This window comes from Lygodium microphyllum, chromosome 30 (assembly GCF_053477565.2).
Source record: "Lygodium microphyllum isolate KBCC chromosome 30, Lygodium_microphyllum_v1.1.10, whole genome shotgun sequence".
Lineage (NCBI taxonomy): Eukaryota > Viridiplantae > Streptophyta > Polypodiopsida > Schizaeales > Lygodiaceae > Lygodium > Lygodium microphyllum.
In genome coordinates, this window is record NC_141164.1 from 50,740,170 (window position 1) to 50,812,258 (window position 72,089).

The following is a 72,089-nucleotide window of genomic DNA, read 5'->3' on the forward strand; positions in this document are numbered from 1 at the left end:
ACAACTTTTTTTCAAAGTGATGGGTTCACAAGTTTTTTTTTTTGTAATCCGTTGCCATATGACTTTTTATTGTGGAACATTGCCCAAAGAACCCCGAGGGGCGTACCATCCCTAAGGATATCAAGGGCCATAGAGCCATGCAATAGTTGGGAGGAATCAATCCTTTGACTAGTTGAAACGCATATGCCCACCTTAGCCAACTAAGCTATGGATCCTTGACATGAGTTCACAAGTTACCTTTGGTTCTTTATGTTCTTGACCCAATATATCCAAGTGACATTGTAGCACCATTCCAAGTTGATTCATAAATTGCTCTTGTTGGCTTGTTAGGAGCTAAAACGTGCTCCAACTATCATTATCATTAGCAAAGGTACAATTTAATTGAATTGATGAGAATACATTGCTCCAACTTAGAATTAAATTGTAGTCTCTTAGATCTACTTCAAAATTCCACAAGAAATGGAAAATTTTGGAGATATGTTTTCTAAATCAACATCCAATGCATCCAATGGCCAATCTCTTGCATGATCCTACTTATATATAGATAGCTTAGGTGTATATTCCTCATTTAACTCTACGATAGTTTGTGGGGCTCTTGTCAGTTTTATGATAGTTCCAATATGTTAAGGAAAACACTTGTCATAGGCGAACTAAGCATTAGGCCACAAGGATCCTCTCCTCAAATGTTAATGGCTTGGGGGGGAGTGGGAGCAGGGGCTAGCAATTGTTAGATAGGATCTTCATTGGGCATTAGTTGGAGAGTTGACCAATGCTCAATCGTAGGTGGTCACTATAGATCAGGTTTGCAAAAAAACATTAGAATGTATGTCAACTAAGATTAATGGGGGTGTATGAGGAGAAGGGTTTCATGTGTAGGGGATGACTATGGCATTCAACTCCAAGCAGCCATGGCACTACTTAATAAATCATTTTGAGACACTCGAGGCTTCAACATGTTCATTGGAGAATTGGGGGAGGGAGTGGGGGGGGGGGGGGGGGGGGGGGGCGCACAAGGGCAACCTTTCAAACATATAAGGGGTAGCAATAGAATTTGAAGTGTATCAAGTTGGATTGATTAGATGGGCCTCTTTTGGGATGATTGATATCCTAAACATGACTGACTAATGGCCATATTTTCCATTGTACTAAAAACAATATCTCCATCTTCTTCAAGATTATGGGCTTGCAATAAGACTAGGGGAAACATTGATCCCCATAGTCAAGAAGAGTTGGAACAAATCATATCTTTAGTCAACAATGTGATTAAGCATCATGCATATATGCATGTTGGTTTCCTTAGTATCCAAGGCCTCAAGCATGTCTCATCACCTCACGTTTTATGCTATTTAATTCATCTCTAATTATGAACAGTATCTTCCTATACATAGCCTCATTGAGGGTTCTTGCTAGCTTCCCAATTCTCAGTGAGTCAAGGGATACTTAAGAGAGGAAAAGCATGGAACAAGTGAGTTCTTTTCTTGATATGTCTAATCTATGTATAATATTTTTCTTTAAGATTTCAATTTGGCATGATTCTTTCAAACAGGTTAACGAATAGATCCAGCGCCTTGGAGCTTCTTTAGTTGAGCTTTGGAGCTTGAAGGATACCTCTGTGTAAGGACACCTTGGGCCTCTCTATAGGAAATTAATGTGTATCATTGTTGAGTACATTAGATTTGAGTCTTTGTGTTGGGTCGTGCGGGATCGATAGATGCAGGTATACGATAAGAGGAGGAGGGGCCGCATGACGAGCCGGGATGTAAGAGGGGGGAGGGCAGGCGGTGATATATATATATATATATATATATATATCTCTCTCTCTCTCTCTCTGTGCCTCACACACTGTATCTATGTTAGTGGGCGAGCTGGCCGGGTCGTGCGGGATCGATAGATGCAGGTATACGATAAGAAGAGGAGGGGCCGCACGACGAGCCGGGATATAAGAGGTGGGAGGGCAGGCAGTGATCTCTCTCTCTCTCTCTCTCTCTCTCTCTGTGTCTGCCTCACACAGTGTATCTGCCCAACAGTAATACCGATAACAAATGGCCAGCATGAACGCCTCGGTGGACGACGCCGTCCGGCCTCTGCTGTGCAAGGTGGCGCACCTGCACTACAGCAAGCTGAGCGAGGACGAGCGGGCGGTTCTCCGGCAGGACTTCTTCGGCCCCGACGACAGCGCGGACTGCCGGATCTCCCTGCCGGAGTTCCTGGCCGCCAACAGAATCCGCCCGCGTCATCTCCCGCATCTTCGCCTACGTTGACGAGGACAAGAGCGGCCGCCTGGCCGAGTTCGACGAGTTCCTCGTCTCTGCGTACATGGTGGAGGCGGCTTCCGCTTCTGCGACGTCTGCCTGCAGCCCATCGTACTTGTCGGATATACCTGCCGGACCTGCTTCTCCCTGCGCTCCTGCCCCGACTCCGACACTTACGACCTCTGCAGCCGCTGCTACGCCTCCAACCACTTCTCCCACCCCTCCGACCATGACATCGTCGACATCTGCATCCAGCTGTACCACTCGCTCGTCTCCTCCACCTCCCCGCAGACCTTGCAGCTGGTGAGTTGAGTTAAGCTTCTTCTCTATCTATCATGTTTCTTCTAAGCAGTCATGAAAGATGACACAAAATCAACGAGAGACTAGTTTGTTGTCTTCCCTTAGTGCCTCTTCGGTTACAAAACTAGTTGGTACTAATATTAAACCAAATATAAACGAGTCTATGGATTCTTTACCCATGTTAGAGACCACCAACAATAATATATCTAGAATAAAAAACAGAAGAGGCTTTAGAAAGATTCTATTATTAGCGAGGTTAGTAGAATGGAGGGAAGAAATAGATATCTCCTCTTACACTTGGAGACGGAAAATCACTCATCTATTCTCTAAAGTCCTTGAATTCCTTTATAATAAAATAGAAATACTTAATATGAATCCCTAACAATGCTACTCCTAGTGGGATCAATGTAAACCAATCTATAACAACTAGGAATCAATGTAAATGTCAATCAAATGTTTTGAAATACACCATGCTCGACTACCTTTGTAACTCTCAGGGTTCTAGAGGTGGTCTATTAGGCCCTTGGTGTTATAACGTTATCAAATTTGAGGGGCTTAAATAAATCTTGCTAGTTTGTAAAACTTTGATGTTACATTAAGAATCTCAAAACAGGTCCAAAGGGTTATTGACCATTCCCATTGCAACTTTGGAATATGTTTTAAATAATCAACAACTTGGCTAGGGGATGTACCTTAGAGTAATATTCAACCTTGCAATTTTTACTTTTAGTTGTAGCCTTGTTGTAGCATAATGTGAACATTCATAAGAAAAGGTCTAGATAAATGTGTTTTGAGGCTTAATCTTGCTAGCATCTTATCGTTCTTGTTATTCTTACTTATGATGTGAGGAAGAAATGAAAATGGTTAGGTATGTCAATGAAATCCATGCCAAAGTGGATCTTAGCAAGTTGGCTATGGATATCAATGTACTTATTCTAATTTAACTTAGTGAGTACTGCAATTTACATCTAAGGAGATTTGCAATCATATTAGAAAACTCAAATAGAAGGAAATAGCATGTGTCTCCATTGATCTCACTTCATCATTCTTGAGTATCGAACAAAGGTGGTTAAGCACCATGATGAAGCTTGACCCTTGTGGAATTACTACTTAAGAAAGGATGGTGAAAGTTATTGTATTAGTCTAAATTGGTCAGTCACCTTGCTTCCATCTCCTGGTGTAGTCTTCTTTGTAGAGAATGATTATTTACTTGCAAAATCTTGTTAAGAACTCCATTTGGTGCAAAGAGGCTTGGTTTTAAGAGCTAGAACTTGGGTTTGACAAATTTATATTTAAGTCTTGGATTGTGAGAGGAAAAACGTAGCAATTCTCTTCTTGCAAAAAATTCATGAAAGTAGCTCATTTTTGCCATTGAATTTTCAAGCTCTCAACATTTAGGTTTTTTTAGAAAGTTAATAATATTAAAATCTTATCTTAACTACAATAGATATTACTTCTAGGTACAATTTTGCAAATGTGGGGACTTCCACAACAAGGATGCAAAAAGCACACTTGTGAATGGTAGAGACCACATAATAGAGAGTGAAGAATCTCCAAGGAAATTCATGTGTGAGTGGTGTTCCACTTGGTTATGCAACAATTGTGGCAAGTTTTTACCTTGAATTTTAGTTGCTGCAATACGAAGGCAATGGTTGAAAAAAAGATTTGCATTGTGTTGGATGTGGTGTTAGTGGAAACAAAACAAATCTACAAGCATTTTTCAAGGTTCTTCAATTCAATCCACCAACTTTGTGATTTTTTTCTAATATGAAACTTCTAAAAGCTTTGTCACATGTGTATTGATGTATACATGAATGTTTGCACTTACATAGATATCCATGAATGCGTATTTATGTGCATGTATGCATGAATGTTTGTACTTACATAGGTATGCATGCATGTGCATGCATTAATATACGTGTATGTATATACATATGTATATATTCATGCATGCATGCATATGTTTGTATCCATGAGTGATGTTATCTTTGTATTGATGTATGCATGTGTCTATGAAGCTACACATGCTTGTATGCATGTCACTTTCTATTATGTATATTATACCATGGCACATAATCACTTATTTCATATTAAAGTATTGTTTGTTAATTCTCAAATAGTGTCTTCCTTGTGCAAAGTAGTTTAAAGGGTACTAGATTAGTTGGGATATAGATATTACATTGTTATTTTTACTTATGTATTTACACAAGAGCATTATAAAAGATAGTAGATTATTTGGGACATAGATATTAGATTGTTGTGTTTATTTATTGATGAGTTTTTCTATTCCTAAATCCATTGAATGATGAAGTAGTTCTTGGTGTTCTTGATGTGCACATGCTTTGAAAAATGACAAAATCTGTAACCAATGTAGTACATGTGCATTCAAAATATAGGAAGAAATATTGTGGGAAAATAGTGCACCAACACCTAGCTCAAGTGTAACTTCAAATCCACGTTCTTCAAGCATGGCCCAAGCCTTTAATCTTGTCAGAGAGAGAACTAGAGAGAGAGAAAGAGGAGAGAGAAGACTGCAGAAGAGAGAGAAAGACTACAGGAAGAGGGAGAAAGAGAGTGATGAGGAGAGAGAAATACTAGATTTGGAGAGAGAAATGCAGAAAAGAGAGAGAAGCCATGGAAGTTGTGAGCAAGATGGGAGAAAAGGACAGTAATTGTTTTAATGTGTCAAAAAGATGTGAAAAATTACATGTCCTCTCCTTTTATACCAATGTCATTGTGACATGGCATAATATCAATATTATTTTACACTAAGTCCTTATTGCCAGCTTCTTACAATCCATCCCTTTCCAAAAGTTTTTGTCCTAAAAAACAAACCTGAAAGACTAGAAAAGGATGGATAGAACAGAGTACTACTCTATTTTTTACAGCTTAACAAATGGAAAAATGAATGAAGTATGACCAACCATATGGACTAAAATTGAAGAACAAGAGTAGGCCTCAACTATATACATGATCTGAAATACTTCAAAAGTATATGGAGCCATAAAATCTTCAACAAATAATCTCAAAATGAAGTAGACAACTTGCTGTGTAAACAGACCCTGTTGGACCAAATTTGCCATAACTTCTAGTAGAAGTGTCGAAATGAGGCGTGCCATATATCAAAATGGAGCTCTTGAAGAGTACTTTAAGCCCATGTAGATAGCTTAATTCTGAAAATTAGGTACGACAAAAACTATTCTAAAATAGCGTGATGTCTAGATCCTGCCTGCATCATCACTAGCTCCATAATCAATAGGCTTCAGCCACCAATGTATCCCTTAAGAAGGGAAACTCATCCAATATAGAATCAGGCTTCCAAGAAGCTTCCTCAAGTGGTAAACCTCTCCATTTGATCAAATATTCTATGATAGAATGAGATCAAAGTTTCTTCTCACACTGACCTATAACAGCCTCTGGGATGTACTGAACAAGACCTTCTTCATCAATAGAAGATAGCTCATCAACTATATCCACTGGATCACCATAAAAAGGCTTGAGCTGACTAACATGGAAGACATTGTGAATCTTTGTGGAAGAGGGAAGCTCTAATCTGTATGCCAAGTCTCCAATACGCTTACGGATCTGGTAAGGGCCATAAAACCTATGAGCAATCTTATTACTAGATCCATCTTTTAATGTAGAATACCTAGACTTGGGCACCTTCAGTAAGACCAACTCTCCTTCTTGGAACTCTAAAGGCCACCTCTTCTCATCAGCATACATCTTCATTTGGTCTTGAGCTTTCCTAAGATTCATTTTGCATTGCTGAAGAAGGGTTTGCATTCTTTCTAACTCTTTCTTCCCATGAGGATTGATCCTTTCATTAAAGATGATTGTGGGTAAGGGCACCTTGTAACCATACAGAGCCTCGAAGGGTGAAACTCCAATACTAGCGTGGGTAGAATTGTTATAAGCAAACTCAGCCAAGTGTAACCAAGAGTCCCATGAAGTTTGGACATCATAGCACAAATGGCGAAGATAAGTCTCCAAACATTTATTGACTCTTTCAGTTTGTCCATCAGTTTGTGGATGATAGGCCGTAGATGGAGCCAATTTAGTGCCCATAGATGTAAATACCACTTGCCAGAAGTTACTCATAAACTTTGAGTCTCTATCATGAAAAATCACCTGTGGTAATCCATGTAGTCTAAAAATTTGCTCCATAAACTGACTAGCCACTTGAGAGGCAATAAACTGAATCTTGCTTGGAATAAAATGGGCTGCCTTGATGAGTCTATCTACCACCACATATATACTATTCCATCCCTTCTTGGTAGTAAGTAAGCTAGTAATGAAATCCATAGTAATATGAGTCCATTTACCTGTAGGAATAGGTAATGACTGTAAAAAACCTCCTGGCTTATGGGTGCTATCCTTATTTTGTTGACAAGGCATACACTTCATGACAAAGTCCTTGACATCTTTCCACAGTCCTTTCCAATGGAAACTTTTACTGATCCTGTCATAGGTCTTGAAAAATCCTAAATGTCCAGCTAAAGGCGAAGAATGTAGTTCCTCCATAATTTTTGTGTAAAAGAAGAGGTAGAAGGAATAACAATCTTGCCTTTCAACCAAATAAGGTTATTTTTAAACTGATAATGTGAGTTTTCTTCCATAAGACCTTGCTATAATTTCTAAAAAATATGGCTGAATTCTTCATCCAAAAGATAAGCCTCCTGTAATTCTTCAATCCAATCATTATGCAATTTAGCCATAGCTGAATCTTTGCAAGCCCACATACGAGAAAGAGAATCAGCCACTATATTGTCTTTGCCCCTTGTATGAGTGATGTCAAAATCATAATTCTGTAGTGTAGCTACCCAACAACGCTGCTTAGGAGTAAGAGTGGATTGAGTAAGGAAATACTTAAGAACCCTATGATCACTGTGTACTCTGAATCGACTGCCATACAAGTAATGGTGCCACTTCTTAATTGCTTGCAAGATAGCCAACATCTCCTGGTCATAAACATTCATGGCCATTTCTTTATCTGTAAGCTTATGGCTCTCAAAGGAAATCACTCCATTCTCCTGTAACAAAACAGCCCTAATGCCATGGCCACTAGCATCACACTGTATGGTAAATTATTTGGAAAAGTCCGGGCATAGTAAGATAAGAGCAGAGGTAAGGAGTCCCTTTAACTTGTTGAAGCTACTATCTGCAAGAGCATCCCAAAAGAAAGCCTCCTTCTTCAACCTATCAGTCAAAGGAGCTGCAATGGCCGCATAGTGCTTGATGAATCGGTAATAGAATGAAGATAAACCAAGGAATCCTCTAAGAGAAGTAGTAGTAGTGGGTGTTGGCCAATCTTTTATACATTGCACCTTCTTGGGATCAGCCTGTATTCCTTTTTCACTGACAATATGTCCCAAGTATTCCACTTCAGTATTCATGAAAGAACACTTCTTCTCCTTAGCAAAAAGCCTGTGATGTCTCAATACATCAAAAACCCTCCTTATATGTGCCAAGTCATCATGTAAAGAAGTCTTACTGTAGATCAGAATATCATCAAAGAACACCAAGACAAACTGAAAGAGGAAAGGCTGTAAAATCTTATTCATCAGGTGCTCTGGAAGGTAGCTGGAGCATTTGTAAGCCCAAATGGTATCATTAAGAAATGATAGAGCTCTCGATTAGTCCTGAAAGCAGTCTTGACTTCATCACCCTCTCATATGCGAATCTGATGATACCCTGACCGCAAATCAAGCTTCGTAAAGAATCGAGCCCCCTTGATCTCATCAAGAAAATCATCAATCCTGGGTATCGGATACCTGTTCTTCGCTGTGATCTTATTAAGATCCTTGTAGTCAATGCACATTCTGAAAGATCCGTCTTTCTTTTTGACTAACAGAATTGGAGATGCATAAGGTGAAGAACTTGGTTCAATGAATCCCATCTCAAGAAGTTCCTTGATCTGCTTGGCTACTTCCTCTCGTTCACACTTAGATAATCTATAAGGTGGCTTATTGATTGTCTTTGAGTTGGGCTCCAAATGAATAGGGTGATCTACTGCTCTCTTGGGAGGCAATGAAGTAGGCACCTCAAACAAATCCCTACACAAGAAGAGCCGTCAAGGTTGGATAGTTTGCTGAATTATTGGGCTGATCTTGCATATCTTTATTCAAATGCAAAACAAATATTTGTGAGTGCCTCTTGTACTCCCTTTTGAGTTGTTGAATGGTAATAAGCTGAAAATCTGATCTACTGGGAATTCCATGTAAATGGATGAGCTGTCTATTGAGGATAAACTCCATATACAACTGTGAGAAATCCATAGTGATCCTGCCTAATGTCATCAACCAATCACAATCGAGTATGATGTCTATAGGCCCCATTTCCAAAGTAATCAAGTTTACTTTTGCTTCAAAATTTTCAGCCAGCTGTAAAGAAACTTGTGGGCATATGTGTGTGCTGATTTCCTCTTCACCATTGGCCACTTGAACTCTAATGGCTTGTTGTAAATCTATGGGAATACAATTCAGCTTGTCCATGATGGACTTATTCAAAAAACTATGGGTACTGCCACTGTCTATTAGAATGAAAACTGGCTTTCCATGAATGTTATCCTTCATACGGAGTGTATTAGGGTTCTTAGATCCTGTCCAAGAATCCATGGAAATAGAACAATTAGTGGCAGCAAGTGGCTCATGACAAGTCCCACCTGGATCAAAAGGAACACTTCCACCTATATCAAAAGGAAAAGAGTCGGCTGGATCATAGAAATACTCTTGCCCAACTTCTTCCTCAAGATCTTCATTTTCAACATTAAGTGCATTTGCATTAGCTTCATCCATCTCATCTTCAAAATCCTCAAAGACTAACATACTCTGAAGCTTGGGTTTGACATTTTTGTATACACACTTTGAGGCATGATCAGGTGTATACTTTTCCCCACACTTGAAACATAAGCCTTTCTCCTTTCTTTCTTTGTAAAGTTCCATAGGAATAGACTTAGGATTCGCGTTGGGTGAAATGGATTTAGGCTTGATGTCCCCTTATTTGAAGTCAACTCTAGGACTTTTTGCTATCCTGAAATTACTTTGAGGTCTAGAAGTATTGAATGGTGGATAAATTGGTACCCGTAAGCTCCCATTTGGCACATGATTGCTGCCATAAGTGTTACCAACTTGACCTTGTTTAAAAACAATCATTGGCTGTCCAAAACCAGGCTAAAATGAAAATTCTCTTCTATATTTTCTTCCATAGCACTCCACAAGCTCAATAGCCTTAAAGAGGGAAGTAGGGTTTTGTGCCATGACATCAGCTGATAAAGATGGCTCTAAACCATACATGTACTTGTGGAGCTTAGCCTCATCACTGATGCTTTGTACATACATGGTTAGGTTGAGAAATTGGTTAGTGTACTCTCTTACACTTAGGCCTCTTTGTTCCAAACCATACCATCTCCGTGCTAATTTCTCTTTTTCAAGAGGGGAGATAAATACTTCAGCCATAAGTGCCTTGAAAGCTTCCCAATTCTCTACAAGTATGTTTTCCTTTTTAATATACCTCCATCAAGTATGGGAAAATCCCTCCAAATGCAAAGAAGCAAAAATAATCTTCATGTCATCAGTTTTAGGGAATATATCAAAGTAGGATTTCATCTTAGAGGTCCACTCCTCTAAATCAGATGGTGAAGATGATTGACCATTAAATTTGGCTAAAACACTCTTGTCCTTTAGCTCTCTTTCATGGAATGGTTGCTGTCCCAAAATAGACTGATCATGAGTACCATTCGTTGAACCCCCAAATTGAGATGGAAATCTCCCAATAGGTGGCTGAGAATCACTATGCAATCTTCTTGTTGGTAGAGGACCCTTAGGAATTTGAGTATTCAACCCAAAAGCTTGAGAGCTAGCTCCATTCAAACTGCCCAAATAGTCACCATGCCTTTGTGAAGCCTCACCTACTTCATATTGGCTATTTGGGATGCCTCTTCTTCCAATAATCCCATGACCATGACCATTTTGGTTAGATGACTGAAGTGGGACTAAAGGCTCACTGTTTGAATAAGCTTTCTCCTTAGCTTCTTTAGATCCCATTTGCATCTACATACATTGGGAGAATTGTGCCATAATTTGAGCATTAGATTCCACCAACTTGTCAATAGAAGCCTTTGTTTGAGTCGTTGAATCTACTAACTTCTCAATGGAAGACTTCGTTTGATCAGTAGACAAAACCATTTGCTCCATTCTTGATAATAGGGCCTCATGACGTTCTTTATGTCTTTGTTCATGTATGCACAATGTATTATTGAGTGTACTAACTTCCCCTTGTTGTTGAGGCTCTTTAGGGCTCTCTTGAGGTGCATTATCCAACATGGAATCTTTGATTTGCTGAGCATAATAATCCTGGACCTTATTTTTACCCTTATGTTCTGCCATAATAGTGCAGTCCTGCAGTACCCCCTGTCAGAAAAATGGCTATAACTTTTGCTAGGGAACTCCGATTTCAAAAATTTTTAGTTCAAATCGAATCCGAGAATGCCCTCTTTGAGATTAGATATAGCACGCTATAACAGATTTAGGACAGAAAATTCCGTAACTAAATTTCTGAGTCTGAACTATCCAGGCTTGCACCCTGTTTTAACCTGTAAGTGCCATGTTTGACCTTGTAAGGTAAAATAGTAAACCCAAATGGTTACCAAACCCTATAGAAGGCTGAGTAGGACTTGTGGGTACCTTGTAGTACATGCACCTGTACTTCAGTAATGAAGGGTGTACCTGTAGCAACCTGTAAATGCCCTGTAGTGCCATGTAAAATCCTTGTTTTACCATGTTTTGATCCTGAAGATACTTGAGCCTTTGGAAACTCTTCAATATTCAATTCTCCACTGGCTATACCTGTGTGAGGGATAAAATGGCATGATAGGCTCCCTACACAGGCTTCGAATCATTGAGAGGTGGGCAAAGTTCCCCCCGGGTCGGTGGGTGTTGCACCCCTTCGGGATCTTTGATAGTGAGGGAGGGTCACCTCTCTTTTGTCCCACTATCTCCCCCCGCATCCACCTTTTTCGTCAGTGGGTATATCAACATGGTAGTAGCTTGCTAATCTAATCAATCAGCATGAAATGCATCTTTGAAATATTCATTCAGCCCCTTTCATGAGATGCAATTGAATGAAATCTTGAAAGTTTGGATAGGGAAATGGTCTTACCAATGCAATTCAGTGACTCACTGATTGCTTTAGTACTTACCCTTGTACAATATTTCATCTTGGGCAAAAGATTTCAACCAAAACAAGTCAAGGTTATGCATCAAACTTGGCAAATGATATCTATGATGAAGTAATGATTGAATCAAGACTGAAATTCAATGGAATAGGTTGAGATTAATGAGGAATAACACTAATCTCTGATCTATTGATCAATTCAGAGAACTAATTGATCAATAATCTCCCATCAACAAGTGGAAAATCATTAGCAAGTGGATTATTGAAAGATTTCAGAGATTAAGTAAAACAAATACCTCAATTAAGCTTGAAGAAGATAATAGATGTTAGCTCCAATCCCATTGATGGAAGAATTCTTCAAAATCCACCATAAATCCATCATAAAGCTTGAAATATCCATAGAATCAGTCAATACAAGCTCCAATATGATCAAATTCATGAAGAATCAATGCCCCGGGCTTGCTTGAACACTTGAATACCAAAGATTCAAGCCTCTTGAAGAAAAGCCCCAAAATAATCCTTCAATTTGAGCTCCAATGTCCTCCACGAGCTGAAATCTCTACAATGTCTTCAATCTTGAAGTCTATCTGACTTGTACATAGTACTAGAGAAGCATTGGAGGTCAGAGAAGTCCAAAATTTGAAGAAATTTGAGCTTTCAGGTCTGTGGCTATGGCTGCCCTAATGTGTTTTAGGGTTTTGAACAAAGGAGGTGAAGATTAGAGTTCCCCTCCAACTGGAAGTTGCTGAAATAATGCCTGATGAAGTGCTTCAAAGCATGCAACCAATCTGTAGAAGATCTAGAGCAGGAAAATCAGCGCATTTTTCGGTGCAAATTTTGGGCTACGCACAAGGGCTTCTCGTCTGACTTGAGCAATCATAGTTACCCTTGGTTCATGGAGTGCAATGCTTTTTTCCAACAACTGGTTAGGAATCAGGGAACCTTAACGGAGTTCTAGCATAGCCATTGTACCTTTCTCCTAGGATAATTATTGATCAAGGTTTTAAGACCTGACCCTAGGTAAGTCAATGCTCAGCTCTACCTTATTTTTCCTAATTAACGTTTCATTCAATCTCTTGAGAGAAGCTCCGAGCTTATCGGGACCACCCATTCCTAGGATGGATCCGTTAGGGATTTCACCCACCCGCTTCCCACAAATGGTTTTCTTCAGTTTTCTAATTTACGTATCACATTAAGTTATGACATATGAAAGCAAATTCTTTAATTAACTCCTTATCACAAGTTCCTTCGTGTAATTTTATGGCACAACACAAAGACAGAGAAAAACAGCCTTTTGGCAAAACATATTTCGCAAAGTTATTTACAATTCTTTTCCCCTTTTGCCTACGTAGAAGATAAACCTCCATTCACTGGAAACTCCCTTTTATCTGTGCAAAAGAAAACAAACCCTCCAAGATTTCATCCCTTCACTAGTATTGGTGTCAGAGAGAGAACTAGGGAAAGAGAAAGAGGAGAGAGAAGACTGCAGAAGAGAGAGAAAGATTGCAGGAAGAGAGAGAAGAAGAGTGACGAGGAGAGAGAAATACTAGATTTAGAGAGAGAAAGGCAAGAAAGAGGGAGAAGCCATAGAAGCTGTGAGCAAGATGGGAGAGAAAGACTGTAATTATATTAATGTGTCAAAAAAGATAAATAAAAATTACATGTCCTCTCCTTTTATACTAATGTCAGTGTGACATGGCAATACACACTAAATTCCTCATTCCCAACTTCTTACAATCCATCCCTTCCCAAAAGTTTTTGTCCTAAAAAACAAACCTAAAAGACTAAAAAAGGATAGATGAAACAGAGTGCTACTCTGATACAAGGGCTACAAAAATAGGAAAAGCACTAATATGTACTAAGTAATGGAGAGGATCATAAGTGGAAAAGTGAATAGGCCATATGAACATCCATTTTGAATTGATAAAACTGAAAACTAAACCATCATAACTCCAAGAAAGGACACCTGCAAGAAATAGACAGCTTGTTGTCTACTACAGAACCTGCTGTAGTAAAATGGAGATATCTTGTGATGGGCATATCCAAATCAAGTGTGCCATGAGTCAAAAGAAAACTGATTGGACATACTTGCAACTCATATAGATATCCTTCTTTTGTAATCAAACTGGAATTGAAGCTGAATCAAAATAGTAACCTGTCCAGAAACTGTTTGCAGTAGAACAAGAGATAAATGGACTAATTTTCAGCCAAATAAACCTCTCAAAGATGAAGATTCTGAACCCCAATATGGATGTTGGCATAATGAAGGTGCAAAATCCTGCTCAAAACCTCCTGGATCAAAAGGTATACCATCATAATAATGATCAAGAGAAGAAGATTTGTCATCAAACTCATAATCTTGACCACCCGGGTCATATGGGTAGGAAGAAATATTCCCATAATCATCACCATACGCATGTCCATCATCCGTCATATTATAACCATCATGAATCTCATGTACATCCTCATTATCAGCATACCAATCATCAAAATCATTATCCAAGTTGTCATAACCTTGGTCATATGCATCTAACTCTTCTTCTAGTTGAGGTAGATCCTGATTGAGTGTGAACTAATGCATATCCTCAACTAATCCATCATAAGAATGATCAAGAGCTGTAAAGTCTTCATTTTCAGCAGGCGCATATTCGTCTTTAGATGGTCCAAAAGGCTGATTACTTACCAAGTGATCTTCATATACATTGGCTTCAACTACATCATCAACTTGCTGATCAGCTTGGTCTTCTTCATATGGTTGACCTTGAGGAGACAAAGAGTTCAGCACTGCAATTGGTTGATTCCCATTGATTTGCTGACCAAGATCTATGGAATAATTCTCTTCATTCTGGCTTTGTACAAAGTGTACTTGCTGTCCATGATTTACTTCTGCAGATTTAGACATAAAAGCAGCATCAAAGTATTCAAAAGAAAGAATCACATGTTGTAGAGTAGGCGGAACCCGATCCTTGAGGTTAATGCACCAAGTAGCAATTGCTGTAAGCACTTTCTTTTTCCATGAAGCATTTTTCAGCAAAAGGTTAATAGCCATCTTTACACAATCACAAATTCCTTCATGGTAAATAGAGATACGAATCAGGATAAAAGCAGCATATTCTGCTAACTTGGTAGAATATTTGCCAAGAAGTTGGACCAATGAATTTGTAACAACATCCAATATTTTCCATGCTAGTTGTCCTTCTAATGAATTCCATGATCGCTTACTAACCAATGGAGGTGTATGAATTGTCGTAGCCCACTCATTGTCATCAATCTCATCAAAGAGAGTAGAAAGCAATGCCAATGCATATTCTAACTGTTGGTGAGATGATTGATTAAGCAATGATATCAACCAATGTAATACATCCTTGCCTTGAAAAGACTGCAAAAGAGTAGTACTGCTGCTACAAAAGTACTTCATTGATGTCCACAAATCAGCTTGAGGCTCCACATTCTCCATGGTTAGTAATCCCAACAACATGCGTTTAGCTTCAGCATTGCATATACATTCTTGTAAGATACTATTATCATAGAGATTGATAAGAGTCTGCATTACACCTTGTTGAACTAACTGAGATGTATGTGGTTGCAACTGATGGATAAGTACTTGCTCAACCAGACTCACATCTATCTCTTCCAATTCCATTTGAGAGTCATCATAAGTCATAAAAGCATGTGCCAAAGTACTCATAACGTCTACCAAAGGAATATCCAACCTCTTAGAAGCAACATCTCTAATTAGACCCATAATACTCTGTTTCCCTGTCTATGGAAAGTGTAGTCCTACAGTACCTATAGGTACTAAATCAACCATAACTTTTGACTGAAAGCTCCGATTGACAAATTTTTTGATTCAAACTGAATTTAATACTTTCCTCTTTGAATAGAGCACTTAACAGTAAATTTCAAAGAAGTTTAGAAAAAGTTATGATAGCCCAAATTTGGCTGACTGAAACTGCCTACAACCTATCCTGTTTTGAATGCGTCTGTAATAAGAGGTTTGTAGATCCAACTTTGACCTTGTTGAACCTTGAATACTCACAAATAGAACTGAGAGCACTCTCAAAACATAGTGTTTGATGTTGCAAGAAAATAATTCACTGTTATCAACACTTTCACATCCTTTCTCGCATAGAACCCCAACTACAATCATAGCTTGCATTCACTTGCCCATTGCTACACACATATGCATCAAAAACTGCTGCTTCTATGACTGTGTTTAGAACCCCCTTCTTCTAGCCCATATTTCTCTGGCTGAACTGGTTCAACACCAAACCTCTGAGGTTTTCGATGATGCAAAGTTCTACAAGATTGCTGCTATAACTGATGTGTCTATAACTGATGCATGTATTGCTTCAGACTATGATTGGCCAACATAAGCACAGCAAAGAAGTCAATGATAAGGCAATGTTCCAGTTGCTATGTACTGATGTGACAGTTTCAAATAGCCATATTTGGACTAAAGTGTCTATACATCACAAGGAGATAGCATTTGTCACTATGGAGACTCGGCATTCATCATGCAAGAATGCCATTTAACCATCTGTAGCATTGCATACCAATACATCCAGTCAAGTACCAAGATCATCCCCCCCATTTGACTGCAAAGCAACCTTGCGAGCACCAGATGATGAGAGCCACTGTAGCAAGCTGTTTCTCAGGTGTGGCAACAAGAAGCTGCTTTGAAGGTTTCTTCAGTCAATGGAAAAGAGGAGGAACTAGGTGAAACACTGGAGGTGAAAGACTTAAGTCAACCCCTTGTTGTAACAGAGCCCCTGAAAACTGTTGCACCTGTAGCTGCCTGAAAACTGTTGCACCTGCAGCTGCCTTTGCGATTGCTCAAGCAGATGGTTCAGCTGAGATGTCAATAGGTAGTTCACATCATGATCAGAGAGTGCCCACTTTTGCAAAACAAATGCAAGTAGTAGAGGCAGCTGGGTTGCGGGATGGGTTCATTTCAAAACCTCAGTCCATGCTGCCTATCTCGTCTCAGGACACTTGCACCTGCTTCTAGAATTGCTATTACGTTGGGATGTACCTAGCGCAGCTCTTGCAACACTATCTATAACTGGATTGGTTCACTTTACTCACATTCTTCATTTGGCTGCTCAGGCTGGAGTTCGTTATGCAGTGAAGAATCCTCTTGCATATGTTCACAGTAATGTTGGTGGCTTTGTAACCTTGCTTGAGCAATGCAAGAATGCCAAACCACAGCAAGCTATAGTTATCCTGGAGCTTCCAATATGACCACTGGACCTCTTCACTGGGAGCTTCTACTTTCAATGGCTATGGAAGGGGGGGGGGGCGCCATGCCTCGTTATCCCCTTACTATTGTCCAACCACCAAATGTGCAAGCTACCCAAGAGCCTTGGATGTGGCGAGTTTGTTGTAGCTAAGATCAAGAACACTCAGCTTTAACAGTCTATGAAGGCCTTCAACTTCAAAGAGAGGGTCTGCATATGATTCTAAGACATAGATCACGACTTTCAGTCAGTACCATCACAAATCCAGTCTGCTCATGTTTTGTGCTTCCAACACAATCTCCGAGATGTGACTACAAAAATCATGGCCATGTCTACACATTCATAACCACTTTGGAATGTAAAGAAACCAATTGTACCATTCACTAGCAAGATTCCAAACACCATCAAGATGGAGTATCCCAAGTATAGTGCAGTTGAAATAGGCCCTCTTGGAGGATAATCATGTTCAATCTACCAGGGAATGCCTCTTTCCTTCCCACACTGTATGATCAAATCACTACCTAAACTTCTTCATCTTAGCATCATTTTTGCTGCCTGGTACATTGATTCATCTTCTAGGAACGATGATTTCTCAGTGGAAGCACCAATGGGTCTCTCCCAGGCACTCCACTTGTGTTTGTTCCTCCAGATCTTAAACATAGGTATTATGATGGCTTCTGCGACTTTAGAGATTTATCGAACACTCCCTGTTTGCAAAGAGATCCTGCGGGGGCTTCTTAATGTAGATTTTGATTGGTTTTCATACCTCCAACTATGCCAGACACTTCCTTTCTGAAATCTAAAGCGTGAGGAGACACTTGAGTTGAAGTCACAATTTGCAGACAAGACTATGATTCTTGGAGTTGATGATCTTGAAGTTTTTCAAGGCATCAGCCTGAAACTTCTGGCAATGGAACAACTGCTGATGCAACATCATGAGTGGAAGGGGAAGTTGGTCATGGTACCGATTGCGAATCCAACATTGTAGAGTCTTGTGTTGTAACTACAGTGAGAGATGGATTAAATTTGATCCCTTATGAATACACACGCAACATGCTCGTTGGGAACTTGGGCAATCTCCAAAAGCTGAACTTTGCCCTCATAAGAAATAAGTGTCCCACCCTTAACATCTGCTAATGTAGTCCAGATGTAGTCCTTGATGAACTCAAAATGTTTCTTTATCAAGTCTTTTAGCCTCCTCTGATCAAGGTACTCAAACTGATCTTCTTGGTCCTCAATACATCAAACATAGCTAAGGGCTCATCTTGGGAGTACACTTGCCAAGACATTTTCACAGCGTGTGGAGCAGTTCCCCATTGTTGATACTGTGCTTTCTCCAACTAGTTCTTATCATGGGAGAGATGGCAGATCTATGATGACAAGGAGAAAGTGGATGCTGATGAAAATGGAGCTGAAGGCATGCTCCTGGGTGCAAGTGAACATTACAATGAAGTTGCTCTAAATGCACGATGAGCTGGATAAGCACGAAAGGCAACTTGAATCTTTGTTGTTGCTTTAGTTCCCCGCCTTGTAAACCTTCCGTCCTTGTGCAGAGAGAATGCAGGAAACGATCCTACTATTACTCTCGTTGTGGCTCTCGTTGTGGTGGCTTAGGGCTGTCTGGCTAGGCCAAGAAACGATCCTACTATTACTCTTGTTGTGGCTCTCATTGTGGCGGCTTAGGGCTGTCTGGTTGGGCCAAGCCTCTCGATATGCTCGATGCACCCCCCCTTGACCTGGAAGAAGAAAATAAGGTAGCGTATGACTCAACTGGCTTCCTGGATGGATTTGTGAAGCCTGAACATAGTGCCTGTAGAATGTGCAGAGATGGCTCCTTTAAAACGTGCAAATATCCCTTCTGTCAATCCAGTCAAGAAGAAGACCCTTGTTCGATCACAGCTTTTTGCACCAACGAGGAAGATTACACAAAAAACCAAGGTGGGAGGTAAAGTCAGCTCCACGTCCAAAGGATCTGTTGAGATGCCTGAATCAGACACGATGAAGAAAAAGAAGGGTCATTTGACCTTTTGGCTATGGAAGGGCTGGCACAGATCTTAATGATTTGCTTCCTTCTGTGTTAAGGGAGAAGAAGTCTAAGACTCCCAGGGAGAAGAAGCCTCGGAGATCTGCAATCAGAACTCTATGAGATCAATACCATGGGGCCTATCCTTGACCATGAACAGCCATCGCAAGGAAGTTACACCTCTCATACAGATTATTTACAGCCTAGAGAGTATGATATGCTTGTAAACAAGATTATTCTGTGGAGATTGCAGATTGCAGCAAGTGAATGGAAGCTTGTCATCAACATAAGCTTAATGCTATGTATTATGGTTATCAAAGGGATCCAAATAATCTCTAGAATCAAGCTTTAGGTGTCAGAGAAGCCATGAAGACTCAGAATAAGAGTTGGAACCATATTTCTCCATGGAAGCTTGGCTGAAGCTTGAGAATGAAGAGAGAGAAGACTGTTCCTGTAAAGTAACCAAGACTTTCCCCTCTTCTACTCCATTTACCACTGTCTTCTAAGAGAATACCTTCAAAAATTGGCCAAAAATGACCCACAAGCTGCTAAATTTGGTCTTCCAGCCTCCAAACTTGGTCCAAGACTCCATTAGTGCGCCTGACTGCTGTCCTCTTAGTCCTTGACCTCTGCTCTTCAGTGCTCCTCCATTTTTATGCCTGTCACTGTGTACCTGAAGCTTCTTGGATTTTTAAACTGAAAAGGATGGTAACTGAGCATGTAAAGTAACTAAATGGATCATAACTAGAGCTCTGATACCACTTGTTAGAGAGAGAACTAGGGAAAGAGAAAGAGGAGAGAGAAGACTGCAGAAGAGAGAGAAAGACTGCAGGAAGAGAGAGAAGAAGAGTGACGAGGAGAGAGAAAGACTAGATTTAGAGAGAGAAAGATAGGAAAGAGGGAGAAGCCATAGAAGCTGTGAGCAAGATGGGAGAGAAAGACTGTAATTGTATTAATGTGTCAAAAAATATAATATAAAAATTATATATCCTCTCCTTTTATACTAATGTTAGTGTGACATGGCAATACACACTAAATTCCTCATTCCTAGCTTCTTACAATTGGGGACTCCAGGATCCTATCCTAATTCGCGTGAGGGTCAAGCAGTTCCTAGGAGCGATCGAGAAATTTATGGCTAGAGCCCCCTGGCACTCCCGCCTCCTCCTGCCTAACGGATTCCTCACCGAGCGACCTCTCACCATCGGGGCCGGTCCAAAGCTCATCGCAACGGTACAAAATAATTCCCCTTGGAGCAGGGTTCCGCGTTTAGCCATAGGGAAGGCATAGTGTGATCTTTCCTCTTATTATCTTGATTATATATTAACAATTAGATCTAACTACTACAAGCACAATCAATCTTTCCAGTGCAACCATTAATGCATGCACAAATTTTAAAAAAACAACAGCAAGTATTTTTAGCATAGGAAACAGTCCCTCCCAAATCTAGGTTTCTCTTTTAAGGTCCCACCTTATTCTTAGGGTTTTGTTTCCTACTTGCAACTCTTTTTCGAGATCTGCAAGTTATTTGCGAATCTGAAGTCTATTTTATCCCTATGAAAATTTTGGTATTTCCACCTTAAAAGAAAATATGGGCATTTATATCTATGGCATGCAATTCATGCACTACCCTACCCTAACCCTCACTTAGTAGGATTTCAAATGCTTTTCCAAGTCTAATTACACTTTAGAATTTGTACCGAAAAATTCTTATCAATGTCCAATAAATCCTATAGACTTCCAATATTTATTTAATTTCCTGATACTGATAGTTTCAGGGTTATCGAGTATTTCATAGTTGTTTTTGCTTCAATATTCTCAATATTTTAGGTAAGGTTTTCTCACAGACTCATACGTGGGTCAACTCATGATATTGACGTTCTCGCTAATATAATAATATATATTAACATTGCATGTGTTTTTAGTAAGAAAATATTTTCTCATATTCCATGGTTTAATCGATGGTGTTCAACCATTTGTCAAACTTTCAACGTTATCTAAAATGATCAATTATCATTTAGCTATGTCCTAAGTGCAATGCTGATTGTTTTTCTGAAAACTTTATTCTAAGCAATGAAAAAATCATAAGTGTAATTTTTATTTCATCTTTTATATATCGAATTATATTTCTACGCACCTAATTTATGTGCATCTAGTATAGATTTCATATGCAAATTTTTGTTGATTTAATGCATTGATTATTTTATGATATTATCTAATTGATTTTCTATAAATTATTATAAAACTCATATGCATTTGTTTACCATTAGAATAATAAAATAGAGATAGTCACTTTCAAGAAAAAATTATAAAATATTTCCTTCCATAACACAGTCTACCTTTTTTTAAATATTATGAGCACATGCATCATTAATGAAATAACAATAAATATCACGAAATAAACCATAATTAAAATATTTTCTTAATGACAAGCATATAATATTTTTTCAAGTGAAAGAGTCTTCTCACTGAACATTTAATTATTATATTACTTAGGCTATTTTCTTATGCAACAATTTATATGTATTTAAAAAAAATACTTTTATAATAATTTAAAGCCAAATATAGTGATAAGCTTATAAAATAATTTTTTTTCCAAACCGACGAGATGCTACCTCTCTCAGGTTTGCTATAACAGGGGTTTTGCCAATTCCTATCACGTGATTTTCTCCATCGGTCGCATTCTTTGCTTCCCTTGCTTCAAATGGGCTCTTTGAATTTCTACGACCTCGTGGAGCCATGGTTGTCAAGCGAAATTGACGTGGTAGTTCAGGGAGAGTTGGTGATTGTCTAGAAAAAATTTGCCAGTGTTTTTCTTAGCGATCTGCCTGTATGGGAGAAAGGCGTAATAGGGGGCAGAGAGAATATGAATGAGGTAGAGGAGGGGGTATTTTCCTTCTGCAAGGCTCAAGATATAATGAAAAAGAGAAGTAGAGAATTTTTTCCATCATCAGGAGGTATTCCTTCTTGCTTTCTTTGTGAATGAGAGGGGGTATATTTATAGCCATGAGGGGGAGCATGTATTCGACTCATTCTTTTGGCTACTTTTCAAGAGCTAAGTAAGCTTTATAAAAAATACATTTTGATTGCCTACGCGTTGGATGGTGGCATGGGATTATTTTAAAATGCTTTCTCTCCCTCCAGGCATTAAAAACGTCATGAATTTTGGCCTATTTTTTCAAAAACATCTTTTTTTCTTCAAAACGACTTCATCTGGTGGTTTTTGGCCAAGTTCCCTCATGACTTATCTAGTTTATAAAGTCATGCCATACTCTTTGATGCTTAACTTACTCAATATCATGCTTATTCTTGCACGTTCTTTGTCTACCAATTAAGGCTTTTGCTAATTGTCTTGCGATTACAAAATCAATACAATCTTGACTCATTAAATGGAATCAGGAATGATAAAGCAAATATAATGGGGGGGAAATTATGATCAAGCCATTGTAATATTATTTACGAGGTGTCTCTACTTTTTGTTGGCTGGGAACATTGAGGCGTTTTCTCATGTCGGATTGCAGAATTGATTAAATGCGAGACTCGATATCAAGAAAATTACATGTGGTCACTTATGTGATAGCTCGACGAGTAATTTTCAAAACACCTCAAGCTTGAATTTGTTTCTTGATATGAAGCACTGTGGAAAGAATATTACATATCTCTTATTACTGTAGTCAAACCAATATAGGATTCTAACAATCCATACATTAATCTAGCACTTTAGTTATTTCTGTCATCAAAGAGAGGAACTGGGAGAGAGAAAGAGGAGAGAGAAGACTGCAGAGAGAAGAAGAAGAAGGGCAGAAGAGAGAGAAAGACAGTTAGGAGGAGAGAGAAAGACTAGAAATAGAGAGAGAAAGACTAGAAGATAGGGAAGGAAGACATGGAAGCTTGGAGAGCAAGGTGAAGGAGAAAGAAGACTTGTATATTTATTTGATAATGAAAAATCAAGTCCCCGCACCTTTTATACCTGGCTAGTGTAGCCGGTATTTTCCCCTATATTTTAATCCCTCGTGTATCCCGTGCATTGCTTTAGCTTTTGGTGGTCAACACTCTATTCCGATGGACCTCTACAAAGAGAGGAAAGAAAAATGACTTTTCTTTAAATGCGGGGAAAAGTATACAGCCGAGCATGCATCTAAATGTGCTTATAGGAATGCAAAAGCAAGGGTACATAGCATGTTAGTCTTTGATGAATCTGATGAGGATCATGAGGATGCTAGTGCCTTTGCAATCATGGCCGAAAATGATGAGGTTGAAGAGGAATGTGGGCAAGAAGAATTCTTTGACCCGGCTGTCACCTTCCCATTTGACCTCGGCGGTCATGTAGATGTAAATATGGGTGATAAGAATGATTCACATGCTGTTGCCACTGTTTGTACTATCTCCTTGGATGCTTGGACAGGATGCAAGAGCCCCAGCACTCTTCATCTTCAAGGCAAGATTCACGGGAAATATGTGTTTTTCTTGGTAGATAGTGGTAGCACACACACTTTCATAAATAGAGCAGTCATGGACAGGCTGAAATGTTTTGTCTCTGATTTACAGCAACCAATGAGGGTGCAAGTGGCCAATGGGAGTGAGGAAATTAGTACTAATGTATGCCCAACTATACCTATTAAGCTTGCTGAAAATTATGAGCAGAAAGTGGATTTGATTGCACTCAATATGGGGCCGATAGACATTGTGTTGGGCTGTGATTGGCTAAAAACTTTGGGTACCATTTCCATGGATTTTTCATTGCTGTACATGCAATTTTTCAAGGCTGGATAGCTTGTTCAGCTTATTATAGCCAAACAGCTCAAGAAAGAGTTCAAGAAATGCTCCAAAATTTTTGTGCTGCAATTAAACAAGGAAAATGCAGACCAGTCTCGAAAAATGCATGATAATTCAGCCCTTAAGGCTCTACTTGCGGAGTGTGGTGACTTGTTTCAGTTACCTACAACATTACCTCCCAAGAGAGCGGTAGATCATCCCATTGATTTGGAGCCCCATTCCAAGCTAGTTAATAAACCCCCTTATAGGTTTTCCAAATGTGAAAGAGAAGAAGAGGCCAAGCAAGTCAAAGATTTAGTAGATATGGGATTCATTGAGCCTAGCTCATCCCCTTTTGCATCACCTATCTTGCTGGTCAAAAAGAAAGATGGCATTTTCAAGATGTGCATTGATTATAGAGATCTAAATAAGATCACTATCAAGAATAGATACCCTATTCCTAGGGTGGATGACCTGTTAGATGAGTTGAAAGGAGCTAAGTATTTCACAAAGATTGATTTGAGATCCAACTACCATCAGATATGCATGCGTGAAGGGGATGAGATAAAGACTGCATTCAGGACTAATCATGGGCTCTATCACTTCTTAGTCATGTCCTTTGGCTTGACTAATGCACCAGCCACATTTTAGAGCCTCATGTAAAAAATACTTCAGGCTTATTTATTCAAATTTGTATTGGTATTTTTCGATGACATCCTCATTTATAGTCGCTCAAAGGAAGCTCACCTTATGCACATGAGGTAGATATTTGACATACTTAGACACCATAGACTCTTTGCTAAGGAGACAAAGTGTTCGTTCATGCAGACTGAGGTTGAGTACTTGGGACACATTGTCAGTGAGGCAGGCATTAGAGCTGACCCAAAGAAAGTGCAGTGTGTCAAAGATTGGCCCACACCTGCAAATACTACCTCTTTGAGAGGATTCTTGGGTCTCTCCTCATTTTACCGCAGATTCATTCGGCACTATGCCACTATTGCAGCCCCTCTCACTAATAGGCTGAAGAAAGAAGTGTTTTTCTGGGATGCATTGGCAGATAGAAGCTTTAATCAACTGAAAGATTTGCTTACTTCAGCCCCTATCTTGGGGTGCCCTAATTTTTGTAGGGAATTCACCATTCAGTGTGATTCCAGTGGGAGAGGAATTGGTGCAGTCTTGCTACAAGAATGTGGGGTCATAGCTTTTGAGAGCCGAAAGCTGGTTGAAAATGAGAGGGTTATGAATGTCTATGATCAGGAAATGCTGGCCATCCTTCATGCCATTAAGAAATGGCATCACTATTTGTATGGTAGCCGATTTAGAGTGAAAAGCGACCATAGAGTACTCAAGTACTTCTTGTCTCAGTCGAATCTGACTCCGAAGCAGAGGAGATGGGCAGCCACCTTACAGAACTATGACTTTGACATCACCCAGACTCGTGGGAAGGACAATGTAGTGGCTGATTCCTTGTCTAGGATGTGGGCATGTAAAGCCTATGCTATCATGGAGTTACACATTGATTGGATACATTAGCTTCAGGAGGCTTACCTGTTAGACGCTGTTTTCAACAATGTATTTCAGAAATTATAGCAAGGACAATGTGTGGAAAACTCTTCTATCAGCTGAAAAATGGGCTTTTATGGTATAATGGCCGAATTGCCATCCCTAATACCTCCCCATTCAAGCTGAAAATCATGTAGGCGATGCATTCAGTCCCTATAGCTAGTCATTTGGGAGTCTTTAAGACCTATGACAAACTTACTAAAAGCTTTTACTAGAAGGGCCTTTGGAAAGATGTGAAAGACTTTGTCTTGGGCTGCGTGCCTTGTCAGCAAAACAAGGACATCACCTTAAAACCAGCTGGTTTACTTCAGCCATTGCCTATGCCTGAAGGTAAGTGGACACACATCACTATGGACTTCATTACCGGCCTACCAGTGACCAAGAAAGGTTGGGATAGCATCTATGTAGTTGTGGACAGACTCACAAAGGCAACCCATTTCATTCCCACAAAGACTCAGTATAATGCTTCTCAAGTAGCCAGCCAATTCATGGAATATGTTTTCAAATTACATGGCTTACCACAAGTCATTATGCATGACCGAGATGCTAAGTTTATGAGTAACTTTTGGCGGGCAGTTTTCAGCTCTATGGGCACTCAATTAGCCCCTTCCACTGCTTACCATCCACAAACAAATGGTCAGAGAGAAAGGGTTAACAAATGGCTGGAAACTTACTTGAGGCATTTTTGTCATGATGTGCAGCATGCTTGGGACTCATGGTTGCACTTGGCTGAGTTTGCCTATAATAACTCTACACATGCTAGCATTGGAGTTTCACCTTTCGAGGCCTTGTATGGCTACAAGGTGCCCCTTCCTATGGTTATCTTCAATGATAAAATAAATCCACAAAGCAAGGAAGAATTGGAGAGAATGTAGGCCTTACTTCAGCTGTGTAAAGCTAACTTGAAGAGAGCCCAAGATCAAATGAAGCTTTATGCTGATGACAAAAGACGGGATGTGGAGTTCCAAGAAGGGGATTTGGTGCTCTTGAAAGTGCCTAAGTCTAGATCTGCCTCCCTTAAAGATGGGTCCAGCAATAAGTTGGCACACAGGTTCTATGGACCATATTGGATTATCAAGAGAGTGGGAGACTTGGCATATCGATTGGCATTACCCCCATCTATGAAGATCCATAATGTCTTCCATGTGAGTTAGTTGAAGCCCTTCATTGGCTCAGCAGTGGACTATGTTGAGGAAAATCATAGGACAAAGGGAAAAAAGGATTCACTCTCGCTCGATCATGGAATACTTGATTAAGTGGCAAGGTTTACCACTTGAGATCTAGCTAACTATGGCCCTGTTTTCCCCCAGACAGACTGCAGATAGCACTCTATTTAAAAGCAGATTTTATTCTACACTATGGACAGCAATGCACACCATACATAGGCTGAAAGTACTTCTTGAGAGCTCCATTTTATGTATAGCACATCCCGTTCAGAGCCTCCGACAGAAAGTTATGACATATTTACTACAGCAGGGTCCTGTAGTAAACATCATGCTGTCCACTGTCTGTAGCCCACATTTACTCCAGATATTTGGATCACAAACTCATGTTTATAACTCCCCAATAAGGCCCATGTATCATACATACCCCATGGCCCATCATACACAATAATACATCTTCATTCATCAGTATACCCTTGTAATAATGCCGCATAGTAGTACTCTGATCGGCCCCTCCCAGTTACCACACGTGCCCAAATAGTTTTTGAGGGGAAAAACCTTCGGGTGGGGATGGAATGTAAGAGAGGGGGATTTAATAACGGGGAAATACTAGCTACATTGGCTGGTATATAAGGTGAGAGAGACTTAATTTTTCATCATCAGATAAATATACAAGTCTTCTTTCTCCTTCACCTTGCTCTCCAAGCTTCCATGTCTTCCTTCGCTATCTTCTAGTCTTTCTCTCTCCTCGTAACTATCTTTCTCTCTCTTCTGCCCTTCTTCTTCTCTCTGCAGTCTTCTCTCTCCTCTTTCTCTCTCCCAGTTCCTCTCTTTGACAATTGGTATGGAGATGCACAGGATACACAGGGGATTAAAATATAGGGGAAAGTACCGGCTAAACTAGCCATGTATAAAAGGTGCGGGGACTTGATTTTTCATTATCAGATAAATATACAAGTCTTCTTTCTCCTTCACCTTGCTCTCCAAGCTTCCATGTCTTCCTTCCCTATCTTCTAGTCTTTCTCTCTCTATTTCTAGTCTTTCTCTCTCCTCGTAACTGTCTTTCTCTCTCTTCTACTCTTCTTCTTCTTCTTCTCTGCAGTCTTCTCTCTCCTCTTTCTCTCTCCCAATTCCTCTCCTTGACAATTTCTACATTATTTGGAAGTAAGTTTAGTAGTTAGATAAAGTTTTTAATTATTCCTATAATGTGCGAGAGAGAGAGAGAGAGAGAGAGAGAGAGAGAGAGAGAGAGAGAGTTTTGTTGATTGTACTTGGAAAACTAGGATAAAGCAACAATGCTACACACTTGCAATGCCATCATTAGGGGAGTTTTGAGGTCTCGAAAATGCCCTGTAAGAGATCCTAGAGAGAGATAACAATTTACGAAATAAAATCATTTTATAGAATTTTTAAAAGGTTTATATTTTGGTAAGTTAAAATATCAAAATTCGTTAATAAATCATTGTCGTGATATTCTCGTGGTCACATCAAACCTAGAAATCTAGGTCGCCATAAAGTTGGTAGGGTTGTCATAATGAAGATCTTACCTCTCCTCATTAAAGTGAAAAGTAATATTCAATTTGAATTTTGGTGGATACTCGATTGCCTCCCTCCATCGTTTCTCCATCGTTTCTCTCTTCTTTTTTTCTTCTCCTTATTAGTCTCTTCTTTGTTTTCGTTCTTGCTTCTAATCATATCCTTAGCTATAGATCAATCACCCAATGATCTCTGTAACTCAGCTATGGATCAATCATCTAATGATCTCTGTAGCTCTCATAAAAGACCTCTCTATCATCTTCATATTGAGTTGGACAGTGAGTATGAACCGATAAGAAAGAGAACAAAATCTATCACGGTTACAGAGTCTATGAAACATATACTGAGGTTTGAAGGAAAGAAGAATATTGATCTTTGGTTAGATGGAAAGCTATATCCCAAAGATCCTAGCAGAAATAGCACTCCTCCTTTCTATAATAGCTCGTCATTAATGAGGTTTATTGGTGATGGCTACAATGGATTTTTAGGTTATACACTTAATCTTGTTGCAGAAAAGGATATCCTTGGACTAGAGAATCATCTTTTGATGGAACACAATTTAGAGTTGTTGCAGAAGCTAGAGGATTATCAACAAAAAATTCATTCATTGGAAAAGCGTATCAAAGCTTATCAACAAAAGCAAACTTTATTAGGCCTTCGAAATCGACAAAGAGCTCTTAAAAATATTGAGAATCTCAAACGAGGAGGAGGAGGCTATGGTAAAAGGATCCAAGCAGCAAGGTATATTTTTTTTCACTTGAAAAATCTTAAATATGGCTTTATTTAAACTACTTGCATTGATTTGTGATGTTAATTTTGCTTAGATCTCTTCTACAACCAAATGCAAGTGAAAGAGATTCTTTAAAAGCAGCTCAGTTTTATTATCATCTTCTTCCTTCAGTGGTTTCAAAGGATATTTTGGAGAAGAAGAAATTTAAAAAGGCAAAGAAACAATGCTTGGAGTCATTTGTGAAGGATCATTCTTTGGATTCTGAGTTAGTACAGAAGACACTGGATAGTATTGGTATCAGTCGAGATGCTTATATGCAACTTTTCCAACTTTTACAATCAAATATGAAGCAAGGATAGGTACACAATTGCATACTTCCGAAACCATTTGTGGTTAGGACTATCAGACAGAGAGTTAATAACAAAGTGATGGAAATTCTAGGTGAGCCTTTTCATATCAAGGCTAGCTTCAAGGGCAAGAAAAAGGAGGTTACATTCAATGAGTTTAACAATATTTTCCTTGACTTGCCCACCCTACAATGCTTAATGATCAAATTTTATGACTTGTCAGTAGCTGAGGCACAGGGAGTGGCTAGATTTGTGATTAAACTTGATGAAAGTGAGATTCTGAAATGTAAAAAATTGGAGAGAATCTCTATCACCTTGATGAATAGAGCACTTTCGTCAAGTCATTGCAATCACTCAACATCATTTAGTGTTCAATCTGAATATAACATCTGGTGGCTAGGAGCATTTGAGGTAGATACTGAGAATTTTGATATACTATATTGGGTTTTTCATCAAACATCAATACCTAATGTTATTCAAAGGCAACAAGCAGGAGAAGAGCTATTTGTTGAAGGATTAGGGAACTACAGGATTGAGTGGCACATATCTGGTGACCTAAAGACACTCAAATGTATGTATAATGTATCAAAAGGAGCTAACTCGAGATCTCCTTGCTTATACTGCATGTCACCAGCTGTAGAGTTAAACTCAAGCAATTGGAATAGAGCTCCCTCTAGGCACAATAAGGATCCACAGTTTAAACCAGTCTTGGACATTCCTTTAGCGAATGCCCATATTTGTACACTTCATGCACTTTGCAGGATAATCGAAAAGCTTGTTCATCTCTATATAGGATTTGCATGGAAGTTGAAGCCATTATCAACTAGAACAGATGCTATAACAAAGGTTGAAAAAGTTCTCTCTGCAATTGGTTTGCATGGTGGCAATGTTGTTATTGAACCAGATCTTCAGAAGTCTAAGGATGGTAATTGTGTCCCAAAAAAACCATCTATTGGTGGAGTGAAGGCTAGAAGGTTTCTAGGCTTTCATGGGAGACTTGGCAAGATAAACTCGAGAAATGGTGGCTCAACTATTAAATTTAATCAGTGGAAATCCCTACATAATGCAGTTAAGGATCACACTGATAATGGACAAGCTCGAAATAGAAAAGCTAAAGTTTGGGAAACACTAGACAAAGTGTTTTTTTATTGTGATAAGACTGAATGGAATGACGATGATCTCAAAGACTTTAAAATCCAATTGAACATTTTCAAAAAGGCGATGACAGAAGCTTGGGGTGATCAACACTTTACTCACTATATGGTAAGAAGTTTGTATATGTTTGTTTCTTCATTGTCGAACTCATATAATGTTTTTTAATAACTTTCCTTATTTGTTGACTATGCAGCATATTCTATACAACCATGCTCCATACTTTATTAAACAATATGGATCTCTATCTATCTGGTCAACCCAAGGTATGGAAAAATCACATTATCAAGCAAGAACAAAATATTTCAGACATACAAGACATGGAGGTGGAAGACACAAAGCCAACAGTTTATTAGAGGTCTTTCAATGGTTCTATCGACAAATTTGGCATAAATTCAAGCTTAAAGATACAACCACATCAAGCAATACATCATCTTTAGCAAGGACTATACAAATTGTTACCCAAAGAAGAAAAGATAGATATTTAAATTCTTGCGCAAAGCAAAGATTTACAGAATGGTTACAAACCAAACAAAGAGTTGGGAAAATATGGGTTTCAAGAAACCCTTAATCTTTGGCATCTTCTAGTCTGATTGTGTTGCAGAAGAGTCCTTAGTTTCAGGCACCTCAACAGAGCCTTCAGTGGAGTCCTTGGTTTCAGGTAGCTCGACAGGGCCTCTAGAGGAATCTTTTGTTTCATCCCACTCAATAAGACCTCTGTATTTCAAAAACTCTTGTTTCCGATAGCCTGGAAGAAGCTTCAAATTCTTACTATCTCCTACATAAGAGAGCAAATAGGAGCCAAGAACTCCAAAATATCCAGCTCTAGATCCACTGTATCCAGGCATAAAGCCAAAAACTCTTATGGCTTCTTCCTTCTCCACCAAAATGATGTTGTCCAAACCTCTGCTGAAAACTTGAGATCCAATAACCTTTGAGATAGCTCTCAAAGCCATCATTGGTAGACTTGGAGAGCTTGAGAATCTACTATGATATATTACAATTGTTTGATTGTTTAAGTTTCCAATATAATGGCCAAGGCTTTGATTTTTTCCAAGCTTCATTGGCCTAGAGCCCTTGGCCCTTCCAAGAAAGTTGTCTAGATCTTCAATCTCAATCTATAGAACAAACCACAACAGTACAAGATATAAGATATTTATCTATAATGCATAATAAAGTCTAACATAAACTCAATGGGTAACTTCGAATTATATTTCATACCTTAGGGTGTTCATTTTCTTCAAGAAGACTATCATCATAAAGATTTATTGAACTCTTGGGCTTCTCATCTGATGGAGACTTCAATCTCTCTTCATACCCTACATCATCAATATGAAGTTTCTTCTGGACCTGCAAGAACTCTTCTTCTGTAGGTAGCCCCCCCTTTTCGTATTCTATGATCTGATTAATACATGTATGTAAGGCTATAGAGCTATCTTGGAAATTCTCTCCCTCAACATCAAGACTTGCTAGTGGTTCTTGTTCATAACCTATAAAATTCATGTCATTTTTGCCCCAACCTGCAAGGATTGCTAAGCAATAATCTTCTCTAAGATCAAAAAGATGTTGAATATCATTTAGCAACACATATCTCTTCTTGTTGATAAGATAAGTGGAAAATGTTGGAACACAGGCAAGAGGACCTTATTCATTAACCTGTGCACTTGGCTCAATCTCCTTTTCTTCCACCATTGTGATATTGTCACTCTTGAATAAACCTACATCAAAACCTTGGACAAGTTGATTCTCAACATCTTCTTGGAACATCTCCTCCTTCTCTTCGACCTCCTTATCCATACTTGCAATATCCTCTAGCTTTCTCTGTTGGTCTATATCTGGAGAAGAATTTTCCATGTACTGAAGATACACAATAAATCCAACGTCCTTGTGGATTAGAAGGCATTGGTGTTAGTACCTGTGGAAAGGGCAACATGTTTCTTTCTTTCTGAATTCCTCATCAATGAGGTTGAACCTGCCGAGCAAAGTTGACCTCGATGTATTGGTGGCTCCCATGACATAACTATAATGAACAAATCCATTGACTTCCAAACCTTGCACATGTCTATCATAAAAACATCTGTACTCCTTAAGTTTATCATCAAGATCCTCCAGTAACTCCTTCAAATCAAAAGAAACATTGAAAATTTCCCTGATATAGCAAAACTTGGAAGAATTTCCAGTGATGTGTAAAAGATCAAAGAGCCTATCATCAGATGTCTCAATTATCTCCTCCTCATCCATTCCTTCCAGAGATAGCTTCCTCTTTGTCATTTTGACCAGAAAAATATTTATCCCTGAAAAAAAAAAGCAGAAAAGAACCAATATCCAATAAAACAAGATGATATCATGGAAAGAGGCCCCAACATTGATTTTCCAAGACAAAAAAATCAAAACATGAGAATTTTTTTAGTTGACCAGTGAAACGCGAAAATTAAAGTGTGAAAGGCAAATGCCTGTGAAGGAATCGCGTTTCATCGGACACTAGCTTGAAGACAAAAATTATTCTAAAATGTGGCCGGTGAAACGCGATACTAAGCAAAATATCATCAACACATACATTTTCTCGCGTTTTACTTGTTAAAAATTGCAAATGAAGAAAGGAAACATGAACAATAAATAAATTCTATGAAAACACACAAATTGATGATATAATCATTTTTGGAAAAGCTTTGCTGCTTTTGAAAGATAGAAAGCACATAACATCTTTAATTGTTTAAGTGTTATAAAACATTCTTTCTATATTAATCAAATTTATTTTGTTAAAATGCTTGTAATAAAAAAAATTGTTACCTATCAAAGATTGTTGAACTGCTCTCCACACAGGATGCAAGGACCTTGAAGGGAAGTCGAGACGAAATTTTGGCAGAGAAGAAGACAATGTCGGAGAAATGGGTTTGAAATGCTTTTATATCGACCGTTAAGCATGTGGTGATAGTTCCAACGAAAAAGTTTGTGTAATAATGGAAAAATACGTGTATACGTGTCTGACTTAACACAGCGCAATAAACTCCTCAGAAGACGTGCACATTCTCTTTTTCCAAAAATACGTTACACGTGTATTAAATAACCCTTTTCCAAGTAAATAAAAAATTTCGATAAGCGAGAGTACGTCACACGTGTGTTATTAACACTTTGCGAAGAACGTTGAGTCCATGCAAATTCACCGCCTTCAGCTTTCATCGCATTTCATCGCTACTCCATCTTTGTTTTTGGTGTTCCTTCCAGTCTGCAAGCATTTCCTTCCAATCTCCAAGCATTTCACTACTTCTCCAACAAAGCAAACCTTCAAGCATATTGTCATCGTTAGGCTGAGATTGTGAAGAACAAGCTGAAAAGAAGGTATGGTTTCTGCATCTTGCTTTTCAATAACAAGCTCCATTCAATGCATTGTTTTAATATTTTTCCTTAATCCTTTATGTTATTATTAGCTCATGACCACTACAAAAGAATTTTTTCCACAGTGAAAGCATTCCTTAATATTGTTGATATTTAAGAAAATCTTACTGTGATCTGCATGAGCTATCTGAAATCCATGCTGCTGTTACTAATTACTTATCTGAGCATTCCATGCTCTCGGTGCCTGTTTCTTTCCTCCCTATGGATATTTTAAGTAATCTTAAAAGATTTCCTTGGATCAAGCTCTTTTTTCTTGGTTTTGTCAATTTTTATGCTATTCATGAGCTGTCCGGTGAAACACGAAAATAAGGTGCTTCAAGCAGGTTTCCTGGCTTAAATTCGCGTTTCACTGGACACAATGGACAACAAGTCCAGTGAAACGCGAAAAGAAGCAGCTGCAAGGAGGCGCCTTGCTTGACACTCGCGTTTCACATTGTCAATTTTTATGCTATTCATGAGCTGTCCGGTGAAACGCGAAAATAAGGTACTTCAAGCAGGTTTCCTGGCTTAAATTCGCGTTTCACTGGCTACAATGGACAACAAGTCCGGTGAAACGCGAAAAGAAGCAGCTGCAAGGAGGCGCCTTGCTTGACACTCGCGTTTCACTAGACAGCTCGAGAAAAATTCAGCTAATACGAGAAAACGCCATGCAGCATAGATAACTCTTATCTGGGACTCGAGTTTTGCTTTACATGCTGGAGAAGAAGTAACATATGTTTTTTTGGCAGATGGCTAGGACTAAGTCAACAGTAAGAAAATGGAAGATTGATCCGAGGGATTTAGCATCAAAGATTCATCAGTCTTCAAAGCCTCAGAGGCTCTCTAGAAAGTCAAAGCCAAGGAGAAGGTTTTCTCAAAATGTCAGGTGTCTAAGGGAGATTAGGAAGGCAGTAAATGCTCTTGACAATGCAATTCCAAAGTTATCTTTTCAGAGGCTTGTCAGGGAAATTTGTGACAGATATAGTTTGGATAGTTTCAGATGGACAAGAACAGCTCTTAATTGTATACAAGAAGCCACAGAGGATTTTCTAATTGAGTTTTTCCAAGATGCCTACATTTGTGCTGCTCATGCTCATAGGCTCACACTCATGGACAAGGACATGGTAATTCTTAGGAGGCTAAGGTATAGATTTTCAAAGGTCCTTGAGCCAATTCCCCTCACTGATATGAAGACATTTAATATCCTTAATGTGCCCCCAGCTAGAAGAAAGAAAGATGATTCTGGTGTCAGGGTTGAGGATGTCACCCATGAGAAGGATACAAGGGTCACCCATGAGAAGGATACAAGGCAACATGAAAAAGAGGAGAAGGCTAAAGAGGAACAAGCAGATAAATGGAGAGAGTATAGGAAGCAAAGGGTTGAAGAAAGGGAAATAGAGCAACTAGAGTCCTTTGAAAATGAGCTAGCCACCCTTCTTGAAGCAACTAATCCAAAAGGATTCAGTGTGTTTTGTTTCTTACCTGGTGACTTAGGCAAAAGAACTGAGGTTCTCTCCTTTGACGCTGGATGTGTTCAGATTCTTAAGGATAAAAGAAGAGAAGTAAATGACACTCTTATTCTTGCTGGCCTAAGGTATGTCCATCCATAATTACTTATACTTTTTGATATTTTTTTAGCAATAAGATTTTTCTTGTTTATACTCACTATTTCTATGCCTTTTCTAGGTGTATAATGCATGAGTTTCCTTTGGATATACAACAAAAAATTGAGGTTTTTGATCCATCTGTCTCATTCTTTATGAGGAATGAGCTTGATGCAAGTTTTATTGAGCACTGGCTCAATTTGATTGACTTCCATACTTTGGAGCTGCTTATAATTCCATATAATGAAAAGTAAGTGATTCAATATTCTATTAGAGTTTTTGAGATTTTATCCTACTAATTTGTTGAGATATGATTGCTTTTAGTTCTCATTGGAGCTTGATTGCAATAGACCTTGTGGATAAGCAATGTTTTTTAATCAACTCTATGAAAGGAAGCCATGGAAATGCTAAATTGTAAGTTATATTATCCAAGGGCTCCTTGATATTTCAATTCTTTTTTTTGTAAGTACTCTAAATTTCAACATATTTTATATACAGAGGTGCCAAAAGATTAATTGAAGAGCTAGAGAAAAGACCTCCTATGCCATCTGATTTGCTTGCAACAATGCAATATAGACAAGTTGCGGTAAGTTATTCATTAAAATAATTGAAACATGAGTTTATTCTATGAACTACCATTCGTCCTCTTTATAGTTTTACTTTGTGTTGGTGGTTGCAGTGTCCCCATCAGGATGATAGCCATTCTTGTGGCTGGAGGGTGATTGCAAATGCTAGAAGAATGGTTAACTTTGTTTATCTTAATGATGATAAACATGTAAAGGTAATATGAAAGATGCTAAACTTTAAGATAGATATTAATTGCAAATAGTCCATTGATGATAAAAATATAGTCTATTGTAAGAACAATAATGAACTAAAACTCTTTTTTCTATAAATGTGTGACAGTTTTCGAAGGATTGCTATACATCTGAGCATATTTGGTACATCAGAGCAAAGCTCTTGAAGTATATGATGGTCAATTGTATACAACCAACAACAGAGATTGGTGGGGATTTGCACCATGAAGGAGATGCGGTGCCTATATCCACGGAAGGCAAATCCATAGCTTCAATACCTTCTATACCCAAGACATCAAAGCAAGGCAAAAGGACTCCTAGAAAGGATAGTTCTCCAAAAAAGAAATAGCTTTGCCATATCGCCTTGTAGGCCTTCATATATAGAAATTTGCCCTTCAGCCCTTGTATATCTCATAGAGATGGCAGATAGACATATGCTACAAAATTTGTACATGTATTTTATATTGATAGTAAAGATATCTTTTCTTGAATGTCATTGCAGTGTATTTTATTTTCTCTCCTTTTCAATATCTGCAAAAAATAAATTACAAATGTTAGTTAGTTAGAAAGTGAGATCTTGATATACATCTAAGTAGATATAATATGATGTGAAAACTTACTCGTTTCTTGTCAAGTTGGAATACAAAGGAGCATGGTAGTTCAATGTCTTCATTTTGTAAATCCATCCTCACTTGATGTAGCGTACATGATTTTCTGATCTTTAAGATTGCAATAATATCCTCGTTGAACCAAATATCAAGATCCACAATAGGATCCTTGCTGAAGTCATTAAGATTCTGGTCTAAAGCAACTAGACTACTACCAACAAAATGCCATCGACTATAGTAAAAGCTAAGGATAAAATTTTGAGTAGCAATCATATATTTACAAGCTATAGAGTCTTGATCTATCTTACATATAATTTTTCCTTTTGTCCTTGTATCCCATCCTTCATCAACAAATTGTATGATATGATCATATGTTAGTCTCTTCACTGAAAGCATGGTTTTTGTTATTCTTATCTCCATATTAGAGAAGAAATCAATAAAGTAACTTTGCTTAGCCTACTTGAGATATTAGATTTTAGTGCTTTCTGGATCTCAGAAAATATCTTACATCTATAGCCCTCACTAGTAGCTGGACTTGGCAAAGGCCACTCAAAGCTTGAAAAATCTGGCAAAGGAAGGAGTTTTATTGATCCCCATTGGCAACACCGCATAGGAATAACATAAGAATGGTCATAAAAGAATATTCCATTCTCTGCAAGCTCTGTCTTCTTTCTACCTCTATACATTTCTTCTCCAATTGAACCATGTATAACATCAATAACATCAATAATAGATTCCACTGGTTGCCATTCCTCAAGATTAGAGGGATAGACATCTACAAGACAAACAAATATTATAATGGAAAAACCTACACCATATTTAAGAAAGGAAAAACTTTAAGAATCAAATTCTTACAATTTGGTCTATGCATTGGAAGCTTTGAAGATCCAGGTTTCAAACACAGCTCTCTATGCATGAACACATGTTGCACTAGTACCTCTTTGATACTATTCTTATTTGCTCCAAGCTTAAAATCTCAGATTCTGCCCTTCCAAGCAGAGATAAGCGAGCTCTCATGTCTTTGCCTTTTTCCACGTTTTGCTTGTTGCATGGTGATCCAACTACCTTTGCTAATGATAGTAGGAATCCATCTTCCATCAGTTTGGAATGAGTTAAACACTGATATGGATGTGATTTGGGAGCTTGGACGCCTTGTTGAAGGTCGAATTTCTGTATCCATGGTAGAAGAGAGAGATACATGCACAGAGAGAGAGAGAGAGAGAGAGAGAGAGAGGACTAGGCTATCATAACGGAGGGAAAAACAATAGAGGAATAAAAGAAAGGAGGGAAAAAACTGAGCGCCATGCTTTTCACCAATTTGAATTTCGATTACATCAGTCATTATCATTAATCTAGAAACATCATTAAATAAAAGTAGCCGAGACTCTATGCCATTAATGCAAAATATGTCATAATCACGAATATAAGAGACTAAAAATACATAATAAAAATACAAATTTGTAATATTATCATATTTATATATTTTTGTAAAATGATTTTTTAATTTTTTTAAATTAGAAGTTCCGTTACGGAGGCTTTGCTCTTATTGGTCTAGAGCACTCTCTCTCCACATCCTAAAAGGCATTTTCGAGACCTCAAAACTCCCCTAATGTATGCTTAATTTGAGTCCCTCCCATGTCATTCGTAACCTCAATTATAGTGTTATGCACCTCCCTTTAACCAATACCTCTAAAATCATAGTGCATGGGTAGTCCTCTACCTATAACCATTGAGCTAAAAAATGAATCTCATTGTATGGACTTTAAATATTCCTAACATTTCTAGGTAATGTTTAGCTCTTGCAAAAGGAAAAAGATCTTACCATTAAGACTCAAGCACATTTTCATAAATCATATTATTTTGGTTATCCAAAGCAAGAGAGACAACAACTTTATTCTCTTGTTGATCTCTACATAACATTTATGTGAATGAACCACAAAGTCAATGTTTCTATACCAATGTTTCATCTATTTAGGCTAGTAGTGTCCTGGCGTCATTCAACAAGAAATATGCACACTATACCTTGAAGTTAAAATATGTCCTATCCACTAATTTAAAAATATTAAGCATTTAAACACAAATACTCAAGTATGGCATACATGTTCGTAAAGCAATGATTGATCTAGTTAAAAGTTTCTTATGAGAATCTTTACATCCCCACCTTGATTCTTATTTTACACCCCCCACCATGGTTCTTATTTTCTAAAGCACTTGAAGTGAAATTGTTGACTTCACAACTTCTTAGACATGTATATTTTGTGATCAACTTTTGTTTCATATTTTTGAGTTTTCAACAAGACGTTCCTGTTTAGAATGATTTTCATGAGCCCTATTGTCTTCCTACTTTTCCTTCTTCTTAGGATGTTTTCTTGTATAATGACCATTTTCCCTACACACATAGCATGCATTGAGGATAGGGGAGAATCAAGATTTGCAACCAATGTCAAAACCTTGCTATTATAAATATTCAGGTGCTTTGGTATCAACCCTTCTATCTTAGAGTACACAAACCCTACATCCTCCCTTATGATTAATTTGTGAGAGGGATACATGAAGAACATTTCCAAAGCCCCTACAATTATGTTGATTTGTATTGAGAATATAGTTGGAATCCTAGAAGGGAAACCCAAACTATGCATTTTGAGAAGAGAATATCTTAAATAAAAATCCATTCTTAGAGTCTATGGAGATACAAAACCATCCCAAAGATATCCTTTCCATTCACCTATGTTACATATGATTTGTAGGTGTAGGCAGACATTTTCCAATGATGACCATAGGGCTTTCACTTGACTATCATGCTCTACACCCAAGTGATAAACATTTCTTTTACCTTGCATTTGACTAGTGCATTCATGAATGTTGTATAGAGACATTTTCCAATTCCCACAAGACTTTCAATTGACCCTCATACTCTACACCCTAGTGCTCAATATTCCTTTTACCTTGCATTCAACGAGGGCATTCATGTTCAAATCTGTGCACAACAATGGGACATTCTTGAGGGGGTGGGGGGGGGGGGGGGGGGGGGGGGGGGGTTTGAGGGTGTGGATCACTCACAAGTATGTAAGTATATCACATGGGTTCAAATAAAGGGATTATTTAAATACCATTTTTATACAATCACTGCACATAGAAAGGTCCCATGTAAAGGAGTTTTTTACAAATTGAATAAAAAAGGGGTGTGTTTTATTTAGAGAAAAACCACAAATAAGGGCATTTTTAAAAAGGCCTAAAATGCATGTGTCCTTTGACCTTGCATTCAACTAGAGTATTCATATTCGAATCTATGCACAACAAAGGGACATTGATAGAGCTCTTGTTGTTTCAAGAGCTCAACCCATTCATGATTCAAGTTACTCTACATGTAGCTAGCTTGTAGTCTATCTTCAAGCTATTATGCCCCATCCACTCCATCATTGAAATGAGAGAAGGCCAAGAAACTCACAAGTTATGGTAAACTAATCACACTTATCTCTCTACTATGTAGTTTGAATGGAGGAGATGGTGTTGATTACCTCATGATCCAAGTGATACATTTCTCAAGAAAATTGTTGTTTCCTCTTCAAAAACTTGAAAATTGTTGTTTCCTCTTCAATCCACAAGTTTTTGCTCCAAGGCAAGAAGAGGAGGAGGAGGAGGAGGAGAAGAAGATGGAGCTTCTCCAATTGGTCCTTGGTGCACTCTCCCTCACTCTTTGTCTCACCCAACCTCTTACCCTCTCAAGCTATGGAAGCAAGAAGGGAAGAAGAGAGGGAAGAAATAGGAAAAAATAGAGCTTCTCTCTCTCTCTCTCTCTCTCTCTCTCTCTCTCTCTCTCTCTCTCTCTCTCTCTCTCTCTCTCTCTCTCTCTCTCTCTCTCTCTCTCTCTCTCTCTCTCTCTCTCTCTCTCTCTCTCTCTCTCTAATATTTCTCTAAACATGCTCTCCCTAACCTTTATCTTACAAACACTCTCACTACACTCTAATTCCTACTAAATCTCTCTCTATTTATCACTCTCTCTTATGTCACCCTCAATCTCACTCTCATTGCATCTCTCTAACACACACACGCACACACACATTTTGGCATTGTGGTGGGATGTATTGTTTGAGAGGCATACTCTCACTTTATAAGGAGGGAGTGTATTATAATGAGGAGAAGGGGGAGCACTAATTTTTGAGAGGAAGGGGAAATATTCTATAGGTTGGGGGTGTAATGGCCTATCATGATCAATGTACACAAAAATCTCCCTAAAACAATCCTATTGCAATATACAACTTCATGAATCAATTTACAACCATAAATAACATTTAATTTTTAGGGATGCTATATAGATACGAAGAAAACATCACAATCATTTACATCAATATGCTATCCTGAAATTTACTAATCAGATTATTAGTGAATAGATAACTCATAGTAAATAACATCAATATGCTATCCTGAAATTTACTAATCAGATTATTAGTGAATAGATAATTCATAGTAAATAACATCAATAATTCAAGAGACAAAGACAATGATAGAATCAATCATTAGAAACCCTATCTAGCCATCCTCAAAATCATGTATTTCAAAAGCTAACTACGAATAGATACATGAATTGAGTACATCAGGATAGCCGACACCTTTCACATGATATCTATCCCATGACATTCAAAGGCTACTTTACATATATTGATCCAATCGCCTACATGCATGCTAAGTACTAAGGTAAAGTACTAAGGTGAAGGTGTAATTTGAGCCCTAATAGGGGGGAGGGAATGCTTAGTTAAGTGCACAATAGTCAGGACATTGGATAGGATTTAATTCTTTTAGAAGCTACAACTTGCTTTGCCAAGAATATCTCACCTTGTCTTCTCAACACACCCCTCCTAAATAACCATGTCAGAGAGAGAACTAGGGAGAGAGAAAGAGGAGAGAGAAATACTACAAAGGAGAGAGAAAGACTGCAGGAAGAGAGAGAAATAGAGTGACAAGGAGAGAGAAAGACTAGAATTGGAGAGAGAAAGACAGGAAAGATGTAGAAGCCATGGAAGCTTGAAGCAAGAAGGGAGAGAAAGATTGTAAATGTATTGATATGTCAAAAGATCTGAAAAATTACAACTTGTCTCCTTATATACCAATGTCAGTGTGACATGGCATATTATCAACATTTTTAACTATTCCCAACTTCTTACAAACCATGCATCCTTTTCTCTAACCCTAAAAATCAAGAACACAAGACTAGCTTCAAGGTATAGTGAACTTACCAACTTACCTTCCTAAGTCATATTCTAAAATCTTGAAGGTTTGAAGATGGTTGCACGATCCATGAAATTTCATCCAACTCCATCACTCCTTTGCATCCACCACCAGCAAGTGTGCCTACATCAAGAGAAGGAGAGAAAGAAGATGGAGGAGATCTTCTTTGTGCTTGGTCCTTTGTCTCTCACAATCTCATAACCTCACACAACCTAAAACTCAAACCTCTTACCAAGAATGGGAAGAAGAATAAGAAAAGAACGAAGATGATGTAGAACTTTGCTATCCCAAGTTCCTAAGTTAACACATTTCTCATTCTCAACAATGGAGGCAAGATGATAGAATACAAGAAGTGAATTAATGCATCAAATGGATGATTGAAACTAAGATGTCCCACCCTTATATAGTGCATGGAAATTCCCTAATATAGTGTTACATGCAGCAATCTAAGAGTCTAAAAGGAAAAGTCCAATCAATGTATTGGAATTAACTTTTGGAAGGATCTGTAACTTTTGAGAACTCCAAAGTGCTTTTTTAGGCTCCAGATTTTTATGATGTACATATGTAAATCTTCCATCCATTACTTATAGAGATATGATACTCTTATATTATTGTGAAACAATGTGAGAGTTAAGCTTGCACCCTTGTAAGTTATATCATCACCCAAAGAAAAAATCAAAGAGAATTCTCAAAGTGGAATGTTAAATAAAAAGAAGACTATTCATAAGTGGAAAAGAGTAGAGGGTGCCCAAGATAACTAGAATCCTAACCCAAATGTATATGAATAGGGAGCTGATTCTTGTGTCCACAGATTCTAAGTCTTCCACTCATCCATCTTCCTATCTACTTAATTGTTGCTTCCAATGCTTGAGAGTGAAGGGGGAGAGAGTGTAAAAGATGCCTACACTAACTGAACTACAGTCGCAATTAATGCCTACACTAATTGAATTGCACTTGCAATTAATGCCTACAAAGCATGAAATGTAACAAGAAATGCTAAGTTTTATACAAAAAGGGGGGGGGGGGGGGGTGAACCGCCCAGGGACTGATAATGACATCATTACAAGATACAACCAAAGGCTGTCCAACAGATTAGACTATAGGTTGCTCTTCACTAATATAATATGATGCCCCCCCATTTGGAAAAAAAGAAATGCTAAGTTGTCATTAATCTCAGCATCATGAAATCCATGATGCTACTAGTAGAAAAAGAAGATGATAGAAAATGTAACAACTAATGTTAATCCTAAACTAGTATCCTTCTTGGATTCACCATGACTCCCTATTCTCAAGACACCCTAGCTATGCCAAGATGCTCAATATTGTAAGGAAGAGTTATCATTGGAAAAAATGAAGGAATGATGTACTGAAGTACGCCATTGAGTGCCTATGTTTTCAATGGGTAAATGCTGAGTGTGTCAAGCTACCTACACTAATTGAACTACACTAGCAATTAATGCCTACAAAACATGAAATGCTAAGCTATCATTAATCTCAGCATCATGGAATCCATGGATGTTGCAAGTAGAAAAAGAAGATGACAAAAAATGTAACAATTAATGCTAATCCTAAACTAGTATCCTTCTTAGATTCACCATGACTCCCTATTCTTAGGACACCCTAGCTATGCCAAGATGCTCAATAATGTAAGGAAGAGTTATCATTGGAAAAAACGAAGGGATGTAGTGAAGTATGTCATTGAGTCTTTAAGTTTCTAGTGGGTAAAAGCTAAGTGTGACAAGATGCCACACAAGCTCCAACATAAGGAGCTTTTGAATAGTTCCTACATAGGAAAACTCTTGGAATGTAGGAAATTCTCTAACTTTTCCTAGGTATGTGTATATAGATTCCCCATGTATAACTAGGGAATTACTTTCCCCACATCCTATGCTAGGGAATCCTAGGCATGCATGTTTGAACTCCTTACATAAAACTAGGGAATTTATTCCCCACATCTTAAACTAGGGATTTGTAGGTCATATAACTAGGGAATTTAATTCCCCACATCTTAAGCTAGGGATTTGTAGGCCATATAACTAGGGAATCATGTTTCCCATATAACATAGTAGGGAATTTTAGGCCACACAACTAGGGAACTCAGTTCCTCACATTTCATACTAGGCAATTACAAATAGCCATATCAAGAACATATATACACTTCGTACAAAATTACAAATAGTTATGGGAAATGGGTACCAGTAAATTAGGCCTAAATTAAGTAGTTACTCAATAATACAACATTGCTTATCATCATTTTTTACAAAATTTTACAAAATTCTTCTCTTTATTTCTCCAAAGATTAAGGTAACTATGTTGATCAATAATTTCAATCTTACTCGAGGTTGAGTTAAAGGACACATTGCCCATGTAATCTATAATAAAGCATAATTGAGGTTAGAAATACTAAGGATTGTAATGGACAAAGTGTACTTGGAGATCAACGCACCGAGTCAAATGGATTGGGTTCTCAAGGCAGATATGTTTTACCCCACTTTCTTTGACATCAAGGAGTACCTAAAAGTAATTAGCTACAAAGATACCTAGTTAATTTCTTGTAATCCAACAAGCTTTCTAAAATTTCATTTCCTTTTGAGAATTCATAGGCCAATTCAGGTTTTTTCTTAATAACAAATATATCCTCTTTGAAGCCCAAAGCATTCAATCAAATAGACAATCCAGCTATGAATCAATCCTCATGAAGGCACCTAGCCAATCTTGAGTATTTTATTGGAAAGGGTTCTTTAAAATCTAGATAGCCACACAATTGGGAGGCATAATTCTCAAATCATAGATTGACGACTACTATATTTAGGATCCATATTAGGTACAACACATTCTTAGATGTGCTTCAAAAGTCATCAACTCCACCATCAACTCAACATTAGGGCCAAAAACGCTTCAAAAAATGCACTTTTGTTAATCACGGGATTAAGGAAAGGGCCAAAGAGAGTTCGCCACGTGTGCAAGAATATGGTATTCTTGTCTCCTCTTTTTTAGAGATAGTGGAGTCCATTTCGTGATTCTCTCTTCTTTTTTAGCCAAAACCCCTAAAGTCTGACATGTTTTGGAGTCCCAAAGACGTTATTTACTTACAAATCTGACAAAATACGTGACAGAGATGTGATGAAATTAATAATGAGTTTTTTGAAAGTCGGGAGATCTTTCAATATTTTTTTTGGCGCCCAATACATACTCATTTGTATTCTTGGCGCTACTTTTTAGTTCATTCACCCCTCTTTGAGCTTTCATTCTTTTCATGGCTTCCTCCAGGTGCCCTTCTCGTTTAATACACTCTTGCACAGTCTATAGCCAGGAAGCATATGGAAATTTTGAGCCCAAAACCTTTGTTGTAAACGATTGGGTTACCATGCTGCCATCTTGCAAGGGCTCTCATAAGGTGAAAAGAAGAAAACGAGATGATATAAAACATCACTGGAAGGGGCGTATCATTGCCTTCAAAATTATGCCCGAAGGCTGGTTTGTCAAGGTGCAACATGTTTACATGGCCAAGGATATGCACTTGCCTCCAAACGAATGTGTTCCCCAACAAACACATTGTAAGTAATTAGTTGAATAACGTATATAATTCTTTTCCATTTATGCAAGTTCTAACAAACGGTTCGTCATTGTAGATATCTTTCCATCAACAAGTATTGAATGGCAACCTGTGAAAAGCCTAAGTGGGACTTTCCATGCCATTCATAAGGTATTGGCAGACATTATTTATGCCGATCAAACTATGTCTTTTTTTAGTGAATGCAAGGTTTTTATATATTATGCACAGTATGTGGTTCCCTCTAAAGCGGATAGGTATGGGAATATCGAAGATTTGCCATTGCCAAGTCTTTCATCTCTAAACTGGGAGATTCCTGACAAGGTAACGGTGCAGAGTTTCAAATTCAAAATATCTCAGGATATTAAAAAGTCCATGACAGCTGGAAGGATCTCAAGAAGAATACGTTTATCATGGTTTGTACCCCTCCATATCTTCGTGGCTTACTTCAAAACAGCAAATTTACAAAGAACGAAGGTATCCTGGCTAAGTAGAAACTTTTCGGAAGAGGAGCCTGCCAGCACTGCGAGAAAAAATGTAACAAGTTGGTAAAAAGGGGTCCCTAAAAAAACCAACAATATGAAAGAGACTTACATTCACTCCATCTATCTTGAGTATCTTTGAATCTATTGTCCTGCAGACATTTGAAAAGCACTCTTTTTCCATAAGTATGTGTATGACTTTGTGACTTTGCAATGGTACTTCTTGTTAGAGAGAGTTATATGGTTTTCTATGATCAACAATATCCTCATATGTGGTGTCCAAGAAGGTAGTCAGGAGCCTGCCAGCACTGCAAATGGAAACATGTAACTAAAATAGATAATCAAATAAAATAAATAATTAACCAAAAAGCAAGCAGTATTCCATTCAACCCACATTCTTCCTTGGCCATAGATACCACTTAGAGAGTTCATGAGGATAATTTCTCTGGTGAGTGTATCCGATGTAATAAAAAAATTTATGGTAGTTGTGATGGAATCAAAAGCTTTGAAAGACATTGTTATATTTGAACCAAATCTCAAAAAAAAATCCATTGATAACAGTGGATCAACAATACACATAATTTTAGAGATTTATTGGCTAAGAGATGCAATCAATGTCCTAAAGCTAATAGCAAAAATAAAGGAGTGTTATTTGCAATCAATAGCACAATTATTCTATATACTAAAAATTTTTAGAGTTAAAATGCCTTACCTTATGCAATAATAAACTACAGAATCTAATAATTAAATATCCTTTTTACAACTAGCATGGACTTGTCCTCATGAGATATGCTAAGATAGTCCTCTTCCTCAGAAGTGCAAGAAACATTAATAACCATTTGCCCATACACCTCACCCATTCTCTTATAATTAACAGGTCCAAGTACATCGATTTTTCTCTTGCAAACATCATCCTCGGTACCTTATTCTGCTAATCATATTAAAATCTTTATTCATAAGGGTGATCTTATGAGCATGAGCAGCAACAATGTAAGGATAATTGAGAGCAGAATTTAGGTGACGGGAAGTGCTTAAAAATAGCAAAAAATTATGAATATCAAGGGAAAAATATTCACTGTCAAAGGCGGCGGCTCGATCTAGGACGATTTTAAGCGTCAAAGTGCTTTAAAGGCACCCGAGCGACACTTGTTGATTTTTCATAATTTTTCAGATAGTCCTGTGGGTTGGCACGAGCTACTGGCCAATGCGGGATGCTAAGCCGGACGCCCAGGATTTTTCAGAGCTCGATTCCGAGTCTGGACGAGGAAATGGCCAAGAAACCGGTCAAGATGCGAAGGGGTGGACAAAATTTGGCCAAAGTGGGCAAGTGACCTTTGGGAGCCCAAGCTTTAATGTCACATGAAAGTTTCATACACTTGAGAGAGGAGAAATCGTGGAGAGAGGGCGCCATCAACAGGCGCCGAAAAATGCGCCATGTTGATGGAGATGCTCCCTCTTGCCTGCAAAAACCATGCCAACTGATCACTGCCCCTCATTCCCTCCTGGATGCCAATCATTTCGCCGCCCTTCGCTCGCGCAATGATGCTCTCTTTGAAGATCTCTGATTTCAGTCTTTCTCTCTCCTCCCTCTCTCTCTTCTAAAGGCAAGTTCATGTGGGAAGAAGAAGGAAGAAGAAAGAATGATGGAGGCTTGTCCGGCATGGATCGGATTGCTCCACGGGCTGGAAATGGTGATTGGTGATTGTGCTGGACATGAAGTGCTGCTGATTTTCATATTTGCAGCAATGGACATGCAACCCGAAACACGCAAATAAGCGGTAATTCAAAATTTTCAAAGGAAATTTGAGATTTTATGGCTTTTGATTGATGAAATGTTGTTCATGTGGGCTAAAAATTGTGTATATTGCTATTTTCCATGAGTTCTTGCTGGTCATAATCGGAAAATCAGAAAAATATGCATCTTGTGGTTCAAAATAATATGCTAAAACACGTAAAATATGGAAAATCAAGGGAAAATGATGTTTTTGGGCATAAAAATGGGAAAGTAAATAGGAACATCAACTAAACTTTCATTTTTCTGTAAGAAGGAACTAAGGGCCACAGCCCATAATCTATTCTGAATTTTCAGTAATAAAATAATGCAAAAATAAGGAAAAATACAAGAAAAGGGTGGAAAAACCCTAAAAAATAGGGGAAAAATATATTTTGGGCTTCAAAAAATAAGGATAAATAAGAACAATGTTTGTGAATGTTTGTGGGGACTGAAGCATGAGGATTTGCCTCAGTTCAACCCCACCTTCTTGTTCTAGTGTTGCATAAAATGATGGTAAAATGCCCCATAAATCTATGCAACGACGCAGTATTTAAACGGGGAAGGGTAGACAAGTTGAAATATGTCTAAATGCCGTGCGAGATGATGGAAAAGTTGCTGATTTTTATGCATAACATTTAGGATGGATGATAATTAAAATTAAGAGCTTAGTAGCACGAGGATCACCTCGGTGCTAGGCCCATGCAACGAAGCACGAACGGTAGTTGGAAACCATTAAAAGAATGTTTTTGCACTTGTGCACGATACTGTTTTGCTAAATGTTTGAGCACTAGGCATCCACCAAATGCATAGAGCATGAAAAGAATTTAAAAAATATCAGTGACCAGCTCCTGGACATGCATTGCAATTGGTTTATTGGAACCTAACCTACGATGAGAGGCAGTGAGGTACCCATGCTGTAGGTAGACGCGGGTCCCAAAGGGGAAAGCAAGTGAGGAAGAAATGGTACACTCCTGGACATGCTTATTTGGTACCTTGAGTGACTTTTGTGTGAAATGTCTATATGTTGAGCGACGCATCGAGGGGCCAATCCCCAAGGTGTAGGAGAGTCGCAGAGGGTTGACGGCATTTAGCCGTAGGAGGAACCCCATGTGTATGTGATTCGAGCCTTTTGGCTATGTGAAAGGAACTCCCTCTGAGGAGTAATATTGGGTTAGGATCAGTTGGACTACAACATATTACAAATGCAATGTTTAGGAAGGCAGAGATTTTGATAGACGCTCCTGGCCGCGAGGCCGAGGGGTTGTCTTGTGCGTAGTGACGAGGCCCGGCTAGTGCATGAGCCAGTGCCGGCCCGTTTTTAGGTCCATCAATAATTCATAAATTCATAAAGTCAACCATGTGAGGATAAGTTGATATGACGCGAGAGCAGCAAAGCCAAATTTTCGCAGGGTCATATTCGCACCGTATCGTGGAGCAGTTCATACGGCGCGAGCGTGGCAAAAAGCATAATGTTTGGTACTATACTTTTCGTTGCATATCATGGATGACTTGATATGGTGAAAGAGTGGCACAACAAAATGTCCGTAGGGATCCTCCTCCCTCAGTATCGTGAAGGAGTAAACATGCGCGTGCAAAGTACACCCCCCTTGTAATGACTTATTTTTTGTGAGATCTTAAACCTATTAAAAAAATTCAAAAAAACTCCATGAGTTTATTAGGCTTTGAAAACAATTTATGAATTTTTTAAGATTTTTTTGAGCTCATTTGCTATTTTTAAAAATATTTTTAAGTAAAAAATGCTTAAAAGTTAAAAATATTTTTAAAAATAGCAAATGAGCTAAAAAAATCTTGAAAATTTTCTAAAATTTTTTCAAAACCTAATAAACTCATGGAATTTTTTTTTGAATTTTTTTGGGCTCTTTTGCTATTTTAAAAATATTTTTAAGCAAAAAAGGCCTAAAAGAGACCCAAAAAATCACAAAAAAACTACCCAAAAATAGCATTGCTGATACAACGCGAATATGGGTATCCGATCAGCGCTGGGATACCCATATTTGCGTTGTATCGGCAATGCTATTTTTGGGTGGTTTTTTTGTGATTTTTTGGGTCTCTTTTAGGTAGTTTTTTGCTTTAAAATATTTTTAAAATATCAAACGAGCTCAAAAAAAGCTTAAAAATTTTCTCATTTTTTTTCAGAGCCTAATAAAGTTATGTAAATTTTTTTTGTGAAATGGAGACTAATTATTTTGATGGTCTTTTTTTTGTGAAATTGAGATACATTACATTTGAAAAAAGATATACAAGGATAAAGTATCAATAATGTAGTGATGCTTTCAATTATAAAATCAGTCTGCTTTAGAATCAGAGTTCTGAGAGAAAGAAATAGATTTAATTCCTTTCTATTTCTTCTTACAAATCAAGGGAATAGATCTTAAGAGATTTGCTAGGATATGATATCATGAGTAGTATCATCCCATGACATCAAGCCACCATTTAGGTATTGAAATCTGATAGTGCTAATAAGAATCACAATTGAAGATATTGAAACTTGAAATCCCATAGTGCTAATCATAGTTGAGGGTATGATGAGAAAAATACTCCCAAGAGCTAATATTAAGTAAGAAGTTGTATTCTTCATATTCTTCGAAGCATCCTGCACACATAAAATCATCTTAGTCCTAAAGTTGATATGATACACAATATCACTAATACTTCTATCTATTACTTGTTTAATTTTTTTATATTTTAAGAGACAAAATTGAATAATAAATATTTTTAATCTATTACTAGGTAAATATTTTTATCTCCCAAAAATCAAAGTACTTCCTTTCTTCTAATTATAATATATTATCCTTGTCTTATCAATTAGTCCTTGCTAAAAAGTTGATATTACAACACTGTATAATGAAGATATTCTATTTTCAAGTGTCAAGATCAAAGTGAAAATTTTCACTTTCTATTCTATTAGCTTAAGGATTATCCTTAGTATATCTATCCCTACCAATTTGCATCAACACCATGGGACTCTTTTGCCCATTTTCTTATGAATCAAATTGAAGAGATTGAAGAAAAAGCTTGGATTTAGTTGAAACAAAATCTTACAGAATGGATATCTTAGGGGTTGAAGTAAAGATGCGGCTTGGATGTCCCAACCTAGTTGGGTCTGCTGAAAACTAACAAGATGATCTCGTCTCAGGTCCATGGAGGACCATATCTCTATAGCTCAATTGGCAAGTAAGTGGTATTGATCCTCTGTGTAGAGACTCTTTTGATTGTTGATCACCTTCTCAAGATTTTGTGAAAGGAGACGAAGGGAAACCAATGCACACTGCTGGTAAGAATCGGACGTGATTTTGGTGAGAAATTTTACGACAGCGTAAAATCTACTTTAAGAACTAAGAAATAAAGTGAAGAGGAGAGAACGATGATTCAAATGAATGCAGGCGAAAAAAGAAGCGTGATTTTGGTGGAAACATGATAGTAAAAGATTTAAAATGAAAGAATAATGGCCGAAAAGTGACATCTGACATGAGTTAACGTCCTTAGGCATTTAATGGCTAACCTCTTAAATGAATAATAAATTCTCTCATTAATCACGTCTGAATGGCCAAATTTGGAGGGTTCATTATTTTAAAACCTCAACTAATTAGTAACTTAATCATTTTCTTACAAGTGCCATTTTTGAAATGCTTTTGGCCCTAATGATTCCCCTAGTCTCCTTGAGATGTGGAGGCCAAGGACTTGCATTATTCTTATTTTTTTATACACACTTCTCTCATCGAGCATCTATTATGGATTGTTATTTTGTGTGCTCTTTACTTGCCCCACTACTTTCCATCCCTAGGAGATTGGAAGAGGAGGGATATTAATGTTGAAGTTAAAACTAGTTGTAGCACTTAGAAGTAGTTTAGCAGTCTAAGAAAACATATTCCTACATGAGTAGATTTGAAGAGTGTATATAGACTTATGGAGCCTACGTTTCTTAAGAGTTGATGGTTACAATTAGATATTTGATGATGTCATGGAGAAGATGTATCATGCATATTAGTATGACTAAAACTCTAAATTTCCTACTATTTACTTTCTCTACTTATGTGTATTTTTAATTAGGGAATAATAGAGTATATTCAAGTAGCCACTCAAGGAAATTACTATATGTATATCCACTATATCACGTGCATTCAAGGCCTATTTATAAATATCCTTATCTGTGAATTTTTCATGAATAAAACATAACCCTTTTCTATTCAATTTGTAAATAATCCCTTTATGTTACGCCCTTTTGTATATAAAAAATGTATAAAAATGGTATTTTAAAAATACCTTATTTTGAACCCACATGATGCACATATATATTCATGAGTAACTTACCCAAGAGTAGCCAAGGGTATCCTTTTGCTACTTACATTCCATCTAAGATAATCAAGTAGCCAAGGATAAACAATTGGCTTATGCTGATCTAGGAAGGCAAGAGTGAATCTTTAAATAAGGAGACATGGTTTTTCTTCATGTCCACCTAAAGAAGAGCTCTCTATCATTAGGAGAATTCAAGGAATTGAGCCCAAGATACTATGGGCTCTATAAGGTCCTCAAGCCCTTAGAGGCTAATGCACATAAGTTGCAACTCCCTGAGCATTTAGACATCCACAATGTATTCCATGTAGCTTGTTGAAAGCCTATATATCCAATTTTGAGCATGTTCTTGATGATCAAAAAGTTGTAATGCCAATCCAAGGAGTTATTGAGCTTTAACTAGATAGAATATTTGATGTAAAAGAGAGGATCCTTAGCAATAGAACCCTTATGAAATAGATCATCTAGTGGAAGGACTATCTCAAAGAGGATACCAATTGGATTATTGAGGATACCTTAGGTAAAAAATATTTCTAGCTTTTCTTGAGGTGAGGATATCTTATTTCCTCCAAGGGAGAGAGGGTGCAATGTCTCTGCATTGTCATACAAAGTTATGTCCAGGATATAAAAGCATAAGAAAGGTCCTATCTCAAAGACTTCAATGGTATCCGTAAGGGTAATGCTATGATGAGTTTTTAGAGAAAAATTACCTACTAAAATGGCTTACATGTACATGAACTAATAATTATTCAACTTCTCATGAAGAGGAAAAGTGATAAGTCATGCTAGAACTTGAAGAAAGTATAGCCTACTCGTAACCGGGAGTTGGGAACATAAGAGGACACTTGTAGTAGGTTTAATGGAGGCTTATGGGGCATTTTTTTTTTCATGGATAAAAAGGTGATATTGACATGGATTTTTGACATGAAGAAGGGAAGGTCTAGACAGTGTATGAAAAGAAAGGAAAGGTGAATCTTATGCATGAAATATTAAAGGTTGAATAAGGGAAGGCAGAGAGCTATACTCAAGGGAGACATATAGTATAAGAAGGGAATAATACAACAAGAGTATTTGAGGAGTTCATAGCCTGATCTCATAGGAAAGAACATGGTATGTATGCTATCTACAATAGTGAACAAATGCCATTAAAAAATTCAGCTTGCTTCTGAGTGCTTTTGGATCACATACAAGAAGCCTCTTCTCGGGGTAAGCTTGATGCCTATCAAGAGGAGTAAAGGAGTGAATATGGGACTCATATGGATTTATATGGAACAAAGTTATATACTATTATAAATAGTATATTACTTCTGTAGTCATGTTTCCTCAATCTCTACAAGAAATTGAACCACTTACAAGAATCATATTAGTGTATGCTTTGGGCATATACTTAGACCATGTAAAGAAATGATTTTGAATGCATCTTGGGCAAAAAAGACTATTTTGTATTGTTGTAATTACATGAAAAATAGGGCTGAAATTAGAGATTGAAGATATTAGAGGACTTTTCTTGAATCCTATGTATACTATAAGTGGGAATCCTTCCCAGTTGATGCTATTGGATAGTTGTTATATGCATCTTGGGCTTTTTCATGATATATGACGTTTATGCACCAAATTGAAGATTATGTAGTAGATATTGTGCCATTATCAAGTTTCTTTGGAGCCATCATCTTAGATAGATTGAGCTATCGTCTCAAAACATAGGGGTTGAGCTATTGTATAGTCCACTTGGTCCTCCTTTTCTTTTGGACATATATCAATCACCACTATTGGTCCACCATTGCCACCACCACCCCTACTATCATCACCACCACCATGACCAATAATGCCACCACCAACACCACATCTTACTCTTCCCTCATTAAAACCATAACCAATTCTCCTCTCTCTCTCTCTCTCTCTCTCTCTCTCTCTCTCTCTCTCTCTCTCTCTCTCTCTCTCTAACAACACATTAGTAGTTCTCTCCTTAACTTATTTATATCACTATATTAAGCTTATGTGATTATTTTTTATAATATTATCATAATGTTAGTGGTTGAATTACACATACACAAGCAATATCACACTCACATTGTCATGGGATTTTATGTTTATAGTGTGAAAAATGGAGATGTTGTGGATCATGTAGATCTGCATGCTTGATCTACAGGAGCTTTAGGATAGGTTATAGGACATAAAGCAGTGACTCTTTAAGTTCATTTTGCTTGGATGTCACTTAGTTTGACAAGTCCACTTGGTTTGAGCACAGGACATGGTATATGCCTTTGTTAATGCCTTAGGTAACTTAAGTGTGCCTTAGGAAAATTAGGAGTTATGTAGGTGAAGAGCATGGCCTTTAGCATGAAATGTGCCACAAATCAAGGGTGTGGGATGTAGGGAGAGTGCTGGCATAACTAGACCACGAGAGGAGCTTCCAAGGCATGCAACTGAAGCTAAACTCAAGGGGAACAGTCAAGGTTAAGGGGAGGAAGGTAAAGTGTGTTTTGGCCTTGCATTTTGGAGAGAGGAAGGGAGCTATGGTGCTATCCTGAACGAGAAGAAATAGGTAATCCATGACCAACAAGGTCTCTTCTTGCTTCATCTTCATTCTCAAGGCTTTTCTTGATGCCAAGAGCTTGATTCTTGCTCCAAGGATCTAGTGTACCACTTGGGACATTCAAAGGTGTGATTTTTCTTGGTTTATGGGCTGTTTTGGACTGTTCAAAACTGTCATAAATAGGGCAGCCCACAATCCACTCAATTTGGGTGAGCTTGCAAGTGATCTAAGTGAATATATGTATTATTAATTATGCACACATGAGCAAACCACACATACTACTTACACATTCCTCTCTCTCTTTCTCTTACTCCCTCTCTTCCTCATTTGATTAGGCTTATATATAGATTGAAGTTATACATTTGTTTACAATAGACCCTTGCAAGAAACCACAATCTCCGTAAAATATAGCTTTGTATTGCTTCATTACCTATAGTTGTTATTCCTTCCAATAATTCTTCATTTTACACTCTAAACTTCAACAATCAAATATTTTAATATATTGATATATTTCACATTGTACTACATGAACTTACTACAAAAGAATATACTAAATCCACAAATGCATTTACAAGGTAGTGAACTACTATGTGCAAAAGCAAATGAATATATTTATTGCAAACATTAAATATCAATCCATCTCCATTGCTAGAGGGTGAAATGGATATTCTCTAACAAACACATTAACTCCTATGTGAAAATTTGCTAGCTCAGTCAAACATGGAAGCATGTATTCCAAGAGGATGGTATCCATTGGATTTTTCTCAATCAAATAAAAAAGCATGTGTTTGAAGAGGATGGTATCCATGGGATTTTCTTGAAATTTAGATGAATATATAAAGGAATAAGGTGGATTACATTAGGATTACATTATGCTTCTTTATGCTATCATCCACAATTAGTATCATTGTAAGGCTAAAGTGTGGCCAATTAATATCATCAAAACATTTTAGAAATTGTGGCTTCACTCTAACTGCTTCCCGAAGCATGAGTTACGAGAACAAATGCACCGATTGTATCACTTTCCTACGATTAGTCATAGTCTCTTTAGAAGAAGATATAAAAGTGTGATATATTCTAAAGAATACATGTGGAATTACTTTCTAAGAATTTGGATCCTTATGTCTCTTACATATTTTCTCACCTTCAAGTAGTCGAGGAAGATAGGACATCTTTGGTACTTGGGGAAGTTACTATATGTATATCCTCTACATCACGTGTGTTCAAGGCCTATTTATAAATATTCTTATATGTGATTTTTTTCTAAATAAAACAAAATCCTTTTCTATTCAATCTGTAAATAACCCCTTTATATTACACCCTTTTGTATGTAAAAAATGTATAAAAATGATATTTTAAAAATATATTATTTTGAACCCACATGATGCACATATATATTCATGAGTAGTTTACCTAAGCTCCGGTACACCTCCTTATTCCATTGCTGCTCAATCTAGTGATTCTTATACATGAGCTACTTCTCATCCAAGTCCACCTATTTCTCCCTGCATTCCCTTATCAAAGTTTACGATAAACCCTTTTCCAATTGCCAATACATGAACCTGCCATTCATAGTTCTATTATATATAGAGAGCACATTGACAAGATACCATTGCAAATATACTTCTATGGAAGGATACCAAGTTATTCATGTACAGAAGTCTCCATAATACTAACTTGCATGACTTATGAGACTCAATATCATCATCTGGTTTGAAATTCTCTTTATCTCTTGTATAAACTAGAAGAGCAAATCCTTGTCCACTAGAATGTTGTAGTAGTTTCCTCATTAAAAATAGGAGAGAGAGAGAGAGAGAGAGAGAGAGAGAGAGAGAGAGAGAGAGAGAGAGGTTATATGACTTGCTTTGAAATTTTTTTCACTAGAAAGGGGATTGCTGGTAATCCCTTCTCAGCAGAAAAAAATGCAACTCCTTCCATTATCTCTCTAAGGGGATGCAATTTTTTTCATTGGATAGGGGTTGTCAGAAACCCCTTCTCGACGGAAAAAATTTCACAAATTGCCTCCATCTCTCTGAGGGGACTTATGAAAATTTTTTTCTCTGGAAAAGGGTTGTGCCTGTGTAGCCCCCTGTTGAGTGAAATTTTATTTCGAGAGAATTGAAAATTTTTTCATCTCACAAAAGGGGATTATTGGTAATCCCCTATTAATCCCCTATTTCAAAAAAAAAATCACAAGTCCCCTCAAAGAAATGATGGAGGAGACTTGTGATTTTTCTTTCATCTTGAGAAGGGGTTGTTGGCAATCCCCTTCTCAACGGTTGCTAGCAACCCCTTTCTTGACGAAAAAAACATTCAAAGTAAGTCACGTAATCTCTCTCTCTCTCTCTCTCTCTCTCTCATTCATCTCTATCTCTCTCCTCCCTCTCTTTATATTTCTATTTAGTAAATAACTAAAAATAATTAGTAATTAAGTTATTAACTAAGTAATAATCAAGTTATATATATGTGTATTCACTTCTATCTCTCTATGTGTATATGTGTGTATGTGTATATGTGTTTGTGTTTGTGTTTGTGTTTGTGTATGGTCCTTATCTTTATTTCTCACTATGTGTATCTTTGGAATCTGTATGTGTGTGTGTGTGTGTGTGTGAAAAGAAAAGATGAAAGTTTTAAAATAATTTTTGATAAGAGAGGAAGAGATTAAAAACTTCTAGCTAATAATATCATATTATGTGTGTATTTATGATATATTTTAATATGAGACATAGTAGATTGAGACTTTATGAATAAACTATATTGAAATGTTTGGACCTTATGAACAAAAAGCAGTCCTCTCTTTTTGAATTTTTTTTCTCCTAACATAGAAAACTAACAATTAACACAACATATAATGGCTATTGTCTTTGCATTATGTATTTGGAAAAATAAATACCTTATTAAATATTTACAATTTTTAATACTATTCAAATTATAATCAAAAGGTGACTTTTTAGTTTAATTATACTCAGGCCAATAATTTTTAATAGAGAAATTTGATCGCAAGTTTAGAGAGAGAGAGACACACAGAGAGAGAGAGAGAGAGAGAGAGAGAGAGAGAGAGAGAGAGAGAGAGAGAGAGAGAGAGAGAGAGAGAGAGAGAGAGAGAGAGAGAGAGAGAATGTGTGTGCATTTGTATGTATTTTGGTAAAGATCCAAAGCTATCAATGTAGGAGAAGCCTAAAGGTAGTATTGTAGTATATTATAGGAGAGAGTTGCTAGAATTGTTTTAAGCCATATATATATATATATATATATATATATATATATATATATATATAGAGAGAGAGAGAGAGAGAGAGAGAGAGAGAATGTGTGTGCATTTGTATGTATTTTGGTAAAGATCCAAAGCTATCAATGTAGGAGAAGCCTAAAGGTAGTATTGTAGTATATTATAGGAGAGAGTTGCTAGAATTGTTTTAAGCCATATATATATATATATATATATATATATATATATAGAGAGAGAGAGAGAGAGAGAGAGAGAGTATGTGTGTGTGTATGTTGATAAAGATCCAAAGCTATTAATGTGTAGGAAGGGCCCAAATGTAGTACTGTAAGAGAAAGTTTTTAAAGCTACACACGCACAGTGTGTATGTGTGTTTTGATAAATATCTAAAGCTATTAATATAGGAGAAGCCCAAAGATAATATTGTGGTATTATAGGAGAAAGTTGCTAGAGTTTTTTAAAGGCACACACACACACACACATAGAGAGAGAGAGAGAGAGAGAGAGAGAGAGAGAGAGAGAGAGAGAGAGAGAATTTTTGTGTGTGTGGTTTAATATATAAGGTAGTATTATAAGAGAGAGTACTAGAAATTTTTAAAGCTAATACTACAATACTACTTTTGGGCCTCTCCTACATTAATATGAAAAATGTATATCTCTATCCAAACTACTTTTCACATTTCTTTCTCTTCTCTCTTATCAATAATTTTTAAAAAGACACCTCTCTCTTGTCTCTCATCAATATTTTTATCTCCTCTCTCTCTCTCTCTCATTCAAAAGTTATTTTTATGTCTCTCTCCTCCCTCTCTCCTTTGGTGAGTCCTAATACCCTTCCAATCGAAATTCCTTATATTCAAAGTATCTAGATTATTTTTTTGATTTTTAAGATTATATTCAAAGTATCTAGATTATTTTTCAAACTTAGTTAAGGTGGATTAAAGTTTTTATGAGCAATAATTTTTAAAGCTATGTTTGTAGCTCTTTAATATACACTAGACAAATCTACCTTGATTGTTCTCCTTGGGTGTATGTGTGTGTGCATGCATGCACGAGTGTGTGTGTGTCTCATTAGGAACTTGTTTCTCTCTCTCTCTCTCTCTCTCTCTCTCTCTCTCTCTCTCTCTCTCTCTCTCTCTCTCTCTCTCTCTCTCTCATTTAAAAACTACTGTCACTAAAAATCTCCATCTTCCTCACCCTCTCTCTTATTAGTATATATGCATATGTATGTGTGCATGCACTTGTGTATATATAATCGAAGTCCTAATACCACACATACACATGCACATACATATGTTCAAAGAAGTATAACTATATTTTATAGCCTATGTATATTAATATTACAACAACATGATGTCAAGTTAGCAAATATATGCACAATGAGAGATCAAGATGATGCTCTGTCTCTCTCTCTCTCTCTCTCTCTCTCTCTCTCATTAAGCATATTGATTGAGCATCGAATTTATACTTGTTTTCACCAATCAATATCCCTTCTTATTACCACAATAAATAATTCACAAATGTATAAGCTTTAAAGTTTTTATTTTTTAACCAATGTTTAATAAGGTTGCTAGAGCCATGTATACAAAAAATTTGTCTAGTGAGTGTTTGGAATATAAACATGTTTATACACCAACCCTTGCCTACTGAAGAGAACTTGCATCTCATTTTTAAAAGTAGAAGAACATTTCCAACATCGCCCGTAGTGTGAGCAGCAAAGCAAAGACTATGCTGATTCTTAGAGAAAATGCATTTTATTTTGTTGAGAAAATACAAACATACCTCGCTTGGTTAGCTATGATCAAGCTTTATAATATTCTTTTACTATCATTGTCTCTCAGTTTGTGGAACAATAATACACTTGCAAGAGGTCAAAGTAATACAAATTTGGATCCAGATTGAGAGAGAGAGAGAGAGAGAGAGAGAGAGAGAGAGAGAGAGAGAGAGAGAGAGAGAGAGAGAGAGAGAGAGAGAGAGAGAGAGAGAGAGAGAGAGAGAGAGAGAACTATTTTTTGCAACACGAGAAAGAGGTGGTGGTGATGGTGAGATAGGTGGCATAATTAGAGAGAGAGAGAGAGAGAGAGAGAGAGAGAAAACTATTTTTTGCAACACGAGAAAGAGGTGGTGGTGATGGTGAGATAGGTGTCATAATTAGAGAGAGAGAGAGAGAGAGAGAGAGAGAGAGAGAGAGAGAGAGAGAGAGAGAACTATTTTTTGCAACACGAGAAAGAGGTGGTGGTGATGGTGAGATAGGTGGCATAATTAGAGAGAGAGAGAGAGAGAGAGAGAGAGAGAGAGAGAACTATTTTTTGCAACACGAGAAAGAGGTGGTGGTGATGGTGAGATAGGTGGCATAATGAGAGAGAGAGAGAGAGAGAGAGAGAGAGAGAGAGAGAGAGAGAGAGAGAGAGAGAGAGAGAGAGAGAGAAAAGATGGTGGTGAAGGTAACAATGGTGGTGGTGGAAGTGAAAGGAGGTGGGTATATCTAAGTGTAGAATAAGTGAAGTATGTGGAATAAGAATAGAGGGGTTGCCAAAAAAAGCTCACTCAAAAAACTTACTTCTGGCCCTTTCCCCAACCTCTAAGGTGTTGACCGGAGAGGGATTTGTTTACTAATGCATATGGTACGATAGCCCTTTGTATGAACAGCAAGAGTGTGATCTATATTGAGATGCATTGGAAAGAAACTTGATTTTTTGAAAAGAGAGAAAAATCATTCAAGGGAGATAGATCTTCCACTTGACTTGAGATTCAAGAAGGTGGGACGTAGAAAACACTTGAGGATATGGTTACTAGGAATGCATATGCAGCTGTGGATGCTGGCACTTTTGGGATGTAAATTGAAAAGACTCCTACAAGTGGTATTTTTGGGAGCAAAGTAGAGACTTGTGCTCAGGCAATGCATATAGCTGAAAATGATAAAGTATTTAAGACTAAATTAATTGGTGTAGGACAAAATATTTGTGAAATGATAGGATGAGAATCACCCGTTGACTCTTTTTTAGTATATGCTTATTTGGCTAAGGTATAAAACATAGATGTGATTGTGGAGGAGAAAATAAAAAGGGATGAGGATAATGCAGGAGCTTCTAAGCGAGTGACTCAAGGAAATTCAGATCAAGGCTAAGGCTTTTGGTAGGCCTACCCTCAAACATGTGATGGAAGATGAATCTCAAGAGAAAAAGCGGCATAGAAGGAAAAATGAAAAATAGTCAAGGTACAAACTACAGCCAAATATTAAGATGCAATTGACATGAAGAAAGTGCTGAAGAGAACATCTTAAATAGTAGGGTTGAATTTACTCTTGGAGAAGTGCTTGGTATTGCAAAAAGAGAATTTCATGATGAAATTATTGATATTTTAAAGAGAAAATGACAGTTTCTTGGTGAATCAATAAATACTATGGTGCAAAAGGAATAAGAGCTTGGTTTGCAAGCATATATGCAGATTATAACAATGATACAGGTGCTATTTTGGAATTTGTTGATGCTAAAAAATTGATTGTTGTTTTGCTTATGGTCTTAAAGCTAATGTAATGGCTTAGTAAATTACAACAAGACACAAAGGGGAGTAAAGAAAATGCATTTTATTGATGTTGAGAGACTTTCTCTCCCAGAAGGCACCTATTTTAGCTCTATGTTGTCCCTATTTGTTCCCTCTAGAATAGCCCAATGCTTCCTATTCAGCCCCCAAAAGGAGCCCCTTTTTAGTTCAAAGCAACCCTCTATTGCCTAGGCATGCAGTCCATGATTTCTCTTCCCTTGAAGGCATCCATGTGCATGTTGTCCACAAAATGATGAAATTTGTGCTTTCTCTCCTCTCTCTATTCACAACTTGTTTATTGCCTAAAAGTCATGCCTCTCTTGTCTAATAATATCCCCCTTTCACTTATCCTCCTTGCTCAAGGTTTGACCTTAGATCATAATTTTAGACTTGAGAACCATACTCATGACATGCTAGGTGCAATGAACATCAAGCACAATCGATTTATGTTTTTATGTCCTACTGTTAGGGGCACAAATCCCTAGGCCTTGAATTCCGTTAGTAACCTCAGTCTTTTACTTTCATATATGGATCAATCTATGTAATTGTGTCTTACAATGTCACGAGACTGATTGCCCGTATGTCAGGGCACCGATTCTAGTATTCATGGAGTTACTTTCTTGATGTCAGTTGTGTGATTCTAAAATATAGAGAGGGAGGTTGTACCATGCTCTTATGGATGCCGCAAGCTATTCTTGATAATTGTGTCATGATCTTTACATGTTTAAGTCTCTGATTTGCATTATGAAACCACTAAAACTCTCAGTTATGGTTATTGAAGTCTTCACAGATAGTATATTCGTGTTCATGTTCTCTATTTTCAGGGCGATGATGTGTTGTCGTATGCTCCATTTTCTCGTGATGTATGCCCTAAACACTTTGGTGATCTTGTTGGTTTTAGGGAATTCATTTTCTTGATTAAGGCGCAGATCTAGAATAAATAGTTATTTGATTAGGTAGTAGGAATGCTGATGGCATTGAGATTTGATAGGGTGCCTTCTATGGGCAGTATATATGTCAGACAAATTTCCCTCTATAGCCAACCCTATCCATACCAGGAGCAAATCCAGGGAGGCTTTAGCAAGTCAACAATAATAGGTTGCAAGGCTAGATGACAAGAGAGGTTCACAAGGCTTGGATAGGCTGGATGAGGAGCAATTTCTTGATGTTGGGAAGATTTCTTTGGAAGATGGTACCTCTGCAAGTACCTCAATAGCCTATCATTCTCCTACCACTTCAACAGACTCTTCAAATTTTTCCGATGATGAGGATATATTACCTCTTGAATAGCAGGATACCCCTCTTAGGTAGGCATTTGAGAGGCTACAGCATGCAATGGTGGGAAGAACATTTTTGTTAAGAAGGGTTAGAATTTCATCTCAGAGGGTTCTAATTTGTGATCCATTACCACCTTAAAGGAAGCCCAAGAAGAAAATCATAATGAATCAAAATCAATTAGTTAATCCAAAGGTTCGAGCATCCAAATTTTTAGGCAAGAAGAAAGAAGACCCGGATTGCGATGTGGCACAATTTGAGACAAGATGGACAACCAGTGGTTTTAACCAAATGTATGGGGACCAGGTTAAAAAGCAATAATTTGCTGCCACCTTTCATGGGAAGGCTATGGACTGGTTTGCCAATTATGATATGGTAGCCTTCAATTCATATGATGCTCTAAAAACATCATTTTTAGGTAGGTTCGGTAAGGACAAGAATCCAAGAGATATTTTAAGGAAGATCAAGAAGATCAAACAAAAGACTATGTTGGTGGAGGACTATGCTCAAAAATTTAGGAACCTATTGAATAGGCTAGATGCTGATGATACAACTTCAGTGGAAATGTAGATCACCTATTTTATCAAGGGTTTGAGAGGTAAGATTCAGAATCCCATTGCCAATGTTGAGATGGGTCAGAATGATACATCGGACACACTGATTAGGGTAGCTATGAGAGTGGAGAAAATACTTGGTACCTCTAGATCTAAGAATAATAAAGATGAGGATTCTTCAGATTCAGATTCAGATGTAAATTCAGAATCAGATTCAAACACAGATAGTGATGTTGAGAATAGTGATTATAGCTCAGATTCAGATGATGATTCAAGTGATTCTAATGAGGATAACTCTAGCAAGAGGAGACATAAGAAGAAGAAGAAATCGGGATTAGCCAAGACCAAAAAGAAGAAAGCAAAGGACAAAGATAGGAAGAAGTCAAAGGACAGCCAATTAGATAAAATGATGAAACAAAAGCTAAAAGATTTGGGTATTTTTGAAAGTAAGAAGAAGGAAAAGCATTGTGAAATATGTGAGAGAAAGGGCCATGAAACTACGACTTGCTGGTATAATCCTAATGTTAGGATGGCACATCAGATGCCAATGGTGTAGCCTAGGCCAAGACCTATTCAACCAGCTACAATAAACCAGATTATTCCTGACACCATACCATGGAGACCCTTCAGAGGACCTAGAAGAATGCAGGCAAGAGAGCCTTGGGGAAATTTTCAGGCACAATAGCAAACTACCCAAATGGAAGCATGCCACTATTGTGGAGGTCAAGGACACTTTGTTGGACCAAACTGTGAACTTTGGGCATGACATAGGACTGAGAGAGGAATGCCAGCAGCAAGGTCCCACAATGACAGAAGACCTGCAGGAGCATCTCATCAACAGCAGCCACTTGCCCCAATTGCAGCAGTCCTTATAGAGTTACCTGATCAAGATGGGAAAAGGCAATCTCTTGATGGTGTAGGAACTACTACCTGTAGGAAAATTTAGCAAGAGAAGGTTCAAGAAGAGGCAAAGGAGGTGTCATGTAATATTAATGTTGCAAGTATACATATTCATTGTGATTGTTCTAATTACATATTCATTGTGATTGTTCTAATTGTATTGAAGTTGTGGAATGTCAAGAGGAACCAATGGTTTTAGTAGTAACTAGGAGCCAGTTGGTATGAAGCTTGATTGGAAGGAACAAGAGAACACAAGGAAAAAGGCAACAAAACAAGTTAGAAAGATGCAAAAAATGCCTGAAGAATTTGAATCTATTCAGGATGATGATGTAGGGGATTCAGGTCTGCAAAAACCTGAACTACAAGAGCAGTTTCTCGAATATCAGGAGTATGTTCCTGAACAACGGAATCGGTCCCTTGATGATCAAGATCAGGTTCATGATAGCATAAATGCCAGGAAATTACAGCAAGGAGGCTCTGAGGAGCTATTGCAAGCTTTAGCAAAGTGTTCTTTGCATTCAACCTTGGAGCAAATTTTGGATCTAATACCGGGATTTAAGGAGAAATCACACCTGCAGATCAGTCAGAAGCAACAAGAATTTCTTGAAAGTATAACAATTCAAGTCATACCAACTCAACATGAAGTTTTGGATTATCAAGTACCCACCATTCAAGTTGAGTATGAAGAAAGAGAACATGATAATGTCTTATTGGATGGAGGTTCAGGATTTAATATACTTCTTGAACATACATATTTGGCAACTAAGCAAGAAAAGTTATTCCCAGTCCCATTTCAGGGCCGGATGGTAGACCAAAGGAGGTTATAGCCTTTGGGTATTCTTAGAAATCAACAAATTCGAGTATCAGGCCGAAAGTTTAGGGTCAGTTTTGTGGTCTTGAGAATGTCAAAAATTGGAGACTCTTATACTATGCTTTTGGGAAGACCGTGGTTCAAACTGGCTAAACTTAAGTAGGATTGGGGAAATGACTATGTGTGCATCCTAAGAGGTCTTAAGGAAATCAGGTTATCCATAGTAAATAATAAAAGGTGAGAAGGATTGAAGCTTGCACGCGAGCTATGGCGGGAGAGCAAGAGCAAGAAAGAGAGAGACAAGAAATGGGACCTCCAACAGTCACAATGTGTGACCGGGCCTTCCTTTATTCAAACTGTCACTAAAAGAATAAAGAATAAAGTGACGTGACGGGCGCCCGCCACCTGCAGTGTGCAGTGGCGGGTACTGTCAGTGTAGTAATACACGGGGCGGCACGGCGGAGGCGCCTTTACCCTCAACAACCTCCCACTTAAAGGCGAATCTGCCCTAGTGAGAGAGAAAGAAAAAAGAAAAGACAGTACAAATGTACATAGGTACAAGGGCTGAGGAAAGGCGACATCTCATCCAATGCCCATCAACCTCCTGAGGAAGGCAAAGTGCTCAGTAGTGAGGCTCTTCGTGAGCAGATCTGCAGGATTCTCGTCAGTGGAGATCTTGACAAGGTCAACAGACTTGTCCTCCACGACACCACGTATGAAGTGATACCTCACCTCAATGTGTTTCGTCTTCGCATGCAAGACCGAATTCTTAGCCAACTGAATGGCACTCATAGAATCCGAATGCAGTGTAGGTGTAGCATCAATCCCAAGGTCAGCAACTAGATGGCCTAACCATATGGCTTCCTTGCAAGCCTCAGTGGCTGCAACATACTTAGCCTCAGTGGTAGACAAAGTTGTACACTTCTGAACCCGGGACATCCAAGAGACAGCCCCTCCAGCATAGGTGAATACATAGCCAGAAGTGGACTTCCTACTATCTGCATGTCCTGCATAATCGGAGTCAGTGTACCCCACGACCCCTGTATCCTGGCTGCCATAGCAAATACTACTATCTACTGTGCCCTTCAGGTACCTCATGATACCCTTCACGGCATCCCAATGGTTTAACTGTTCCTTTTAAATATTTCACTAACTCTTTCAGAGTTCGACTTCTCAAGTCTACATTTTCAAGTGTTTTAAGAATCCTTATAATGTCCTTCTTTGTCATGGTTTCTTTAATTAGCTTAATCCTCTCATCATTCTCTCGAATATTAATACCTGAAATATTAGAGACACATCTCTTTGCAAGATTTAGTCTCCTTTTCTTCACACGACTACACAAGTCCATTATATTTTCAAGTCTCTTTTTCTCTGTCTAAATCCTATTGGAGTTTCTTTCAAGCGCAATAATTTTTCTTGCAATGGCTGATTAGAGTTTTCTAGATTATCAACCTTGTCCATTAACTCAGAAATAGTTTTTTGTGCCAATGTTAATACTTCCTTCATTTCATGCATTTGTTCTCTAAATGTAAAAGATGCAGAATATAACCTCATGCAATAGCCAAGCATCCCATCACAACCATCTCCAACATACCTTATGTAGTCGTGAATATTGTAAAAAGGAGTATGTTTACCTATAGAAGGGTCCGGAGGATAAATATTTCCATCCATCCATAAGTCTACATGCTTCTTTCCTAGTAATCGCAACTTGTTAGCTTCATCCTTGTCCAACAATGCTTGATGGTGCATACTCCTCCAAGATGAATAGACGGGATCTAACTCAATAGTAAGTTTATACTTGCGTGGTGGGGCTGCGCTTGTATTGCTAGAAGAGGTACTGGTAAACATTTTGGTAGGGAATCCTAAACAGGGCAACAATATCACAAAGAAGGAAATAGAACCACAAGAAAGAGTGGTGCAGAAAATGAACATTGAGGAATAAACGAGCGACGTCTTTTGGTGCAAAAATTCAAAAATACAAGATTTTGCAATTTCCAAGAGAATAAGACTGAAAAGGTGACACTTAACGTCCATTAAAGATTGATGATATTTAATACCCGGCCTCTTAAACGAATCATACATTCTCTCATTAATCATGTTTAGGCAGCCAAATTTGGAGGGTTTTTCTCTTGTAAACCTCTTCTAATTAGCAACTTAATCATTTTCTTACGAGTGCCGTTTTGAAACGTTTTTGGCCCTAATGGTGAAACACTTGAACAATAAGCATTCTGTGGGTCATTGAGGTTGCTCGCCTCTACATTTTGGTTCCGTTACTGGGACCAATAAATTCAGTCTTGAGTGCTTGTGCGCTTCGAATCAAGCATCAAAGTAAGGGTTTCATCCCCGAACTGGAGCTTGAGGTAGATAGGAGGTTTTGGGTCTTTAATCTATGCTACAAGTAAGTATTTTTGGTCTTTGATGATTAGTTTAGTAGGAGAAATTATTTCAATACCTTACTTTTGATTCTTGTTTCATTTAGAGTAGGTTAAGGTTAGAAAATCAGTTGGAAAAGTGTAGGGTTTGCTGCTGTAAAATAGGCCAAACAGGGCACAGATATGTGAAAAACAAGAGGAAGGAGGGCTGGAGAGGATTGAGGCCGACAAGCAAGGGGGCAGGAGTGGCAAGAACATTGTGAAGGACAGGTTTAATAGCTGGGAGACCAGGGGGGAGCTCATTTGAAACCCTAGTTGCTTGAGAGAGAGAGAGAGAGAGAGAGAGTAAGAGAGAGCCTCATTGCGTGGACCTACTTCAATCACATCGTCAACAAGTTCATTGCCCACTACAAGTATTCCCACACCTTCTCCTTCATTTGTAGTTAGGACCAGTGTAAAGGCCTCAATCACTTGGTGCGGCAAATTTTGCATCAGCTCGATGAAAATGCATCGTGTTTGGTCCATCCGAGTGACGTCAATTCTAGGTCGAGTCCCAGAATTGGCCCTCGATCCTCCTGTATTCGGCCATTCGACCTACTACCACTCAGACGCCCACCGCTCGCGACCCATCCAAATTGACCATTTGGACCAACTTGGCACTCAGCTCACTTCATTTGTAGGCCCTCGGCCGTTTGGCCCAAACCCATTCGGATGAGCTAACATTTGGCCTGGACAAATTCACCATTCGAACCAACCTTACACTCCACCCTAGCAATTTGGCCCAAACCCATTCGCACAAACCACTCAGCCCTCGACCTATCAATTTGGCCCACTACCTCACCCATTCAGCCCTCGAACAACCACATTCAGACTAGCCGAATTCAACATTTAGACCAGCTGCATTCAACCCTCGGCGACCATTTGGACGGGCCGAATCGGACATTCAGCCCCTGTAATTTAGACATATTGGGTCGAGTCTGATTTTCCCAGATTTTTTTGAAAATTGGATTAGACCACCTAGACACCGGCTGTCTGAACATCCAAATACCATACAGACACTCGAGAAGTCAGTCTAGCACAAGGAACAAGGGGATCAATGAGACTCAGGCATAGAGGGGACACTAGTCGACCATCTAGCAATTTAGCCTGACAGTAGCATCGAGTGGAGTCTTAAAGCGCTAACAAATCATGAGGGAGCGGAGGGAATAGTAGAGAGCCCTGTAAACCACTGAGGATGGCCAAAAATCAGGGCATCCAAGCCTATCAGGCTAAACCCATGATGAGAGTGATAGAGTCGTCTAGGCACTTGTCTTCTCACTCACTCTAAATTCTAACCCTCAAAACACACTTGAGAAAAGCTAAAAACTTGATTTCGCACTGTGCACAGAAAAGAGCACACACACACGCACACACACACACACAGAGTGAGGGTAAGTTGAGGACTACTTGTAATTAACAAGGAACACACCCGGACTTAAGAACTTGAAGGAACCCACCAGTAAAAGAGAAGATCCAAAGACATAGGAGGGAGATCAAATCCCCAAAAGTAGGACCAAGTGGAGAACACGGTCGAAAATCTAAACACAACAAGGACAAACAATACGGCGGAAGTGGACCTACCCAGCCTTATCAATTTGATTGACAACTTGGCAGAACAGGAAGTCCTAGACATGGAAGAGGGTAGCTCAGGCCATAGAAGCAACAAGGAGCTTATCCTAGGAGACTTTCTTGAGGTTGTCCAAAATTAGTGAACAAATACGATGCTCAAACCCGGCTAGAACACCACGGTAGAGCAGTAGAGGACATCATAGCAGACCTAGAGGAGGAGAGAAAACTATCCCGCAGGGCTCTGCAAGGCCTGCGTACAACCAAGATCAGCAAACTAGGGACTTACGCTAGAGCTTAGAAATGCAAGAGATCCAGAGAATGCTAGCCTTAGCAAACAGGAATCGGTCAGAGAGCAAGAGAGCACTAGAAGGAGATCTCATGCTGAGTGAGCTCATAACAAAGCAGTTGCTAGATAACATGGCCGCAGAACAAAGCGGTGCAGCATTGGCAACATCGCTACTGACAGGGTTGGGAGTTAACCAAGGCTCTAAGAGTCAATCTAAAATCCCTGTGGTAGCAAAGCAGCTGGAAAAATACCAAGCTACCAATGACCCATACAGCTTTGTGGAGTAGTTTGAGTAGGTTTGTGAGGCCAACGGTTTCACTGATCCTACTCAATGCTCCCAAGCCTTCGGACTATGCTTAGGTGACAAGGGTCGGACCTAGTACACAAGTCTAGATACTGTGGAATGTGCCGATTTCAATGGCCTAAAAAATCTCTTCAGTAAGAGATTTTTTGAACCTAGATACTCTGATAACCTATTAGTGTGGCTCATGAACGTCAAGCAGAAAGAGAAAGAGGATATTCGAGATTATGTGACCCATGTGAAGAGCCTCTTCAAGAGAATTCCCATGGGTGAGAGACCAACCAAAAGGGCGGTATCCATGGTATTCATCAATGGAATACAAAGCGAAGAGCTCTACAAAGCTTTGGCTGGAAATTCTAGCTGGTAGTGAGATGCACTGGCGAGTTCCGAGAGAGCCTCAACATCGAGTGAGAGAGTAAGCACTCAGGACAAAGGGAAGGGCACTGAGTCGGGACAAGAGCTAGCAGAGATTAGGATGAACATAGCCAAACTACAAGAGACGATGAGACGACCCATACACCCACATGTCCATTGTGTGCATTGCGGAGGAAACCACTTGCCAGTTGAGTGTCAGAACCCTAGCTCATGACTTGTGCTGATTGTGGTAGGTTTGGCCATAATACCATGCATTGTCGATTACCTCGGAGGCTCCCATACCCATAGCCTTCTTATGGTCAACCCTACCTTGTGAACACACCACCAAACTTCTTTGGAAGAGGAGCCCCATTGGCTCTCCCGACACCTAATGATGCTAAAACGATCATCCCCAGAATGGAAATAAACCCTACAAGTATCCCTAGACCACCTAGACCCTACATGACCCATCCACCGAGTGATGCTCCAGTCCACTATGTGGACGAGACTAGCAGTGACATGCCTTATGTAAACCCATATGTGTCGTACAATGAGGAAGGCAACGCTATCCTCATGGACTATCGACCAATACCAGTGATGGCATTAGGTAGAGGGAAAGGCAAAGGCCTAGGGGGGCAAACCCAAGAACCAGTCGTGTAGACTTGCGATCACCCCGGACATATTTCTTCGTGCTGCCCCAAGAGGGAGCAAGCAAATAGAGATAAGGTGGACCAGAGATGAGTTGAGCGTGGAATCACTCATCTCTTTTTCGATTGCCCTAGATGGAGGCCATCCTCTAGTTCAGCAAATGAGCCATCGGTTCCATTGGGTTTCTTTGGTGTCGAGACACTCAACAAGAGGCCACACCTATCCCATTGCATGTCATGAGCTACGCACAGATGAAATAGGCCAGCATATCATTGCCAGGGCCTATCAACCTTGATGCAACCTTAGTTGGAAAGAAGAGACCAGATGCTAAGGTCACCCGCAAAACCAAAAGTTCCACGACACTGCCAGTTGGAGGAAAAGTCATGGACGCAGAAGAAGAAACATCGGCTCCTCGGACAGCTGAAAAGGGAAGTGCTAAGGTTGGGGAGTACCCCAACCCGAAGTGCCAACTCAAAGCCATCAAGAAGGTGAAAGAATGGGTGAAGGAGGCCTAAGAGCATGTGAAGGATGCTGAGCCCATACTAGAAGACGAGATTGATGACCTCTCGAGCATAAGCACGCCAATCTTTCTCCCACAACCAAGTTCAAGGGAGGCAGTGGCACCACAAGCTGGGTTGCCTAGACAAAGTCTAGATGCTCTGAGCCAGCAAGGCAATCAAGGCCATTGGCCAAGAACTGTAGACCTAGGAGAGAGGCAAGTGACCAGCAACCTCCTCAATATGCTAATGACCACCACGATAACTCTGATCTTAAGCAACCTGCTTAAGTAGCACCCAACGTTATGGCTAGAGCTAAAGTAATGGGTTGAAGAACCAAATGAGCCAGTTGCCACAGACTCTCCTAAGCACAATGCAGAAACCCAAATATCGAGTCTGACATTGCACTCCATGCCTAAATCCTTTCATGTCAACGCCTTTTGGGAAGGTACATAAATGCATGCAGTCTTACCAGTCTTAGCACTGGGGGACATCGTTGAAAAGGGGATTGTGGACACAGGGGTAGGAGAGTGAGTGTGCTAAGCCATGGGTACTCCAAACTTGGGGTAACCCACCAATCGGAGATTGCTAGGTTTAATGTCACACTAGAAAATGGAATGAAGGTGAAACCATTCGGAGTGTTGAAAAATTGGCCAGTAAAGATTGCAAGAATCCAATTCTCTATTGACTTCATAGTCATGAGGAGAGTGAACTATGACATCCTGCTAGGCCGACCCTGGATGCGCAATGTGAGAGTCATAGAAGACTAGGGCAACAGTCTCATCGTCATAGGCAACCGAACAGAGACTGTAAGAGTAGAGATGGACACTTGGAAGACTATGCCAGTCAACCTAGATGCTATCTCCATCATGCTGAAAGGCAACGGACAACACACTAGGGAATCCTATGGGACCCTTACCAAGCATATCCCGTGCCTCAAGGATGAACAAGACTGGATGCATGTTCTTGCTACCATCTATCTGCCGTTCTTAGACACTAAGGAGTACGAACACATCATCAAGGCAACTGATAAGCTCAAGGACACACCTTCAGTGCCAGTCTGCATGATGACTGCGAGCCTATCGGAAAGAACCAATCATGTTGCATTCCAAGTCCCAAACAATAGACACGAGCTCTAGAAGATCCTAGGGTACTTAACCAACAAGTTGACTGGCAATCCAACAATGAATCTTAAGCCACTCCAAAATCTCTTGGA

The 72,089-nt window shown here is 38.4% G+C and overlaps 1 protein-coding gene and 1 long non-coding RNA gene across 4 annotated transcripts; both read left to right on the plus strand.

The window, feature by feature from the left end:
- Window positions 1–2,296: 2,296 nt before the first annotated feature.
- LOC148009830 (uncharacterized) lies at window positions 2,297–33,924 on the plus strand. Of its 3 annotated transcripts, XR_015689712.1 has the most exons (3): window positions 2,297–2,555; window positions 4,013–4,121; window positions 33,056–33,924. It is a non-coding gene; the product is annotated as an uncharacterized LOC148009830 (long non-coding RNA). The 3 variants fall into 3 exon arrangements; XR_015689713.1 differs by lacking the exon at window positions 4,013–4,121; XR_015689711.1 differs by lacking the exon at window positions 33,056–33,924 and having other exon boundaries at window positions 4,013–4,292.
- Window positions 33,925–34,117: 193 nt separating this feature from the next.
- LOC148009831 (uncharacterized) lies at window positions 34,118–36,404 on the plus strand. The gene is made up of 6 exons (XM_087673286.1): window positions 34,118–35,201; window positions 35,294–35,461; window positions 35,536–35,625; window positions 35,710–35,797; window positions 35,891–35,992; window positions 36,118–36,404. Exons 1-6 carry the CDS (start codon window positions 34,342–34,344, stop codon window positions 36,355–36,357), a joined length of 1,548 nt encoding a protein of 515 aa, XP_087529412.1. The 5' UTR covers window positions 34,118–34,341; the 3' UTR covers window positions 36,358–36,404.
- The last annotated feature ends 35,685 nt before the right edge of the window (window positions 36,405–72,089 follow it).

Excerpts from the sequence above, each read along its gene's own strand:
- LOC148009831 (XM_087673286.1), top strand. The coding sequence starts at position 34,342 with ATGTTTTTTTGGCAGATGGCTAGGACTAAGTCAACAGTAAGAAAATGG. Across the intron at positions 35,626-35,709 it reads AGCCATGGAAATGCTAAATT|AGGTGCCAAAAGATTAATTG; the intron begins GTAAGTTATATT and ends TTTTATATACAG. Across the intron at positions 35,993-36,117 it reads ATGATGATAAACATGTAAAG|TTTTCGAAGGATTGCTATAC; the intron begins GTAATATGAAAG and ends AATGTGTGACAG.